Source organism: Electrophorus electricus, chromosome 10, assembly GCF_013358815.1.
Source record: "Electrophorus electricus isolate fEleEle1 chromosome 10, fEleEle1.pri, whole genome shotgun sequence".
Lineage (NCBI taxonomy): Eukaryota > Metazoa > Chordata > Actinopteri > Gymnotiformes > Gymnotidae > Electrophorus > Electrophorus electricus.
Genome location: NC_049544.1, coordinates 20,902,659 through 20,974,376, shown reverse-complemented (window position 1 = coordinate 20,974,376; position 71,718 = coordinate 20,902,659). Strand labels below are relative to the sequence as shown.

The window sequence follows — 71,718 nt, the reverse complement described above, 5'->3', positions numbered from 1 at the left end:
GCATATCAAAACAGTCAACCTTTCTATGTAAAGGCTTCAACAGAGCATGGTGCTCTGCTGACTTGGTGTTATCTGAGCTGTTTTTACCCCTGCTACCTCTTATATGACATGGGCTGAATGAGTGTGTGTGTGTGCATGTTTATGCACATGTTTCAAAGACTTTTAATGTGACTGGATGGTTTCAGTGTTCTGTGTGCAAGCTTGCATACATTGTGTTTCCTCTTGCAAATGATTACTTGACTGATCCATTCTCACTCGGTTGCGTGTCAGACATTCTTGCTTTGCTTCTCTCAGACCTGTTGGTGCTACTCCAAAGGGGTCCAGGTGACCGTTTGATCTTGCGCTGTCCGGCACGCTCACCGGATAGGGTTGGGGGCGGGAAGACGGACCTCAAAACCCCCTTTTGCCCTGTTCACTTGGATTCATCCCTTGTCAGATCTGTGGCTATAGGTATGCTTGTAGTTATTCCTACAGCTGTGAATAGCCAGGGTATAAGATTGGTCTGTAATAACTGTCATTTTATTTAAAAAATTAAGAGGCCAGCTAGAAATTGTTCTAACTTAGAATTTCTGCTCTTCTCTCAGAGAGACAGATATACGAGCTGGTGGCTGGGACTTCCTCTGAGAAAGACGTAAGTTCGTTTTTTTCTCTGACTCACCATCTTGTCATGAAGGTCAACCAGTCAGCACTGTTGTGTCTGTATGATGACATTTATGGTGTCAAGTGATTTATGGTTTAAATGACTAACCAGGCACCCAAAAGTATAGAAATCAAGCCTAAAATGAAGTAGATGATTTGTATGAATGAATAACCACGTGGAAAGAGTCTCCCCCAAAATAAGCTCAGTCACATGGCGGAGCAAGTATTGCTTTGAATACTATGCCCATATGTTCAGATGATTTTTAACGCTGTTGGAGAAATTGGGACCTGATTGCTTTAGCGATGTTTCCACAGATGGAAGGACCTGTTGGCCTCTGGAGGCGTTGAAGCCACCAAACAAGGATCACCAGCTCCATAAGAACTCAGGATTTGTAAAGTATTCTAATGCTGTTGCAACGCTGCTCAGTGAAGACAGAATATCGAAGATGCACTTGCAGTGATTGGACTCCTGATATCTTCTCTAGGTCTGCTGGTCTGACCTATAGAGGTTGTGAGGCAAGGTGAGGAATAACAGCCTTTAATTGCTCAGTGTAACTAAGTATTTTTAGACTTTAAAGTGCATGTTTAAGGAAGAGAGAAATTGGATGTAGTGTATATAAAAAAAAAATTGTTGACTTTTTTTCCTTTCTGTCTCAATTATTCAACTTTCTGCCTCTGTGCATGTGTTCAGAGCTTTCTTTAATTCAGCTGAAGTTATTTTAATACAGGTTTCCCTGTCTTTTCTTATTGTTGTTCTACCACACACACACACACACACATACACACACTCACACATTTGTATGGACGTTTCTGACATGATGTAATTTTACCACACACTTACTCCCTATCCATATATTGGCCTTTGACACACACACTGGCACGTGAATACACACACACACACACACACACACACACACACCCATTACCTGTTTTCTGTTTCTGATAACATGATTGATTGCAGGTGACAGTCTTCTGAGTCAAAAGATGGGATCAATATCCCGAAAAACTCCAGACACAATTAAGCTTGCCCAGCAGAGGTTTGGTCTTTTGAGGGAGAAATGAGTGACTTCAGTGGCCATAAGCAAAATGATGCTTCCATAAACTCTCCAAACACGCATGGAAACATACCATGTGAGCCAGTACTCTATTAATCTTCAATTCTGAATCTGTGAAGAGTCTTGTTGAATGGGCATGTCACTGATGTGACTGTGGAGCTTGAAGTGGGAGAGGACTGCGCTCTGCTTCTGAGTGGCCTTTTCGCTCAGAGCGCTCTGAAGTTCTGGTGGACATCCTCACAGTGCGTGATCTCACATGTTCTCTTATTTCTTCAGCCATTTTTCCATGGACTTGGGTATGTTAGGCCTTTTTTTTTTTTTTGGCAGGTTTATTGTGAGATGTATTATAACGAATCCATAGTATAGCCTTTCATGCACATTCTCAAGGCATAAAAAATCATGAGCTAGCGCATGATATAAAATGTGGATGGAATCTTTCGATCAGTGGCGGGGCTGATGAAAAAGCTGCATCAGTTTAGGGTAAAGTGGATGTATTACACACACGCTCTCACACACACTATCATTGCAGCTAGCTAGCACTTTCATATGTTATTTTTTGAAAGAACGACTTTGTGCACTTGTGAGACCCTGATGAACTTCTTGTTTTTGTTTTCACAGAAGATTGCAGGAAACCACTGTAGATGGCTCAAGATGGTGAGAAAATGACCTGTCGGTCCGGATTTAGGTGGCACCATCCCTGGAATTTCCTCTGTTATCAGGACACCATCTGTGTATCTTTGGTCGGGTGATGGTGAGTGGGTCAAAGAAGCAATATGTAAATACTGAGGCTAAACCTGTTCAATGCTTTACCACAGTTCAGTTTGATTGTACCAAACAAAAAGACCCAGTCTGGATGAGTGTGAGTCTGGAGTCACTGGGATGATTTGGGATTGAGTTTAGATGGAACACAAAGTGAAAATTGCCAAACTGAAAATTGACCTTCAAACCGGTAGCAATTCCTAATTTTAACTTTATTCAAATAAATAAATACATAAATTCTTAATGTTTTTGGAGTTGATGTACTTATGTGTACTACCCCTACAGCACTTCCTGTGGCGGTTGTGTGATCATCATAACATTCTAGCTGCCTCTCTCTTTCCAACCTGTTTAAGTAACAAAGGAGGGGCAGTAGAAGCAGCTCAGCGTGAGATCCGTTCTACAGGATTCTGACTTATTACACGAGACATGGTAAAGGGTTTTACTTACACGTTTAAAACATGAACATTCGCACTAAGGGAGCAGCATTCTTAACATTTCATACATCCTGTGTAGCTCCTTCCTAGAATCCCAGCGTGCCTTTCTCCAGCCGAGAAGTGAGACAGGACAGGTGGACCTTGAGCAAATGCACTGCAAAGAAACGACAAGAAAACTGCAGACATGAGACTGAAAGATTAAAAGTTTCAAAGGGAGGATAAGTTAGAATTAAAAGCATTCAAATGAAAGTTCTGATATGTGAGGATCTTTTTTTTTTATAATAAAGTGAGGTGACAGTTTAAGTGAAGATGGAAATGTAACTAAAATAAGACTGAAAAGGGTTGGCTGAGGAAATTAATCTCTCTGTTATTGAAGAGTCTGGCAAGTGTGAGTCCTTCATAGTGGCATCGTTAAAGCAAAACAAGCAGAGGAGAGTCATATTCCAGTCATAATTTATATTTTGCGTGACTAAACTGTGGTCAAAATAAAATACAACTTTGTTTTCAAATGAATAATCCCAGGGTGTTTTACTGAAATCTGTAGGGAGTTAAGGAAATAAAACATGATCGTTTCTGGTTCCTTTTCTTGTTCCGTCTTAGCTAACACTTTACCAGAGAGGGAGCCCAAAAGGAACATAATCCAAACATAAAGCAAAAACTTTGTGAAGGTTTAAAAAAATCAAAACAAAGAATCCCACTTACTTCCACTTTCATCAGGTCTATAATATATTATAAATGTTGTTTCTTATGCCATGAGATCCTTGTTCCCATTTCCTACTCTCTTCGGTTCCTCGAGTCCTTGCCATTTCCTTCACTCTCGGATAGTTCAGATACCGGAGGTGGATGCCGAGTCCATGTTAAGGCATTCTCCTCTGAAATGATAAAACATAGATAACTCTTCTCCACTAGCTCGGAATTCTCTCTTTCTCCTTCCTGCATTTCATTCTCAAGCTTATCAAACTCTTTTTCTTATGGGTCTCTTGCTCAAATTTCTCCTTCAGAGGTTCCCAAGTCTTCTTGACCTTCCTTGATTTTGCCTTATAAAGTTTTCCCTGTTTAGCATGGTCAGTGAGGTCACAGCCTCCAGTGCACACTGTACATTTCCCCTCCTCCATGACGCCACACCATTTAAGGTTTCTGACTCACCAGCATCCTGGGTAATGACAGTTCTCCTTACACACGCTGCAGCACATGGCCTCGTTGTACGGGAACGTTCTCTTTATAGAGCTCATCAACCTCATATTCAAAGTTTATCTTGTCCTCTTGATCTTGTGTTCCTCCAAAGCTGCTCTGGTCTGTTTAATCCCATTTCTTCTAAGCTCCATCATTGTGATTAGATCCTTTAACCTGGTGATGCAAGCTGTCAGTTGTTTGCATTTTTTCAGGAAAATTTCAGTCATCTTTAAGCTCATGGTTTTACTCATTCAGAAAAGCAAAGAAGGCATTCATGCTTGAAATGAGCAGATCCCGTACATCTTTATATTCTTTAAATCTTTTTTCATTGTCCTCTTCATATTTCTCATTACAGGATTCACAGTGAGAGTTGTCAGATAAAACACACAGGCTCTTCCTTCTCAGTCTTAGCATATCTCACTTTGGACTCCATGATTGCGTTAATGGAATTTATAGGCTTGTTGCAGGCATGGGTGATGAGTAAGATATGTTCCTCTCCACGTCCTTACCAAACACGGCATCAAAAACATACCGCTGTCTGTGAGTCAACTGGTGCTTGATGGAACCACCAGACACACTGCATCAATGTCCTGAACTCCAGATGTACATAGCTCCTGTAAAGCTTCAGCTATTCTGAAATCATTGTCAATGCTTTCTCTGTTTCCATATCCAGGAGTATCAATGATAGTGAGAGAGAATATGGACTCTGATCAATGAACACATCATACACAGTGATTGCATTTGTCTGAGATTTGGTTTGGTTTCCTTTTGTCTATATGATCTCACACCAAATTCTGTCACTACATTGGACATTCAGCATGTGCTTGACAATGGCATTGATGAGGGTGGACTTCCCTGCTCCTGTTTCTTCAACCAGTAATATGGTTTTATGAGGTTTGCTTGGGTCTTGCTGTCCAAATGTCTCTCTTCTCAGTTTTTCACCAATTAAATTCCTGGTATTTAGGATGTATCTTGTGATGGGTCCTTTTATGGATTCTTTTGTAATTCCTTGTAGTTGTTTTACCAGTGAAGTCTCTTCATGCCTACATAAAAATCATACATGCAAGTAAAATTAATTCATGTGAATTACTGAACATGCTGTTTTTCTTGCTAAGGTAATCATTATCTTTACTTGCTGCCTGTGATTTTTGATAAACAATTACAAAGGTTTTATCTTTGGAACAATTAAAATAAAATATCCTGCCATTGTTATTTAGTCATGGGCGTTTGCAGTCAGTTTCATTTAAATCCAAATTCAATAGAGCGCACCAAGTGAGTGGATATCAAGAAAAAAAGAAACACTTCAAAGGCTGAATAATGGATAACTTGGACTTGCCGGTTTTGGGCCAGCTCCACCCTGAACATTAAGGTCTAAGCACTTATACAATTCTATAGATGATTCTTTAGACTCTACAGACAGTTCTGGGGCTCTGAGTAGTGAGCTGCAAAATTTTAGTGTTTTCATTACTGCACTTGAACTTGTCAACTGATTACAGCCCTGTGTGCTTTGAGATGTCTTCAATTATTACTGAAATAGATTTTGCCTTCAAGAAGGCAACCTTACTGAATTATTTCAATGTTTGCAATTATTTGTTTTATTTTTTAATTTTAAAAAAGGGTAAGAACTGTGGTGTGGATAGTTGGACTAGTTCATGTAGTCTTACCCTGGAGAGCAAAGTTGACAGTATTCCTTGACTTGCCATGTTGTTTCTAAAGTCTAGGTTAACAAGCTAATTATGTTTGTTAGTTATTACCAAGATGCACAATAAAAAGAGACATGTTTTGCTGGCTAGCAGTGTGAAACTTTCATTATTGTCAGACTCAAATAATACAAATCACATATCAACAGAAAGAAATAACTAGCTAATAAATCTTTGGCATCTTGTGTAACATTAAAGTTAGATGGCAGTCAGCTAATATACAGTACCAGATAAGCCAAATACTGGGTGAATTGTTTTGTACAGCTGTTATAACTTTATTTATACATGACAGATATCTTGAAAGCCTGCTAGCTATGGCAAATTAACCAGTCATGCATATCCTATTATTTTTCCAATGTATAAAACAAGAAATTGTCATTTCTTTAAAAACTGTCCTTTAGTTTATATTGATCTGTAGATATTTTCATCCATTGTTCACACTCACACATGATGGATAATAAACACATTTGTGATTCAGCTAATATTAACCAACATGAAGTGATGGGCATGAAGAGGAAGAGCAGACAGTAGTTTTAGTGCTGAACTGTGTCTAATGTAAAGTACTGGGTCACTAAGGAGTGTTTATGATCATCAGGAACTGCCATGCAGGCATGTGGGGTAATTTACATAATTAACTATACATAGATTCCTAAACAGATATAATGCAAAAGTATGAAGGTCTAGTTTCATAAATTAAATTGCAAATCAGGTTCTGTGACAGTGCATTGTTTTAACTGAATTGCAAGTAGTGAACCTATTTTTATGGTAGCAATCTCAGCCTTGGAGTCATCACGTTTTAAGAAAGTAATGACCTTACCCCTGGAGGGACTGTGTGTCGGCCATGACGGCTGTCTTTACGGTTAGATGAAGCACCTCAGGTCAGGCACTGCCGTCACTATAGTAAATCCAATGAGGAGAAGGCATATTAAAATCTGAGGGAATGTGGAATCCAAGCAGAACATAAAAACACAAATGACACCTCAGTTGTTTTTTTTTTCTCGGCTCTGTTTTGATTTAGATCTGTCAAACAGCCACACATTGTTTTTACGACTTGCATGCAAAAGCGCACGTCTCAGTAGCTACATTATAATAAATAAATATAAAACAGTTCAAATAAAAAATAAATCCACATGCAACACCTACCCTCAGATTTAACTTTATTTTTAAACCTATCTCTCCACAGTGAGAACCAACAGACAACTGGGTCAAGACACTTACTACCTTTTATGTAGCGCCAACACACTTAGATGGGAAAAAACATTTAGAGAAAGTCTTGAATTTCTGTGGTTTTGAAGGTGCAGAAAGACTAACATCCTGAATCACATTTATCTCTTTCACTGAGCTGAGTATTTTAAAATGTTAGAACCAGTGAAATAAATCCTCACTATCACTTTACAAGACTTGATTATTAATAATGGGGAAGTTTAAATATGCAACTGTTCATCCAAAATCTTTCCAAACGTAACATTTAAAAAATACACTGACTTATTAATATAGGCTACAATACATATTCTTGATTACTATATATTTCTATCTGCTCATTAGTTTGGCTGTAGGGACTTACTGCTGTATACGTGTCTATGTGCCCCTTCTACTGATATTTTGAAAGGTTCCGTAATGTATTAGTTTATTAACAAAATGACATGAAATCGGATAAATTAAATATATGATGTTCACTATGTAGCTGGACTATCCCAGCCTAGACCTTCTCAGCATGACGAAGGGACTACGGCATTATTAGAAAAACATCACTGTCTGTATATGTGCTACCTTTGAGGGCTAACTCCAACAAGTGAGAGACACATTTACATTGGGCAGGTGCCCTTGTCAAGTGCTTCATATCAGAGACATTCTATATGATGAGACCGGCCACTAGCTAAAAACTGAATGGGAAAGCTTGAATCTCAACATGGCGACTGTATCCCAGCAGGTCCCACCTTCTGTAAAAAGAACCAATTGCCTTGTCAGTAAAGGCGCAACTGTGAAAGAGCTAGCTATGCATATCGTATTCTGATGTTCGGTCTCATCAAATCTTTGTCTCTTGTGGCAAAGATATGTACATGTGTATAAGCTGGAATAGTCTGAAAAACCTTTTTGTGATGTATTTGAAACAATATTTCAGCTACCAGTTTCACGGTCTCTCCCTATTCAGAGATACAAGAGGCTGGTTTTGAAACAAATGCTCAGAGACATGTTCAAGATGGCCACCGAGTTAACAGATTTTCCTATAAGGACTTTGTTTATAGTCTCTATTGAATACATATTCTCATGTGGCAATAGATAAGGCAGTGTTAAGAATATTAACAGACATTGTGACACACCTAATTGAAAAGCCCTTTTAAAGGTTACCCTTCAAGGAAAATCTCACTATAATTCACAGAGATCGGCCAACACCATCTATAAATCTTAGCCAGAACAGAGTTATGACCTATCAGAACAATGCCTTTCTATGGACTAATCTGCAGTATACACACTATTGTATTGCCTATAGAAATTCAGTATGGAGTGGGGTTAGGTCTGTTAATTTATTATAATGTATTGCAGATTGGGTCCTAATAGCTACATCACCATAATGAATTAGAAATATGGGGATCTCATTTTATAAGCTCTGTGTGCAATGAGGTTACGTGATGATGCATTTTGTTGAATCAATTGCGAGTGATAGTATCTTTTTTAGGGACAATTAAATAATGGGTTCCGGGAAGCCATTACAAATGCACTGATAGAAGGTTTATGTAAAAAAAAAAAGAAAAAAAAAAAAAAAAAAATATATATATATATATATATATATATATATATATATATATATATATATATATATATATATATATATATATATATAGTCCAGTCATATGAGTCACATAAATATTGCAGGCAGCACACTGTTGATGCCTAATTGCACAGCCTTCTGAATCTGACCTAAATCAGAGCTAGAAGCATTTGATCATGCTCCAAAGTATAGAAATGTCCTAAGATGTCTTTCTTGCTTCCACTTAAAACATTAGTAAACATTGTATGATCAAGTAAAAAGATATTCTTTATATGTACTACTTTGTACATGACCTATTTATACTTACACTTTGCTTGGATTCTGCATATCCTCAGACTCTTTTGTGAGATTTTAACATCTTCTTACCTTTAGATCTGCTGTAGTAACAGCCGTGCATGAAGTGCACTATTCACCTGTAAACACAGCTTTCATGACATGCAGATGTTTGGCCCTCCAGAGTCAGGGTCAAGGTCATTAGTGTTGACCCAGTGCAATACAGGTGTACTAGGGTACTACTAGGGCCTTAACATCCTGAATAATCTCATTTGCTGAGCTCCTTTTCTAAACCTGTGCAAAGGTGCCACATGGCCTCTGTTCTCACATGTTCACAGGTTGCGGTAATTGATAACAATTGATAATTAAGTTTCGTAGTTTGTCTTCTATCCATTCATATCTCAGAGCTCATTTTTTGATTCTCATCTTAGATTTTAACTCTGGTTAACACCACCAGAAATAGGCCCTGTCCAAATAAATTGTCAATGATGGAAAGTTATATAGGGCTAAATGAGTAAACTTTCAATAATGAATCCTGCCAGAATTGCAGACAGCAGTGTTGTGTAGATCTACACTGACCCAACTGCTGTGCGTACCGGAGACAGCAGTGTTGTGTAGATCTACACTGACCTGACTGCTCTCTGTACTCCTACAGATCACATGCAGTTTGTCCAACCTGTTAAACTCTGCTTTGTGCAGTCATATCTCTAAAAAGCATTACATGGAAATATGAAGTGTCATATTGCAGTCACAATACACTCCAATCTGTGGCTGAAAACTGGCATTGAATTAGTTAATTACTTCCAGGTTAAAGGAACTGTTTTTTCGATGCACTTAAAGCATTCTGTGGGTGTACGTATCTATATAATTATAAAAAAGGATTGTTTGCACATTGTTGCTTTTATTCTGGAGCATTTGCAAACTTTTAGAAGAGGAACAAAACATACTTCATGGCTTCTATCAAGTCCCAGTTCCACTTATGTACATTTTAACATCAAAATTAAAACATATTGAAAACTTACTTTTAAAGACAAATACTTTACAGGAACCCACAGCACAAGATCACATTCATGGTCATTTAAAAAAGGGGCACACATTAAAAACAAAGATGTACTTGGCATTCAGCAAAAATATTTGTATACATATGAAAAAATATTTAAAAAAACCCTGAAATTCACATTTTAACTTTTTTTAAACTAGAGCAGGTAGAGCTAACACTAACACTACCTACACTACTAAGGTTATGAGCATTTGAGAGTGCTGGATAAGACTATCTGCCAAATGTTGAGAATGTCTTCAAATTTTCAACTGTCCATCTGGCAACAGCTCTGTCAGAGCTAAAAACTGCTCCATTCTGCTTCTACGGAAACATCTTTTAGGACTTTTTTGACATTTGCCGATGTGAAACTAATGTCTCTCGAGGGGCGTTTGGTTAACAAGCTCACCAAGCTTGTGGGAGCCTACGGTCTTAGTTCCAGCACCAATCTAACTGACACCTAACTGAGATGTTCTTCAGTGGTGTCTGCAGTGCATTTCTTCCAAAAAGAGCAGCATCTCTGTTTGGGGGCACCTGGGAAGTCCAGTCCACTTCTGCATGCAGTTGTTGTATTTGGCATCCAGTTTGGTTACTGTTGCTATTATTTCGCACAACTTCAGGGCCACATCACACATTGATACAGCGTGAATTTGTAGAAGCAGACCTTATATTTTTTCTGGAAGGCAGCTCCTTTCAGTTGATCTTTGTATGTGTTATACACATACTAATGTCATTAATGTATTACCTATTAGTTATGCCTGCTCTATAGTTATGCATAATAGGCTATCATTTATGTCACGGTCAGTTGTAAGTTGCTGACACCACTATGTACCCTGTGTAAACCTTTACTGAAATTAGTCTTTAATGAATGACCTGGTTTTGAACAAAGGTCAGGTGTTAGCCAGATGCTTTTAGTATACATTTATTCTGTAAATAGAGATAATGACAAATCTTATTAATTCACCATAAACTGATATATAAGGATTTATATATCAATACACAAAATATCTATTCATGAACAATGTCCCTAGATGCATAGTACAACTGTCTGTCTCCTGCAGTGTTTAAGCACTATTCTTCAGTTGTTCAAGTTTGGGTACTCTTTCAGGTCTTTCTGTTTTCTTCACTTTTTCAATCAGGAAGTCCAGATGCTGAAGAGTAGACGCAGAGTCAGTTTTTAAGGCAATCTCCTCTAGAATGACAACACACTCAACATTCATCCACCAGCCTGGTTTTATTGTTTTCTTTTACTTTTATTTCATTCTCAAGTATGATGATCAACTTCTCTTCTTCAGCGTATTGCTTCTCATATTTGTTTTTCAGATATTCAAAAGACCTCTTGACCTTCCTGGTCTTTATCTCATAGATTTTTCCCTTTTTAGCATGGTCAGTGTGGTCACACCGTCTAGTGCACACTGTACATTTTCCCTCGTTCATGACGCCGCACCATTTAAGGTTTCTGACCCACCAGCATCCTGGGTAATGACAGTTCTCCTCGCACACGCTGCAGCAAGTCGCCTCTTTACTCATGTGCCACCGCCCAGAGTTTATAGGGACTTTTATTTTGTAGGGCTCATCAACTTCACATTCACAGTCACATATCCATAACTTTTTTTTTTTCTGTTTCTGCAGCAGAGCTGCTTTGGTTTGTTCAAGTTCCTTTGTTTTGAGCTCCAGAAGTATGATTTGAGCTTTTAAGTTGCATAAGGACGCCAGCAGTTGGATGCGGTTTTTCAGCACACTTAGCCATCCGTAAGCTCACAGAAATGCTGTCATTCAGAAACGTGAAGAAGTTCAATATACTTGTGTTGAGCAGATCCAGTGCTACTCTGTAATGTGATATTTGTTCTGTTTCCTCCTCCTGATTTTTTTTTTTCATTGAAGGTTTCACAGTGAGAGTTGTCAAATGTGAAGTACACAGGCTCTCCCTTATGTGTCTTAGCACAACTGACTTTGGACTGCTTGATGGCCCTAATCACACTTTTAGGCCTTTTTGGTGAATGCGTGATCAGCAGAACAATGTTTCACTTCAAATCCTTACCAAACAATGAGAGAACTGCATCAAAAATATGCAGCTGTCTGTCTAAGTCGAGTGGTGCGTGATGATAATACAAGGTACACAGCATCAATTTCTTCAACGTGTTTTCATCTAAATAATTCATGTAAAGTTTTATTTGTATTTAAATCACCCTCAGGACCTTTTGTGCTTCCGTATCCAGGAGTGTCAAAGACAGTGAGAGAGAACGGACTCTGATCAGCAAACACATCGCACACAGTGACTGCATTTGTCTGAGATTCGGCTTGGTTTTCTTTTGTCTCTGTGATCTCACACCACATTCTGTTAATACACTGCACACCCAGCATGTAGTCGACCATGGCATTGATGAGAGTGGACTTCCCTGATCCTATTTCTCCAACCATTAAAATCGTTTTACTAGGTTTGCTAGCGTCTTTTTTTCCACGTCTCTCTGCTCAGACTTTCTGCATTGATCGGAGCCACCATACTTAGAAAACACCTTGTGATTGGTCCTTTTATTGCTCTACTGTTCCTTGTAATTTCATATAGTTGCATTCCTATTGAGCTGTATAAAGCTTCATGTCTGAAAAAAAAAAAAAGAAATTTGTATATACATTTAAATTATAACACATTTTTGTTATGGTTAGAGTCTATGGCCCTTGTTAATTAAAGTTTAGTCTGATTGTGAACCAGGTATAGAGCCTACAAACATAGGGTCAGACTCACTTTAGATCAAATATCATATACATGTAAGCATAATATTGCAACAACCTGCAAAATCATCATTATCAACACTGTAAGAAGTAAGCTACTAGTAATTGAGTTTGAACAGTGTCAGTTTACTTGTAATTGTCTGGCAAATGTGAACCACAAATTTAGAATCTAATTTGCAGTTACATGAAAACAATCAGTGCCCATCATAATTAGCTTTTAAATACACCTTTACAATCATGAGCCATCCAACATACAGCCTTTTGTACCTTAGAGTCAAACACTTGAAACCAGACATACTCCTTCCACTCTTTTAGTTCAATTATATATTTTAATGAGTATAAGTGTTAAAACAGATGTAGAAAAAACTAAGAACTATATAATCAGAATGAACAAGTTAAAAAAGAATGACCAGTAGGTCTCAAATGTTTTGAAACCTCAAAACATTTTTGACACAACTGCTTCAAATGTTTTGTTTCATTTCCCTCTCCATTACTAGCCAAAACACATAGCGTTCAAAAAGAGTTTACAGCCGTCATTTTAAACGTGTCTCGACTGACTGATCAAATTTCTCACATAATTACCACTTTTAGAAAGATACTGAGGACCACTCTTCTGCTGTATGTTTTCAGACAGAAATGTCCAGTGAATCCTTGATCATGTTCCAGTAGAAGCTGTGAAAGATTAGATGCCTTGTGACTTTGCACATTTCCTAAAAAGCTTTAGTCTGTTGGGTTGTTCTACAACCTTGGTTTTGCAAATTAAGTTCATACATTTCTGTTTTCAGACAGAAACTCTGAACAAGTTTAGTCATTTCACCTCCCAAGCACCAGCTTGCCTCCAAGGAAAGCAACCCTATAAAACCTACCTTGTCAGACATTGTCATTCGCTTTGTGAAACTGAGTCCCTGCACAAGGATCAGCAAAGGCCAACAAAGACCAACAAAGTAAGAACTTGTATTTAATTTCACTTCAAGCTTGACTTGTACTATGCCTCAATGATTACAAGGACCTCACACAGCCTTTCTGACCAACCATTCAAAGACATCTCTATGCTATACTCTACACATGTCTACTCTATATAAAACATTATCTACAAAAACAATTCTCTATGCTACATTCCACAAATACTTCTATATGATATATTCTACAAAATGCTTCTCTACACTATGCTATACTCCACAAAACACTTCTCTATTCTATACTCTACAAAATGCTTCCCTATGCTATACAATTAATGATAATTTAAATAAATAAAGTCACATGCAAGGGTCAGAGACAGGGCAAGTCAAAAATGCCAAAGCAACAGAGCTTGAATGAATGACTGACTGGCCACTGAGCACAGTGTGTGAAAAAGAAGACCATCTTTTTATTGCATTCTGATCAACACTGATGATCACACACATTCAGTCTCACAAAGTTCAATGGACACATAACCAACTTCAAGAAATGTCACTGACATAAGTCCACAAGGGGCCCTGAAGTTTCCATAATTTGTCTGTTTGGTGATATAGATCGTAAGTCAGCTTTTCCAGAGTAGGAAGAGCTCCAGACCAAGAATTTGAATGCACTTTTTGGCCAAAAAAGATAAATCTTTAATTTTTATACTATAAAAATTAAACTATAAAAATACTATAATTTTTATATTATCCAAACAAAGATTTGTTCTGTCTCCACACAGGACAAGAAATTTTAAAATTGCAACAACAGTAAAAAATATTTTAATTGTACCTGAAATGTGTCTTTAAACATAGAAACTTTTTTTTAAATCCCAGAAAGCTCTAATACACTGTCTAAAAACATGAATATATGTCCCTTTTATGTTCCGTTAAGGCAAAATTTTTCCTATTTCGGAAAGTGTTCCAGCAGCCTCCACACTGTGTACTTTCTCAACATTGCTGGCTGTGCCTGAACTGCAGATCCTCAGCATTAGCAGGGACTCAACCTGCGAGTATTACATGGCAGACAGCCATGGGTCACAGGACAGAGAAGAGCATCAGGGCACTATGATACTAGTCCTCATCTGCCTCCTAAACAGACCTATGACCATGACTGGCATATTCAGGAGGTTCTTATTGTGACAGACTACAACTGCAGCTACTACTTTACGTGTGGGGACAGTTTCCGCGGCCGTTTAGCGTATAAAGCTCAGTTTCACGTAGTCCTCAGGATAGGAGGAGAGAAAAGCACTACTGTATTACTGGCTTTGCTGCTTCTGGTATTGTAACGCTTTCGCTGTCTGTTTCCTTAGCTGGACAAAGTAAGCACAGTGTATGCTTGCTGTATGGGGTTGTGTGTGTGTGTGTGTGTGTGTGTGTGTGTGTGTGTGTGTGTTAGGTGACAAGTGAGTAGAGGGAGTAGTATAGTAATATAGTAGAGGGGATAGTAATGTAATAGAGAAGGGAGTATAGTAATATAGTAGAGTAGGTAGTATAGTAATATAGTAGGAGTAGTATAGTAATATAGTAGAGGAAGTAGTATAGTAATAGAGAAGGGAGTATAGTAATATAGTAGAGGGGATAGTAATGTAATAGAGAAGGGAGTATAGTAATATAGTACAGTAGGTAGTATAGTAATATAGTAGGAGTAGTATAGTAATATAGTAGAGGAAGTAGTATAGTAATAGAGAAGGGAGTATAGTAATATAGTAGAGGGGATAGTAATGTAATAGAGAAGGGAGTATAGTAATATAGTAGAGTAGGTAGTATAGTAATATAGTAGGAGTAGTATAGTAATATAGTAGAGGAAGTAGTATAGTAATAGAGAAGGGAGTATAGTAATATAGTAGAGGGGATAGTAATGTAATAGAGAAGGGAGTATAGTAATATAGTAGAGGGAGTAGTATAGTAATAGAGAAGGTAGTATAGTAATATAGTAGAGAAGGTAGTATAGTAATATAGCAGAGGAGATAATATAGTAATATAGTACGGGGGTAGTATAGTAACATAATAGAGAAGGGAATACAGTAATATAGTAGAGAAGGTAGTATAGTAATAGAGAAGGTAGTAAAGTAATAGAGAAGGTAGTATAGTGATATAGAGGGGGTAGTATAAAGCATAAAGTGTGTAGAGTAGGTAGTATAGTAATATTGTGGTAAGCACTAGATTAAGCTTAATAAAATGTCTGGAATGCAGCACTACGGCTGAATGAACAAGATCAATATCAGGAACTTGTAATACAGGGCTTGTATTTAGGGTCTCCTGTGTCACAAACTGTGGACCAGATGTTACTTAGATAATGGAAAGCCAATTTTAATCCATGGGTCTGTCAGAAGACAGCCTGCTAGCAGAGGAAGAACTTGAATTTGATGTAAAACCAATTAATATCACTGCTTACAGCAGTGAATTTAAATGTGTTTAGATTGTACTTTTGTTAGGTAATTCACACAATCCTGAACAAATCTTTCTTTTGATCAAACCAATACTTTGCTTGGAAAAATTCTTTGTATGTTATTGAAATTTGTATGTTATTCCTGGGGTTCAAATCTTATCTCTAATACCGTTTACATTTAGCCATTAAGTATCATGATTATATCTGAATAGGGAAAATCCGCAAAAACGCACTCAAGATGCATTTAAATCCAATTGCACATTCCACTTCAGGAGTTGATATGAGAGGCGTTTAAGCCAGAAGTAATAAGTGTAAACACCTCCATCTCGCCTAGCCTTATTTAGCCAGACCCACCACGCCTCACACAATACAACCATACAGAACCAACCTCAAAGCGGAAATGCCAAAGCTGGAGCACCACAGGAGGTTGTCAAGTGGTATAAGCAAATTTGCATATTTTGTGTTCTATAGCGTTATCATTATTTATTTATTTATTTTTGCACTATAGAGAATTTCAGTCTGGCTAATGAGACACATTAGACTACATAATGTATATGCGTGTGGTCCAGACGCAAGTCACATGAAATTATATGAAATAAGTGTAACTTATTAAATAAGAGTAAACAGGATACAGGGTATAATGCATCTCAGATCACCTGAAGTGGTTTGAGTGATCATTTTGTTTTAAATACCCAAGTGTAAACAGAGGAGGGTGTTTGAATAAGGATCAATGTTTTCATCTTGATCATCATGAGATGATGTTATACATTTTTTGTGTAAAAGCAAAACAATTGCTAATATTTGTTTTGTTGCTTTTTATATTTTCAATTTTATCAAGTTGTTTAAAATAATGCTTCTGTGCTTACCCAAATTCTTCATAGGTTCATTCAAGAGTGGCTCAGCGTGTACTCAGAATCTTAACCTTTAAGCTCTTACACACCTATTATATTTTAAATTATTTAATCAATTAAATTTACTGAGGTTTTACCAAGACCACCATACCAAGCACATATTTTCGCTGTAACTGTTTGCATGGTCGGCACCAAAGGTGCGTCAGTGATTCTACAGGGCAAGCTGAAAGCCCCGTTTTAGTAAAGAATTAACATTTGTTGACTACTAATACCAGCTGGCAACAGATAAGATGGTTGGTCCCTCAATTTCCAAACAATGTCAGAGCTCATTTTTTTGGTTCAGATCTTCTATTTTGGAGACACTAATGCTATGCAGATCTACATTTTATCCCATTTGTCCTGCCTCTGTCCAGTAGACCTGATAGCAGTGTGATATAGACCTACACCTGCTTCTGTCTAGCAGTGGATGGTTTCTTCCTCAGTTTCCAAACAATATTTCATAGCTTTTTAAATATTGTTTAACCTGCAGGATCAGAAGAAACTGGCAGTCTCTCTCAACACTCCTATAGGGCACATTAACCAACCCTGCCAGTATTGAAGACAGCTGGTATATAGCTTATTGCACTAGATCTAGACACCTTCAACAGATAAAGGACCATAGGCTTTCAAATAACCAGTCCAGTGTGTATTAGAAACTGCATTTGTGATTAATGGTTCTATTCTTTATTAGATCTTTAGGTTTGACCAGAAGCAATAGGACCTCCACACTCTCCAGTTTCTGACAGAGCATAGGCCATGTACTGGAGAGAGCAGTGTCGCGTAGCTCTACACTGATCCTACTGCCGTGTTTACTGGATACAGCAGTGTTATGTAGCTCTACACTGATCCTACTGCCGTGTTTACTGGATACAGCAGTGTTATGTAGCTCTACACTGAGCCTACTGCCGTGTTTACTGGATACAGCAGTGTTATGTAGCTCTACACTGAGCCTACTGCCGTGTTTACTGGATACAGCAGTGTTATGTAGCTCTACTGATCCTACTGCCGTGTGTACTGGATACAGCAGTGTTATGTAGCTCTACACTGAGCCTACTGCCGTGTTTACTGGATACAGCAGTGTTATGTAGCTCTACACTGAGCCTACTGCCGTGTTTACTGGATACAGCAGTGTTATGTAGCTCTACACTGATCCTACTGCCGTGTTTACTGGATACAGCAGTGTTATGTAGCTCTACACTGATCCTACTGCCGTGTGTACTGGATACAGCAGTGTTATGTAGCTCTACACTGATCCTACTGCCGTGTTTACTGGATACAGCAGTGTTATGTAGCTCTACACTGATCCTACAGCCGTGTTTACTGGATACAGCAGTGTTATGTAGCTCTACACTGAGCCTACTGCCGTGTTTACTGGATACAGCAGTGTTATGTAGCTCTACACTGAGCCTACTGCCGTGTGTACTGGATACAGCAGTGTTATGTAGCTCTACACTGAGCCTACTGCCGTGTTTACTGGATACAGCAGTGTTATGTAGCTCTACACTGAGCCTACTGCCGTGTTTACTGGATACAGCAGTGTTATGTAGCTCTACACTGAGCCTACTGCCGTGTTTACTGGATACAGCAGTGTCGCGTAGCTCTACACTGATCCTACTGCCGTGCTTACTGGATACAGCAGTGTTATGTAGCTCTACACTGAGCCTACTGCCGTGTTTACTGGATACAGCAGTGTTATGTAGCTCTACACTGAGCCTACTGCCGTGTTTACTGGATACAGCAGTGTTATGTAGCTCTACACTGAGCCTACTGCCGTGTTTACTGGATACAGCAGTGTCGCGTAGCTCTACACTGATCCTACTGCCGTGCTTACTGGATACAGCAGTGTTATGTAGCTCTACACTGAGCCTACTGCCGTGTTTACTGGATACAGCAGTGTTATGTAGCTCTACACTGAGCCTACTGCCGTGTTTACTGGATACAGCAGTGTTATGTAGCTCTACACTGAGCCTACTGCCGTGTTTACTGGATACAGCAGTGTTATGTAGCTCTACACTGAGCCTACTGCCGTGTGTACATTGTAGTAATCCAGGTCTCCTCCGAGCCTCTCAGGAACTGAGGAAGACTCACTCTTCCCAACAGTCTGTCTAATCTGCTAACCTCAGCCAAACAAGCAGGATTACACAGGAACAAAGTGTCATATGTTGAATCACACTGGCATTTATTGCTAGTAAAATACTTTGTACCAGCTCTAGTTTCTATTCTGAGGTGTGGTGACAATCAACCCATCCTTTTGTGCATTATTGCTTTTATTCCACTGGATCATTTTCAAACTTTTAGAAGACTCCATAGCTTCTACAGCATCCCAGTTAAGACATTTACATACTTTTTTTTTTTTTATATCAAAGCTGTCAAATCACATACTGAAAACTAATTCATGAGAAGACAAATTTAAAGCCTAATATTTTACAGGAACCCACAGCACACAGTCACTTTCATGCTCATGTATAAAATGGAGAGCACATTAAGAACAGCAAGCTGTACTTAGCATTTAACAAACATCTACTGTTTTGCATTCCTACTGGGGGATTTTGTTTAAACATTAATTGTGCGATCAAAAAACAAAACACTAGACAAATGGAGGAGGGAACAGTAAAAAAAAATAAATCTGAAACTGAAATTCAAAGTTAGTACATTAAATAGTTATATTAGGTTATTTACGTTAAATAAATACAAAAGAAAATTCTCCATCAGTTCTGGTAGATCCACTTTTTCTCAAGTTTTCAAAGCTGAACATTTAAGATATTGAAAATTGTTTTTGAAAGTCTAAAGGAGTAAGAACTAAATCTGAACGGTTCCTCCACATAGGACCTGCAGGGGACTGTGGAACTTTGGTATTATGTAGTTCCACCACAATTCCTTCATGATGCTGTCGTTTTCACAATGTCACTCAACATTTTTGAATTGCAGAATTCCAATAAAAGATACACACCTTAATTTACTACACTGATGGAAAAAATAACATACAAAAAAAAGGACAATGAAAACTCAGTTACAAAGAACTTCAAAGCCCAATCTAAATGAATTATTTGAACACAAGCTGCACGTTCAGTGAGCCCCACTGCAAACCGTGTATTAGGAGCCACACACAGGGAACACACACAGCCCTGAATGAGGCAAGAAGCAGGTGAGAGTCCTTTATGGTTGGATTAATAGATTAACAAGCAGTGGAGCCTCAAATTCCAGTCACATTGATAGTGTATGACTAATTAATGGACATCCACAGAAGACCAACATGTAGAGACACCATGAACTCTAACCATTATGGGGAGAATAAAATTGATGTCCAAAATACTTTAGTCTCCTGTACCATCCTGCTGTGCTCGAGTTGCCCTTTTTAAACAACTCATGGAAATGAACCATTTCATCTCTCAAGCAAACAATGAAAATGGGATATAACCGAGCACACCCTAAAAGCTTTGCTTTACATACATAAGGCAAGGAAGCTGGTATCCACGCAGAGCAGGAGGAGCCAGTACTTCCGCATTTCAGAACCCTCGCATGGCAAGTGGCAAGCCAGACTGCACAAGCAGCTGGCATCAACGCTCAGGTACCCAAACTCTTTTAATCAAATAGGCAAATTACATTTTGAAAGACTAATATTGCGTGTCTAGGTTTTTGTTCATGGTCATTGTCTAAAATGTTAACACTTGCATTCTCCTCCAAATGCATAACCGGTGAAGGTACAGGAAAGGACGGCAGTCTTCAGCATCAAGCACTGAACCACTGCCACCATGTGGCGGAAAAGAGTATTACACGATGGGGGGGGGGGGGGTTACTAAACTTTTTTTCAACAAATTTAACATTTAACTTTTAAAGATTAAAACCTCAAACGAAACATTTTGCCCCAAATGCCTCTGCAGTTAAAATGCTTAAACACCACCGTCATTCCGGAAGCAGCAAGAAATCATGTGACTTTGGCTGGTTTGACATACTGGGACTTACTTTCAATTTGGCCACATAAGCAGACAACTGACGTGACAATGATCAAGGGGGTCTGAATTTAAGGACACAGGATCTGAAAATACATATTCAACATTATAAAATAAACACCTAGGTTAGGAGGTAGGTAGTCTCTAGTACCTAGTGCCAGGGGTGAACCAATCAGAAGTTTGTTTGTTTGTCCTAATACCAGTAATGAAAGCTGATTATTATATTATATATATATCAAGATTATTATTATTTATTTATTTTTATTTTTTATTTTTTTTAACAGATATTAGAAATAAAACTGATACAATTCAAAGTGATTTAAATCCTCAAAAAACCTACATGTCAGACCAGGGGCTCTGCCTGATTGGATGTCAGACATTTGCTCTGAACCTTTGATGCAAACAATTTTGCCGCATTTAAATACAATCAGCCTACCGTCTCTCACGCACACACACACACACAAACACACACGCGCGCACGCTCTTTGGCCGTGGCGTGAAGAGGGGTTTAAGGGCACAATCAGCAACGGAACGGCCAGGCAACTGCTTACACCGGGTCGGAGTACCACGCCCGTTACACTGGGGGCTTCTTCCCCAGGACCACGAGGCGACGATCACACATTTTGAGAGCACACAATCTGCACTTGTGTGCCTTGTCACGGTGAAGCTGCAAACAGACAAGCTGACTGGAGAAGAGGAGGGCGGAAGCGTGCGTTTTGAGCTGCTGGGGTAGAGAGCGTCATCGCAGGTCATCCTATCCTTCCAACATGCCAGCTCTGATGAAGGCTAAGGGATCACAGTTAATTCCATAAAAACAACCGCGCCCAAAAACGGCTCTGTCCGACAGGATGGCGGCTTTAACCATACGTCCAGGACGGGAGATGTAAAGTGCTAGGTGAAACAAACCCCACAACTGGTCCAGGCCCTGTTTCTAGTCTCATCAGCTAGAGAGCCCGATGTAGGTGCACGTCCGGACTCCAGGAAAACAAACGTGGTGGTTTTGCGCCTTGATCCATCCTTTAGACTAAAGGACTAAAGTGGAGATTCCACTTCACGTCGTCACACGAATCCATCCCAGAGTGTTTAACCATCAGCGAATACTGAAGATAGTAAGGCAGCAGACTGTGGGTCAAAGAGAGCATATAAACCTGCAGCATGTGCAGACTACTGAGGACTAGTGTGAATCTCGAGTAGGTCTCAATAACATCGAGATAAATGAAACAAACAGCAGCATGAGCTGTGGCACCGCTGCACAATTCCACGTGGGAACTCCCCACCATTTTCTGGGGCTATCGCCATGGAGATCATGTCCATGGTCAGGTATTCCGCAACGCGGAATCAACTCTAACTTCCAGGTCTCCCCGAGGTTGCAAGAAGACAAGGAAACGTGGGAGTTAAGGACTAGAGGGAGAGGGGCAAAATTTTAAAAAAAAATTCCCAGTGTTCCCATGGAAACCGCTCCGAGATGCCACCAAAAAGGGTGCAATTGGGGGAGGGAAAAAAAAAAAGAAAAAAAAAAAAAAAAAGGGGGGGGGGGGGGGTGAAAAACCCTGCACAATACCGACTCCTAACCCACCAGTTATTTCAGGAAGATCACGAACCGTCCCTGGATTGGTTACTTCCACAAGTCAAGGTCTGAAACGCGGTCAGTTGCACAGGAGGTCGTCCAGATTGGGCAGCCTGTCGAGGTCATCAAAGAGGTCGCTGATGCCCTCACCCTCGGCGAGGCTCATGAGGTAGTCCTCGCCGAGGGGGAGAGGCGGGGAGCCCAGGCCGCTGAGCGGCGCCTCGCCGTAGGCGATCTGATCCTCCGTCTGCTGCAGGAGGCTGGTGAAGGGAGACGTGATGGGAGACAGGCTGGTGACCGTCACCGCAGGGCCAGATCCACGGTCTGGGGGGGAGGAATAGTCAGAGTGAAACTCAGTGTGGCAGCTTTTTCGGCAAATCTAGGCCGTTGCACACAACACCAGAACAGTACCACTGGAACTACAATTATCACGCTATGAATTAATGAGGTTAATTAAAATCAAGATGACAGTTTTAGGTTTTGTTGTGAAAAATCTGCTATAAGATTTAAGTAGGAGGGTAGATGTTTGGTTGCTGAACTTTCAGACCACTTCCAACACCACTACAAAAGGCTGCAACAACCACCACAATTTTCCAACAAATTCTACAATTCATTATGTTGAGCCTTCTTGAAATAAACACCATTCCATAGAAGTGGTGAAATACAACATGATCCAAATAAATAAATAGTTCTGCTCACAATCCAGACATGTTCCCTTGATGGCTCGGGGCAAAAGAAAGACTTCAAGATGATTTTAATATAGTGCAAGGCACATTAAAAAGCACAATATGTGGTATTTTGTACACATGGTGAAAGCCTTCGTACCTTTTCACAAACATACCACTCATTAAAAAATTCCTTAACACACAGGAGAGAGAGAGAACATCATTTAAATGGAATTCAATTGGGCCTACAATGGCCCATCACTGTAAACCCACCTTCCAAAACCTTCACAAAAGGCGAGGAGTTTCCATTCAAGCCCGGCTCCTCCGTTTTCACCGGACTGTCGGGCGTGTTCTCGTCAGGACAGAGGAAGACGTCGATAGGCCCCTTCGTACTGGTGAGGTGGACCTGTAACCCCTGTAAAGGAACAAAACATTTTTGAAGATTAGATAAGTTGAAGAAAAAAAAAAAAAAAGAAAGAAAAAACCAGTTCAACATCTCTTGCCTGTCAGACAACCACTGATGTTTCATTCCTGGTTTGCTTAGCAATCACAACATGTTTGGAACTGAACCAAAAGATAAAAACTAAAAGTCATACAGACACTCACATTCCGATTGGAGAGTTTTAATGTCTACTTTGCCGTAATAACAACAAAACCACCAACCGAACTTTCAAAACAATGCTCTGTGCTGGGCACATCGTGTTTCTGGGGTTTAGATATACAGTACTGTGCAAGTCATAAGCCACCATTAAGCAATGGTATAATGACCATATATGAATTATTCCTGTCTATTAGAAGACAACCAGAAAACAAGACATTTGTATGCAGTATTAAAAAGTCATGCGACTTCCCCTTATACTTGACCAATAGCAGGAACCTGGCACTCCCAAACCTGAATGGAACCAGAAGATGACCAGAAAACTTCAGGAAAGTCTCCCCAGAAGAGTTTAAGATCTGCTTAGTGCCATGGGAGGTCACACTAAACACTGACTTTTGCCCATAGAAGCCATTTTGTTTTTTTTGTTTTTTTTAGATTTTGTGTACATATTTCTTGAAGTTCTGTTTGTATCTTAAAGAGAATGAAAATCATATATGGTCATTATACCATCGCCAACACAAATCTAATGGCAGCTTATGACTTTTGCACAGTACTGCATTTGGTTGCATTTTACCAGCTGAAAACCCAAGATTCCGGTAAAATGCACAAGTGTGTCAAAACAAAGCCAGGACATCCCAGCATCCTCTGTGTGTTGCATTCAAAGCACAGCCATGCTGGTGCAGGGGGCAGCTAACCTCCTGAGGGTCTGGCACCTCCAGTTTGGTCTCAGAGGGCGCTCGGACCACGATGACCGTCTGATCCCGCAGGCTACGGTCCCGTCGCAGGTCTTGATAGGTCACATACGCAAACGTGAGGGAGGTTAAGGATCAAGCCAAAAATAGCGTGGGTACACCAACGCAGAAGGTTCACCCCACAAAGGGCAACAGCAACAGAACAGTCAGAGTAGCTGCAGGTAAAAACGTGATTGCGTGAAACGTGAACCTGATTGCTCATTTCTGCAAAGAATTAGGTCATATGCTTCAATCAAGGGACAAACGGCTCGTCTCAACACATCTGCATGATTAAATCGTTTTTTAAATCCAAAAACTAAAACAAACCAGGATTAGAGTCCATTGTTCAAAGAAATGCCTTTGACCTGGCATGAAAGGATATTTCTGACCACTCGATGACTCGGTCATCAGCTTGACATCCTGGGTACAGCTCTGGATCAATTCGTCGAGCCTGCGCTCCTCCTGGACCAACCGGGCAACTTCGCTGCTCAGAGACTGCTTTTGGGTCAAGGCTCCTCCCACCTCCGCCAAGTTACACCCCCTGGAGCCCAGACCACACAGACAGTCAGCATGCGCATGAAAAAGCAGAAATGCTGATGACAAGTTTAACATTATCCCTACATACAGCTTGAGGAAGTAGACAGTAGACAGTCTGCCAAGATCCAAGATTTAAATATTGTCCTGCATGTCAGAAACTATGAAGGCAAAATTCCTTAACAGCTGTATTTTTGCGCCAGAGAGCATGTAGACCATTTATATTGGTTTTTGGCTGCTATGGTGATAGAATTCCCTGCAAACCCCCCCCCTGCTCCATTTCCATAAATGGTGCTCTTTTTTTTTTTGGTAAGCCTGGTACAGATTACCATCAGAAAATGAGTGCTATCTGCAGGCCACGTGCTCACGCGGTCAGGCACGATCGACACGTAGCAACGCAGCTTCACGCTTGCACACTCATCACATGGCTTGGCACCCTTACAGCGAACAGGAAGAAAAAGGGGGAAATTTTTATTTTTTAAAAAAAACTTGCAGAAAATGCAAGCAGAGGGACTTCCTGTGTGCACAGGTGCAGAGCAGCATCGGATGGTTCCTCGACACAGCTATGCCGCACATGATATAACTGAGGGCACTGTGCACGCACGTCGCAAGTCAATGTGAGAAACGGCCGATAAGCTACGCACTCCCGTCCTAAAAATAAACAGACCAACCAACCAACACCCACACAGCCGCTCACTGGTGCCCTAAGCTTAGGCGCTCTTAATATTACAGCTCTGGTACATGTGCAGTTCACCTCTACTTCCAGTTAAGGGTCAAGCCATATCAAAAGGCTGCATTTACTGTACATTCAGCGCAGGCACTACCCACCAACCTCTGGGTTACAGGCCTAGCATACCTCCCTGAGGCCCCTTTGCCTGTATTTACCCCCTTATCTTAGGGACACCGGCAATCCCGCCCTTTACAAAAACCCTCGCCTGCTCCCCTGATCTGGTGCAGCGGTACGTACATCCACTGGATGTTGTTCTTCGACTTCTTCTTGATGAGATGCACGCCCTCCAGCACGTTGGTGATGTCATAGAGCCTCCTCTTCTGAACCTTGAGGACGTCGGCCGCCTGGTTGAGGTCCACCACCCCGTCGGCTGACTGGCCCAGCAGCTGCACGAACTTCTTGGTGAGGAGGCCCAGAGACGTGTCATAGCGCGTCTTCTCCGGCGGGGACTTCGGAGCTGCGTAGAGAGACAGCGTGATGACAAAGCTGACAACGTGCTCAGCGACTATGCCCACAAGCACACGGCTTTTACAACACACTAAAGCGGCTGATGCTGCATCAAACTAGAGAAAAAGTAGTTTTGCTGTGGAAGAAATGTATGCATCTAGTCAGCCCACAGTCTCAGTTCAGTGTCCAGCATTCTCGGGAGCTCGGTTGGTTCATCCTTACTCTTGTTGCTTTTCAGCACAGCCAGCGGGGCTCCGTTCTGGGTCTTGGGCGCTTTGGCTGCCTCCGTGGTGTACAAGTGGTCAACATCATCCAGTGCCAAGCGTCTCTTTGCCTGCGAACGATCAAGGCGATGATCAGACCACAGCCAAAACAGGCTGACGGAGGGCAGCCGATTTCACCAAGGGCAGTCGGCGTAGGGAAAAGCCCCCCGCCCGACGCAGATCTGATGTCAATACCTCCATCCCTCCCCTTTGTTTTGGATCAGGGGTTTGCTAACATTGCCAACCTGCAGTTTGGTTCCAGATGTGGCGCACCCAAGCCCGCTGTATTCCTAAACATTTGAGCCAGATGAAACAGATCAGCTAAGTGAAGCTAAATGAAACAGATGTGTGGGTGGCCATCTAGCAGCAGTGCTTGAGAGCTCACTGGCCAACATTAAGTCCCCCCCACACACACACACTTTTTCCTATTCAGTGACGGAACACAAACTAGAAAAAGAACCAACTGAATCTAAGTGACTAAATAAGTCACAAGCCACATCCAACTGAAATCCGACCACTGGATAATCAGCCCAATGAATCATGGTTTTATGTCAGTGTCAAAAAGAATTGTTGAATTAATGAATGTATTGATATCAAGGCTTATGGCAGTAACTCCAAGTGCTGGCACAAGAAACTAAAGGCACAGATCATTCCCGCTTTCCCAGCTAACAAACTCTATTCAGCCAATCATGTCATGATCAGAGGTGGGTGTGCGCATACAGGCTGACGCATTAAAAGGGTACTGTTTCTTTATTCCAGGCCTGGGCCCAGTTCATGGGGGCTGCTCGTGCTGCCTGTAGCCACAGGACTGGATTTGAACATCTGCCGGAACTGAACCGAAATCTACATTTCAATTCCACCCAGATTTCTAAAAAAAAATATCATTTAAAAAAAATTGAATTCAGATAGACTAGGGGCCTGCAATGACTGAATCCTCCACCATCTAGGAGACCATGTGCATTCTGGGATCATGAAATGCACTACAGTACAACGCACACAGTGGCTGCGTGGTGACCCATTTCGGGTGGAAGAACTCCCCTGCCGAATAGCCTGATGTCCAAACCTACCACGCCTGCCTGTACTATTCAGACATCTCAAAGCCAGACGAACACAATCAAGGGTGTTGATAATACAACACGAAACACTGCAGTACAGGAGAATATGAGCAGCAAAGCCAGGCCTCTAGTCCTACAAATGAAACGAGAGGTATATCGGGATTCCCTTTGTGAAAATGTAAACAGTACAATGAAGTTTAAATCCCTGGTCTTGGAGACTAATACCTATATATGAATTAGTCTCTTTCTTGCAAGTTCAGCACCGTAGTCAACAAAGAGGTTTAAAGGAAGATTAAGCCATCACAGATGCACATATTAAAACATCTTAAATAGTTAGCTAATAAATGTTTGCCAAGAGCCACAGTTTACGTTACTGCACAAGACATTTCACATTTCAAAAGATTACACAAGTCAACAAATGGGAACGAGCACAGCCCCATTGTAAAGGACGCGTGCAAAGATCACTTTTATTAGAAACACGTTAGCAGACGTTACAAGGAAACGACGATCGCCAATTTTCCCCCGCTGAGCATGCGAGCAAAACACCCAGATGGTGTAACTGGTTTGAAGTGACATCGGTTTTTGTCCCGCCCTAAACAGACCTGACGAGTAACCCTCCGACAACGCCTCAGCTATCTTACCAAGACGTGACTTTTTTGCCGGTAACCATGCACGGAATGAGATTACACGTTGACCGGCTTCATTTCAGTTAGTGCCACTATGCTGTTTACAATGAAATTGAAAGTGCACAGTGGAGTGGCAATGCAAAGCAACGCAAACCGATGCACAAGAGGATGAGGGAAATTAGATGATTTATCGTCACTGGCAACCTCAGGAAAGCAAAGCTATGGCCCCAACTCATCGCGAGCCCCCCCCAACCAACCAACCAACCAACCAAACAAAAAAAAAAAAAACAAGAACGGGGCCTCGCGCTGCTGCACGCGCGACGGATTCGCAGCAGCCCAAAGGGTCGGTCTCAGAGTCGGTCCGAACGCCTATGCGAGCCGAGATCAACGAAAAACAAAAAGCACAAAAATCCACTAGACGTACCGACCGACCTTTTTTTCGTCAGGCTGCGAGCCCCCCGATGAATAACGGGCCGTAATTACGACCGCTATCACACCAAGTTGGTCGTCACTTGCAAACTTTTGTTGGGGGAAATGGAGGTCAAAACGCCTCTCCGTGCCGAACGTGGGGCACCACCGTCGTAGGCTAGCTAGCATGTAGGGCATGTCCAAACTTGAGCTCACCATTTGGCTGCGCTGTTTTATTAGCAAGCTACTTGGCTAGCTTTAGCATGGCATTTCAGAAATGACAGTTCGAACAATCACAAAATTGTGAATTTTACCGGCGGGCGTCCTAATGCAGGTCGTTGTCCGGTTCCGTTTGCTCCGTGCGGAGGTGTGTATAAATTGCCAGCTGCAGGGTCGGACAGACAGACATTGGAAGTCTGTGTAATGCACGGCGGTGGGGTTATTATTTGTATGTATGTTGCAGTAGGGAGATTAGACGTTAGGCGATCAGACAGCGCCGTTAAAACTGCGTTTTTGTCCAGCGAAGACCCACCAAGCCCTGCAATTATTACTTTCTCCGGGGCTGATGAGATCCCTCTTCTCATCGTTGTGGACTTGAGTGTCCTTTGTCCCTCCTCAGTTTAAACCCTTTTTTCTGCTAATTCGCCGCACTTGTTTTATAAATATGGATCTCGAGCAGCAGATAAGATTCTTAACTATCGATATAGTTACGTTTGATCTTATATTAATTCCATAAATACGCAGATGCTTTGGATTTAAAACTACGCCGAAGCGCTGTGCGACTAGCTGAAAAATGGCTCCAGGAAGCTGACAATGAATGAGGGGATACAGTTTACCCGCGAAAGGCCCTCCCGCGAAACTCATAATTCCCGGGAAAAATTTAAACTAAATTTGCATACTGTAAACGATTGGTCATTTATGTAGTAAGACACGCCCGCGCTGCCTGGCGCTTCGTGACATTTGCACCAATCAGGGATTTGACAGATAGGTGCAAGCCTCCAATTGGTGGATCGTAGCACGTGTACGTGTACGTCATGTGGACGTAGAACTCGTCTGGAGGCAGCACATGTACGCGCCTGTAGCTGTGGAACAGGGTATAGATAAATGAACTGGGCTTTCTTACACATTCACAGCTCCGTTTTAACGAGTGAACCTTCCCCCCAAAAAAGCGAAAAAAATAAGCTTGAAACAGTTGCTTAAAGACAAACATACTCTGCCAGCATACCAAATAAATGTTAGAAATGCTTACAGCTTTGCTAGTTAAATGTTAATGATGTTGACCAAATTGGCGTACTCGAGACTTGTGTAGGATGTATTTTTGAACATGCTACGGATGGACTAAAGCGAAGCCGTTTGTCCTCGCAGGCAATCGCGTACAAAGGCCCTGCTTTAATGAAAGGTAATAAATAATGGTGTTCCCCGTGTAGTCCAGAAGACTGGGGATAATAAAGACTCAAGATGTAGTGCACAGCACGTTTCCTAGAGATCAGAACAGGGGATAAAAGCCGAACTCAGAACCAATGGATTCAGTTGTTCTCGAGGCAACACGTTTAATCGTATGCCTTCCGTGGTGTTCAGTAAAGACCTTTTTTTCTGTTTCCCCACCACTCCACTCTGGGTGTTGCTCACCGACTTTAAGCGTCAGTCATCCGTCAGTTGTTGATATGTTTTAGAAGTTTTGAAACGACATATGCACATATCATCGTGTTTGTGTTATTCCTGACCGGAGAACGGGTCGATTTAAATGTCAGCAAATCGTTGGGACGTCGTTCTCCACTTCACCGCATGTCCCAGAACTTACCGAAGTAACGAACCACTACCCGATATGGCCTGTTCGGCACGGTTGGGAAGCACTGTGGTACTTTTATTAAGAGTACTTGGATGTACATTTTTTAAAACTCTGACCATTTCTCAAAGTACCTTCTCTACCACTCGATGATTACTAGGCTACCCAAAATCTTTTTCTTTTTTCTCTAACCGAGGCAGTGGTACACTGCAACATCCATCGCGGATGTGCAGCACTCGCTTTCATGATTTTTTTATATAAGCAACGCTCATACATTAAATAACACTTGTCAGCAGAGTAATCGATTCTTCATTAATATTGGTCCTATAACGTGAGCAACCAAATTTGGCTAATTTACTGTTATATTCATAATTTACATGATGTTCATCTGTACTTTATTTCTAACTCTTTACGGGTGTATTCTACTGATTTTAAAAGGTAAGTTAATGCCAGGCACAAAATAGGCTTTTAGTACAGTCATGTGCGGTAGATCATAATTTGAAATTGAACATCTGTACTTATTTTAATTGCATATAATACTCGATTTCCATAGCTAACTGACGTCTTGTGTACTCAGCTACTAGTCTATTCTCGAGCTTCATGTTATTGTCACAAGGTGGTCGATAGATGGCGCTCTGTGCACGTCTAAATGAGCGCACAGTTGGCCCGAGTACGGAAAAATGGACGACGTTGTCGTAGCACAGTGAGTTACCTTTATGAATTTTTATAACATGCACAGAGCACTAAATGACTTCTGATTGGAATCGTAATAAACGTACATCCTTGAGCACCAGGCAAAAATATTTACATCTAGGTGTCTGATCAGTGAGGCGGCGTAATAGTCACCACACAATCCTAAACATGATAAATGTGATATTTAGGCGCAGAACTATGTAGGTTCAACTTGGCAAACTTCATTAGTATAAGTATATTCCTAAGTAGTTTACATATGATTAGCAACAAAATTAACTTTGCAGTCAACCAACAGCCTATAACCATTGCAAGAAGCGTCCTGTTAAGTTTGGAAACCTTGCGCACTACACTAAACGTTTTACTCTATATTACTTTTTTTAATTTATCGGATTTGACATCTAATCACGTCGAGGTGGCTGTGGTCCGGGTTTGTGGTTAGTGACAAATCAGGGGATTAGCAGTGTAGTGGGGGCGGGTGGAAGCACGGAGACTCGCCAGTGCGCCAAGTTTGGTGACACTTGTGCGCCCCGCCTGTTGGAACCTGATTCAATTTAGTCCAAGTCTTTGGCTGCGTGGAGTTGTGAGTATCTGAGGAGTCAATGATCCCCGAGGGACTACGCGATGTAAAGGATGACATGAGTTTACGCTGAGATTTGGGATTTGTTAGAACAAGGCACCTTAAGTCGTTGGAGAGGACTTTTTTTTTTTTTATAAGAGGAAACGCGTGTCGTATGACATAGAAATAGTCACAACGAAGCGATCTAGGATGCGGAATGGGAGAACAATCCGATATGTCGTTTAAAACTACGGGCTCCACATGGCTGAGTCCTCTAAGCGATTTGGTTGGAATTCCTTTGGATCAGGTAGGACGAATGAGTAATGAACGCAAGAAAAAAAAGCAAATAGTTTCATTTTTGAGCAACGGAGTTGAGTAATCTCGCAGTGCAGTTGAGGCATCTCGCAGCGCAGTTGAGGCATCTGCACTTCCACACCGAGTGTGCTTAGCGGAATCTGAGTGTCCAAATCAGTGAAAAACATCGCGGCTCCTCAATGTTTTGGCCAAAGTTTCATCATAAACTTACGTTCATTGTTCTGCGCCTCAGTTTCAATGCTCATAGCATAGATTTGTCCATGTGAGAAGCGAACACGATTTGTTCCTTAAATCCACAACCCTGATTTTCCGCCGTAGGTGAATTTCATCATCTGCCAGGTGTTTGGCCTCGTCATTGCCTTTTGGTTTCGGCTGTGCCTCCACCCTCAGCGTGCGGGTCCGGCGCTGCGCCATGCTGTGGCCACCCTGCTGGGAGCATCGCTCGTCATATTCTGCTTTGGATGGTAGGATGGCGTGTCCGTTATAACGCCTTGCGTCTCACCTCTTATCACACGGTGCCCTGTTTAAGGACCTTTCTTCAGTTTGCATATCTCGCGTTGGTTTATGATATAAATGGGCTTTTTAGTGTTGCCTCGAGTAACACTGTGCATAGTTGACTTAGTGTTTAAACTTTGGATCCGTGTAGTTCTCCAGGCATTCAAGTGCCACCGAGGCTGTTCTGAATAAACTCAGCATGGAGTGCCATTAGGGTGTGACATGGAAAATCACAGCGGGCAAACGCGCTCCGCAGTTATGGTTCCTGGCAGGCTGCGCTCACGGTTTACCCAGCGCAAGAAAGCAACCCGCCGCACCTGTCTGCCGTCCCGCCTGCTTCACCTGCCCACGTGTCTTACCCGGGCGCAACCTGAAACCCGCCAGCTCGGCCTCAGCACACCACTGACGCGCTCCCTCTCCCGCAGGTATGCGTTTCACATCTTCATCCTGACACTGGCCTGCTACGTCATCCTGTGCCAAGTCAGCGCGTGCACCGTTCACTGGTAAGAGCTGGAGCCCAGGACGCCGTCATCTGGAAACGTCTGCAGACGAGCACCTTCGCATGCTATAGATAATGGTGTGGTTGCATCACCTGCTGTGGTTACGGGGGTGGGGGGGTTTACAAACCGTTGCCAAGGTCAGGAACTTGCTCGGGCAAGAAATAGGAAGGCGTGCCTGACAGACCTGTTCCGCAATGTGGGCCCAATTTTTCTTTTTGTTTTCTTCTTTTTTGGGGATTTTACGCAAGTCTAGTGGGTGTTTCCTGAAACCCCAGCATTCTTGGAATGAAAAAAATTGATCAGAGGCAGCTCATTACTGGAGTGTGGAGTTGGCCGAGTTCTCCTTTTAATTCTGAGAGACTTTTAGGCTTTAGACATCAGGAAAAAAAAGAATACTGGTCTGAACAAGTTCTTGGGTGATTATGATCACATAAACAAATATCAGTTACTCTACGAATAAACACTACATCATTTTCATTCAGTGACCAGTCATACATAGTTTAAGTGGCAATTTGAAGGGATTGTTTATTATAGTAAATAACTGAGGCCAGCACTGAATGTGAACTAATTTGGTCAGTTCGTTCATGCAGCGTCCACTGTTACATGTATTACATTTATTTGGCTGCTCTCTATGGATTATGGATTTTCAGATTATGGATTTTAATCCTGGGAGTGAAAAATGTTAATGTGTTCTACAACCCTTTGGTCTAGGTACTCCCTGATTGTGGCCCTGGGCTACCTCACGGCATGTCAGGTTAGCAGGGTGTTCATCTTCAACTACGGCATCCTGTCCACCGACTTCTCCGGGTGGGTGCCTCCGTCTCCCTGTGTGTAACCCGGCGGGGCCGGGTGTAGCCAGCCCGACCGCTTCTGCCATGCTCAGCCAGATGAAACGGCATGAACAGAAGGTGTGACTCGGTCCGCCACAGACAACCGATATAGGTGCTGTATCGCAGCAGTGATCCCGGGAGGGGGCATTCAAACATGTCCAGACCGTACGCTTTACAGATGCACGATAAAATGGCGAACGCTACTTCCGCCATATAAGAAACATGCGTTTCAGCTTTATTTTTTTTTTTTATGGTGGCATGTGATCCGATGGAACTTAAACCAATGCCTGACACACACTCTAGGTTTTTTGACCCCTGTCTTCATCTACCTGCACACACACCCTGAAACTGACATATTTACATCGCCGTTAAACTGGCCACTCCCTTTGGCCCAATCTCATCACTTATCTACTGGTCCTGTTGGTACTCCTCCACTGAAAGTTTGCAACACGCCCGAGAGCAAACAAAGGTTGAGATAATGTGGAGCTGGGCGGCTCAGGTGGCTGCTTTGCTGCCTTTGCCTTTCGGGGAAGGCCGTATCAGATCATCAGCCTTGTTGCTGCAAGAGAAGCGCCCTTTCCATACGCTCCAGCGTTCCGTTCATGAATCTGTTCCTTCTCTAGAGAGAACACGCCCTCCATCTCACACCTTCTTTATTTCTTTGCAGGGAGAGTCTGTTGTTGGCCTGTGCATAACCCATAATGAGTCAGCCCATTGTATTGAAGAACTTCTGTTGAAGAACTTCACAGAAAAGCCTGTGTTTATGAAAACCTATGGAAATCTAGGGTTGCTCTGACATGGCTAACTGCATAGCTCGATGCAGACACTGGCTTACTGCAGGCTAACTGCGGTATGGAGATGCTGTCAGCCTGCATGTGCTAGCAGTGTCTAACTGCAGTGTGCATGCATGCATACACTGGCTAACTCCAGTGCGTGCATGCATGCATACACTGGCTAACTCCAGTGCGTGCATGCATGCATACACTGGCTAACTCCAGTGTTGGCGTGATGCACGCTCTCTCCATGCCAGCCTTCGTGCCCTGGCAGTGCAATTCTGTGCCCGATAACGGCTCTCGTTATGTGAGAGACACAGAGCAGAGCCAGAACAAAGTCAGCAGTATGTCAGCAAAACAGAGGGTTTTCTATCTCCTGGACAAACACTGGAGCCAGTAATGTAGCCACACCCATCTGAGTCAGTCTAGGAATGAGGCCGCTGTAGGAGAAGTGTCGGGTGTACGCCCGCTGTCTGCCCAGCCACGCTCTCAGAAAAGTGGCTTCTTTTAATCAAAATGCTACAACGCTGACCATGGCCATACTTTTAAAAGCTCTTTGCTCATACCAATCGAAACCATAATATACAGCATTCTGATTAGAAAACCAGGGTTGTGGTTGTGAAACATGTCAGCAAATGGCTCGTCATGTAATTAATTTCTCATCCTATTGAACTCGGCTGATTAAAGCATGACCAAGCAGGAGTGCTTATTTAAATATATTTCATTTTTTTTAATAAATGAGATTTAATTTTTTAACACCCCTCCCCCAGTAGTTAGACACTGAATGCCACATTCTGAAGAGTAGGACTGGTTAATCTAGCTTCACTCGGAGAAGAGTTCACTGATTGGACAGTATTTCAGCCTTGTTTCTCTGGTCAAGGCAGGAAGTACCAAGCCCATGTGCTTGCACAACCACTAAAGTACACAATCACTGACGCTCACATTTAAGACACTTGATGTAATACCCGGTCTGATTCACAACCAGAAGTAGTATCCTGAATCCACGTCCAGTTGGTGAAGCAGGATTTGTTAATCCAGCTGTGTGTCTTCTTGTTCCCAGGCCACTGATGATGATAACACAGAAAATCACAACTGTAGCCTTTCAGGTTCACGATGGTAAGAAGTAATGACTGCATATAAGAATGGCACAGCTGCATGAAATGCATATTACAATTTTGACATTCCTTATTTGAAATATTTGGGTATCTTCATTACATCATCAGCTGTAATCATCAAAACATCACCAGAACGCTCAATTGCAATGACTTGACATTAGTCACAACCCAGTGGATGAAAACTGAGGTTTCCAAGCAGGCTGTGATCCAGCTGAAAAGCTCTGGGTTCATGGTTAGTTGGTATAATTGATTTCTGTGTACGTTCTCAGGTATGGGCCGGAAGCAAGATGACCTGACCCCAGAGCAGAGACGACTGGCTGTAACGTATGTGCACTACACTCTGTTTCACTTCTATATGGAAACAGCTGTTGTACGTTATGTAAATACCTGGAAACGGTCAGTAGTATACTGGTTTCAGGGCAAATCCCGCACTCCAGGCTTTTAACTTTATAGCAAATATAACACCTGCCTCTGGTTTTACAGTAATGTGAATACAGCAGAGTGCGAAAAAGTACAGATGTAATGGGGCCAAACCAGTTTGTCAGTATAGTATATTCATAGCTCGAGACACATTCCTGCTTGTGGGAGTACTTGATTTAGTATTCAGATTATGTTTAGGGTCATGCACCAGAGCAGTTTATATGGATTACCCACCACTACAGAGCAAATCTAGATATCAAAGAGAGTGTAGAGGAGCAATGTGTCCTGTGTGGATGGTGTCCTATGTGTGCTGTGTGTCCTGGGTGGATGGTGTACGTATGTGTTGATAACGTACTATGTGTCCAGGGTAGTCTTGCGCAAAGTCCACAATGTGGTGATGCCAACAATGTACAGACATGTGGTGCCCAAGTCCTCAGGAGCACTCAGTTTTTAATGCTTGTGGTACAGACTCGAATATCTCGATGATGCTGCCTGTTGTGTTTCACTCTAGTGTTTGCACTACTTGACAACTATTAATCCTTAATTCTGGGTAACAGGCTGCTTCTGAGTGGGCTTCGTTACAGGCCTCCCTGAAGGCTACGGTATGGGTGGATAGAGGGCACTTGTGAGCACTGGGGACACGCTACGTCCTCGCGTACTGGTGTGCACACTTATCTATGGACTGCAGGTTCACTAGTGCCCCATTTGGGACTGGGCTTGGTCTATTCCTGTTCTCAGTTTTTATAGAACCATTAGCTGCCACCATTCACCAAAATACAGATATCAAAGGTATTCAGACACACAAATCCTAGAACACAAAATCTACATGCAGATGATATTTTGCTCTTTCTTCAAAACCCAATCTTCAATTCACGAAACAGCTGAGTAATACTCAGGAATATCCAACTACTCAATTGGGCCAAATCAACCATCCTACCACTCAGTATGAAGATAACAAACACAGCAGACCACAACATATTTGGGTGTTAAAAGTTTCTACCCAGCTGTCAGAGCGGCATAAATGTCATTTTAAGCCAGTATTCCATATTATAGCTGACGACCTTCAACAATGGATGAACCTTCCGTTATCCCTTATTGGCAGAATCTCCACTATCAAAATGACAATATTACAACAGTAAGATTAACAAAGGAAAACAACACTTTTCCATTGTTTTTTCTCCATATGTCTGCCCACTTATTGAAGACCTCATAATACATATTTCATAAATATATGAATCTATTACTAACAAAAGTACTACAGGTCCTTCAGAGAAGGTGGGGTTGATGGTGGTCAAAAGAAAATGTCCTGGTGGAGTGCTCAGTCATCACATGGCTTGGTCATGTGATCACTCATACCTTCACATGTTTAGGGAATGGCATCGGGAATGGTGGCTGGGTGAAAAGGCATGTTTACATACAAGCATATTAGGCTGAGAAGGGGAACTTCCGAAGTACATTTACACCGCTTGTCCTGTAATTCACTAAACGAGAGAGAGAGAGAGAGAGAGAAGCTGCAGATTTCCTTCCCATACGAAAGAATTCCATGAAGTGAGGAAAATTGAAGTAAATTAGTTACATTGCAGCGCATGCTTTACATGCATGGGAATCTTCCACAGAGTAGGAGAAAGCTCCACTCAGCTCGTACACACCCCACTCTGTTACACTGGTCTGCTCCTCCACCTCGGCAGGAATCGTCCCACATATTTAATCTTTTATTTGCTACATGAACTCACACAAAGGAGCTACTTAGGTGCTGTATGATCGTACTCGTGAACCGGAGTAATTTCATTCCACTTTAGTTTCACAGCCAAGGGCAAGTTAGCCTGTCGGTCTTTAAGCGATTCGCTTGATTGAGCTAAAGTGTCGCGTTTCCGTCGGACAGCGCCAGGCCTTCCCTGCTGGAGTACCTCAGCTACAACCTGAACTTCCTGAGCATCCTCGTGGGGCCGTGCAGTAACTACCACGACTATATCGACTTCATAGAGGGCCGACACGTGTGGCGGAAGCTGGAGAGGCTGCGGCAGGGCAGCGATCTGGAGCACGATGGCTACGTTTCACTTCCGGAACCTTCACCCGTGGTGAGGCAATGACAAAAGTCATCCCCCACACATATGGAAAATACAGTCAAATAAGCACAACCTGTTGGAACATGAAATTGAAAAAAAATATTAGTATTGGGACGAGTTAGCACTATGCAAAAGGATGCAAGCTAGCTAATTAGTTTAATTAGCCGTAAGCCTATTTGCATTTAAAGTAATCCATACATTCTCTTGTTTATATGCAGTTGTATGCAGTTTTGCACAGCAATATGTGCTATTTTGCAAGACAGTCGAAATCAAGCTTCTTCTTTTTTTTTGGTAACATGGGTATGGTTTGACTGATGTAGTCCCATCGAGTCACTCCAGTTACAATGAGCGCTCAGTGAAGCAGAGCAACAGGCCCTGTGGGCAGCCCTAATCCTGATGCCTTCTCTTGTGCCTCTTCAGCGGGCTGTGTGTCAAAAGCTGCTGGTGTGTGTTGGCTGTGTCGTCTGGTTCTTCGTCGTCACCCGGTCCTTCCCCATCGTGCACAACGTGGACCCCCAGTTTGTGAGCCAGACACCGTTCCTGAGCAGACTGGCCTACGCCTTCGTGTCCATCCAGGCCGCGCGGCCCAAGTTCTACTTCGCGTGGACCCTGGGTGAGCGCAGAAACCTACGGCATGCTGTAGATGGAAACCCGTCCAGCGGCGAATAACGCTAACGTTATTAATAAAGAAGTGGCGTGATGTAGTGTGAGGCTTGGCCATTTACTAGAAGACAATGCACTTGCTTGTAGTTGTTAAGTAGTTGCACGATGTAGTCGCTTGTTTGCTCTAAAAAGGTTAAGAATACTTGACGAGGAACATGAAGTGAACTGTTGTTTGGAGGTTTACTGTCGTGTTAGTTGACCTGAGTGTGTGGGATGTCCCGGATTTCAGCTGATGCCATCCACAACGCGGCCGGCTACGGGATCAGTGGGATGGACGATAAGGGCAGGGTGTCTTGGGACCTCGTCTCCAACATCCATATTTGGGAGATAGAGGCAAGTCCACCCAGTGTCGGAATCTCTGAAAATTCCTCATACCGTGTCCCAGCATCACTCGGCATTTCCCTTTGTCTATTAGCCAATCGGCGTGAGCGTGTGCTCTTCGTTGGCGATGTTACACGTAACTACACATGTTACACGTAACTACACATGTTCGCACACCCTCCTTTGCTCACCATGATTTCTGATGACAGAAGTTCAGCCAGGCATGATCATCATCTCCAGACTTGTAATCAGATCTCCGTTTCTTCTTTGATTCTATAACTAGACCGCAACCAGCTTTAAAAGTTTTGTCGACAACTGGAATATTCAGACTGGGGCGTGGCTAAAGAGGTATGCATATCACATTTTTGATCAATTAAAGGATCCTTATGACACGTACACAGTGACCTAATAGGACACAGGGTTTTTTGTGGATGAAACTGTAGTATACCAACCTGCCATTTTAGCTGGTAGGACAATAACAGAATGTTTTACTTTTACAATGATACAGTTGTACTACCAGTAAAGTAAAAGCGATCCAATTGTATGAAGCTGATGATTTAAAAAAAATATTTGGATGCAGGTTTTGCTGTCTTAGTGTATGCTTTTTTTTTTTTTTTGTAGAATAATATTTGATATTCAATAAGGTTTGATGGCCTCGATGGTCGATCAGTGATGGCTCTCTGTGTCCTGGTGCAGTGTGTGTTATGACCGTGCTCCACATTACCGGACGCCGCTCACCTTTGTGCTGTCAGCACTGTGGCATGGAGTTTATCCAGGATACTACTTCACCTTCCTCACTGGCATTCCCATCACCCTCGCTGCTCGTGCTGTACGTCCATATATACACACACACACACACACACACACACACACTTCGGACCACCGTGCTGTGCTGTCTTTCCCTGTCTGCTTCTGTATGAGCTCGTCAGTGTCTCGTGTGTACCTCCAGGTACGTAGGAACTTGCGTCCATACTTCCTGGGCTCGCGCAGCGTGAAGCTGGCCTATGATGTGGTGACCTGGACAGCCACACAGTTCACTGTCTGCTACGCTGTCATGCCGTTCCTGCTTCTGGCTGTGGAGCCTACACTGACCTACTACAGGCAAGCGCCCTCCTCGCCCCGCCCTCCCCTGCGGTGGCCCCGCCCTCCCCTGCGGTGGCCCCGCCCTCCCCTGCGGTGGCCCCGCCCTCCTCTGCTTCTGTTTCCGTTCATTTAAATGTTGCTGCTAGGCTGAATGCCCTCTCTCTCTCTCTCTCAGGTCCATGTATTTCCATGTGCACGTCATCAGCATTCTGGCTGTGATTCTCCTACCCAGCCGACCCAGAATCGTCAAGCCTGGAAACCATGTTCTCCTCTCCAATAATAATGTGAAAGCAGAATGAACCCTGGAGTGTGTGTGTGCGTGTGTGTGCGTGTGTGTGCGTGTGTGTGCGTGTGCGTGTGCGTGTGTGTGTGTGTGAGAGAGAGAAGCAGAGGGATAGGCTGGACAAAGACTGCTCTGTGTGAACGAAACAAAGAGACCACGGCAGGGCCTTGACCAGCTGGGCTGGTTGGACATCTTTTGCCCTCCCAGACAGGACGCTTGCCAAGGACACACTCCGTTCTCTCTCTCTCTCACTCACACACACACACACACACACACACACACACACACACACTCTCTCTCAACCCTCCGCAATCCTATGGTAGCTCGGTGCATGAACACGCACCCAGAAGGCCGGTGCTACAGGTTTCTGTATTGGATTGTACAGGCATCGTTGAATTCACGGCGTCAAGCTGAACCACGGCCACCTGCATAAGGAGCCCGCTGTATGGAACGACTGAATGAAGGCGCCGCACCTTTACTAAGTAAATTAATTCTGCCCTTGTTAAGGGTTTTTAAAACTTTAAACATGTTGTACTAGACAGTTTGGAGAGAAGAGCCTAATTGTACAATAATGTCTAATGTCTATTTATTGTCTACATAGCATTCTAGTTACTGGATTTGGTTTTGCAAGGAGCAGGAACACTGATTTGTGGTACCTTTTTACATTGTTTTGAATAAAGAATAAAGCTGTTTCAAATAATAGTGACTGTGTAATTGATGGAAATTCAGATGACCAATCAGTTTGACCCTTGACTTACTGCAGACTCCTGCTGAATCATGCGTCCAAGTTTTAAAAAGTGTTTGAGTGTAGAAATTATGTAGATAAGATTTCTAAATAGTCAGCAGGTGTAAATAAAAGTAGGTTAGATGTAAAGTATCAGGAAAAGTTGGATTAAGATCTAGCATGTAAACTTGTGCCTGGAAATGCTACCACCAAACGCTGAGGTCAGCAAGTTAGGCATGCGAAATGAGCTGTGAATGTTTGCAGCAGGGACACTAGGTAGCCTTTCATTAGAGATGAAGCGGTCAGGAAGCATAGCTTGTCTGTAGATGTGCTCATTAGTGTGGTAAATGTATGGCAAATGTGAAAGTCTTATTCGTTTAACAGAAGGGTGAAAGGGAAAAACTAGAAAACTGAGCTCCAACTCAAGCTTCTCTGGGTGACTATGACCACCATATTGGGACTGGAAGTAAATTGTGCTGAACCTCTCAGACGAGGAATTCATGTTCGTCAACTTCTTTTTATGATGCAGACAAATGTCTAGGAATAACTCGTTAGACTCACCAAATGTTCAAACGGCAGGGGGCGCACTTAACCCAACCGACAAGTCTGGCCCGGGGCAGGGGAGGTTGCATCTAAAATACCGCACGAACAGAGAAGGGTTCATGCTGCGTTTGAAGACAGCGAGGTGGACGGATGTTCCTCCATCTAGGAGCCTGGACATGGGGTCAAATACGCACACATATCTCCAGTCACACCAGTGAGCGCATCTGTGGCCAAGCTTCGTTGAACATACACTCCAAGGGATCTCCTATTTTGGCGAGGGATAAAGAGTAAGCATAAAATATTTTAGAAGAAAGCGAATAAAAACCTGTCATCCCCGATGACAGTGACTGATCAGATGTTCTCCTAAGTATTGCTTTGCAATAAACACATTTTATTGCACAACGGCGCGCGGACGTCGAATGAGGTCCAGTGCCTAGGAGCTTAATCGCGTCACGTGGTCCGTCACGGCGTTTGAAGTGATCTCCTCGTAATTTAATCCATGCAATGGCCACGATTTACCGTCAGTGACACTTCATAGAACAGGACGTTAAGGCCTGCAGGATATTAACCTTTGCATGGCGTTAGTACTACGATGAGACTGGAAACCTTTTTCAGACTCCTTTTCCCTCGGGAGTCACGTCATGGTAGAGTCGTTCTTTCCCATTAATCCTGAGAGAAATCTCTGGCAACCAGACCTCTGGCACTGGTTCAGAGGAAGAAAATACTACAGGTGAGAAAAATGTTCTGTATTTAATGAAAAACAGAGGACCAAAACATGTTTTAGCACACGTGGTTTAAAAAAAAAAAAGGACAGCATGCCTTTTCTCCTGACAAGAACCTGGCAGCAATGTGTTTTCTAGCACAGTTGAGTAGCCCTGCTATTGTCCCAGAGGGGCAGCTAGGCTGAGTAGGCAACTACTCAGCCCTTCTTCAGATTTACTTTGATTATAAACCTATTTTTTTTACATGGAATAATTCCAAACATTTTTTTTTCTACAGTTCAAACGCAGCAGAACACATTTAAACGGCAAAAACCCAAAGGGAAATGGGAATTAAAAAGCTGCACATTTGGTCACCTGAAATGTGTAATCTGTGTTTAAAAAATCTAAATATACACCCTGAAGTACGTTATGAGGATAGGCAACTCGGGAACACCGTACAGACTAAAACCTGGATTTATAAAACCACAGAGTCGTACGCCAGTGAAGTGTACACATTTTAATTTTACAGGGATGAAACTGTTGTAAAAAATATCCAAAATACATTACTCAAGCACTCTAGAGCAAATACAAACAGAGCAAAAAACAAAATCAGTGGATGAAACTCTTCCATGTTTAAATCCTTAACAAGGTTCACCTCAGTTGTGTAGCTACCCTACATCTTACAGATCCCGTGAAACTGGGCAACAAACTACATTTTTGTTTTAGGATCTTATAGTACTTACGCTGAATTCTAATGTGGCCTTAGAATTTTTATATCACATACTATTATTAAGAGAGGACAAAAGGTTTTTTGTTTGTTTTTTTACAAACTTCTAAAATTTACAGTGTATGTTTTTTTTTTGGCATGTGTTTGGCCTCAGGCACATCCCTCTTCATTGTCCAGCAGCAGTCTGCCAACAGGGTCGCACACTAGGCTACAATGACATGCAAGTACACTGGGGAAAAAATTTAAAAACCTGAAAATATACTTGAATTCAGCATCCAAAAGATACATTATAAACTGTTTTTTGTTTATGAAGCAAAATTATTGTTGACCGGTGTAACTGATCTATCATTGTGTCCTTGCGTTTACATAGTGCTTACGATAAGGGCTTTCAGAGCCAGACATTTGAGAGGTATGTATCTCATAGCTACTTGGTGTCTTCTTTAGAGTCAACACCTGGAATGTGGAGACCATTCATTTGCTTTAGTGTAATCATCTCGAGTCAGTAAATCGCCTGAAACATCCACAATTTAATTCGGAAAAGCAATAACCAGGAAAAACACTAATGAGCTTTAAAATCACATTCTGCCATCTACAAGACCCACTAAGCTAATCACAGGAACGAAATAACAGGATAAACAATTCCTTATCTGTGATAATTACACCGAACACATAAGAAAACCTAGTGCTGAAACATGCTAAACTAGTGCTGAAACATGCTAAACTAGTGCTGAAACATGCTAAACTAGGTTTTCCCATTCTGCTTCACTAGCAGCATTTAACTGTGTGAAGTAAAAAATGTATGAATGTTATGCAGTTAGCAAAATGCAATCACACGACAGCGACTTGCTCATTATATAGAAAGCTTTAACATATTAGTTTGCACGTTTGCTGCCAGTGACGAGCAGAGCACCGAACCAGTACACCGTGGTTAAAATTAGCCATCCAGGAAATTACAATTATAACAACTGATTCTGTGTTTCATGTTACTGGTCATCTGAGTGGCTGTAGTGTGATAGCTGTGTGTCCAGCACACACTGTAGCTGATGGGCTACGGTTGTGCAGTGATAGCTCTGTGGTCAGCACACACTAGCTGAGTGGCTGTAGTGTGATAGCTGTGTGTCCAGCACACACCGTATCTGATGGGCTACGGTTGTGCAGTGATAGCTCTGTGGTCAGCACACACTAGCTGAGTGGCTGTAGTGTGATAGCTGTGTGTCCAGCACACACTGCAGCTGATGGGCTACGGTTGTGCAGTGATAGCTCTGTGGTCAGCACACACTAGCTGAGTGGCTGTAGTGTGATAGCTGTGTGTCCAGCACACACCGTATCTGATGGGCTACGGTTGTGCAGTGATAGCTCTGTGGTCAGCACACACTAGCTGAGTGGCTGTAGTGTGATAGCTGTGTGTCCAGCACACAATGCAGCTGATGGGCTACGGTTGTGCAGTGATAGCTCTGTGGTCAGCACACACTAGCTGAGTGGCTGTAGTGTGATAGCTGTGTGTCCAGCACACACTGCAGCTGATGGGCTACGGTTGTGCAGTGATAGCTCTGTGGTCAGCACACACTAGCTGAGTGGCTGTAGTGTTAAAACTCTGTGAGCAGCACACACTGTACCTGAGTGGCAATGCTGCAGCAGTCATAGTTCTGTGGCCAGCACATTGTGGAAGTTTTGTAGTCCTAACTGCGGCAAGGCTGCACTATAATGAAGTGAAAAACAGAAAGTGATTATTTCTATTTTAAACTTTAAAATGTGGTTAAACATGGTCATTTAAAAATAGTCCAGGGGTGAAAAACAAACAAAGCCCCCAGACAACAAAATCCAGTAATTAACAACTTTACAGTAACTCTTCCCACAACCACCATTTGATTATATATTGTTGCTATTACTGTGTGCAGAGTAAAACACACTGATCATGCCCACAGTAGAATTGGGAATGCACTTGAAATGTGTGCACACAATCATGCCAAACATCCAATACACAGAAGGAGAGGGAGAGTGCGATTGGTGTACTAAACTTTCTTGGCTACTGCATCCTCCTGGCACAAGTTAAATTGGGAGTTATATGAGATGCAAGGCAAAAGGTCACTGCAACGTATTGCAGTGAGAAAAAAAGTGTCCCAGCCACAACAGTTCACCAATGGGAGAGAGATGATGTTGAATAATTCATGAGCGTTCCACAGCAGGAAGGGCAAGCTATCACCTGGCTTGAGACTGAACACAGGCTGACACCAGTGGAAACGTGAAGCAGCAAGGATGAGGAGAAGGAGGAGCCTTCAGGGTCAGGCTTTCCCCAGTGAACTGGCAGCCACCCTTCTGGGGTTGCCCTGGACTAGAAGCTCAGTCACCTTTACAGTCAGGCAATATACACAGCCAGCCCCCCTCATACACGCCACCTTTACAATCAGAAAATTTACACAACGTTGCCCCCTTTCACACCCCTTTTAGTCAGAATACGTACACAGCCGTTCTCCCTTACATACTCCACTTTGCATTCAGACAAAGCACACATCTGTGTTTATTTACTCCACTTTTACATTCAGACGGTGCACACAACTGTCCCCCTTTACACACCCCACCTTTACAGCCGGTTTGGTCTGTCCCAGACAGGGGTTGTGTAGTCCCATCACGGTCTGAGTCCAGCCCCCGGTATGGTGGCTCTTTGCCCGTGAGCCACACAAACACCAGCTTGACATGTGAACAGCAACCACATGCAGCCGTCGATGGACTGAGGGCGACATCCACAGCCTTGAAAGTGGAGTCACGGGTCTTTAAATCGAACTCAGACTGGTTTGTTTAATATCAGTAATATCAGCCTGACAGCAGCCTAATCTGGAAGCATGATGGCTGGTGTACCAATGATGGGAACCATTTTCAACCATTAAACCCCCCCCCCCCCCCCCAAAAAAAAAAACCCCAAAACAAAACAGTCACATGTTCATTTATAACAAAAAACTATAACCAAGGATTGTTAGAGAACTGTGTCATACTACATCACCAGTGAAGAGAAAGAACCATTTTAGATTTTAACACCCCAGCATCAGTTCAAATAGAAGAGATTAACCATCAAGTTAGATACAAAACTCAATTCTTTAGAGTAAATTTTTTCTAGTCTTTAATACTTAACAATAAGCTCAGTGATCACAGCTACAGATCTCAAAGCTAGTTAGTTCAACAAAAAGGAAGAGGCCGTCATAACTTAATTAGATCTTTGATGAAGTCCCCAGGGCTCTGTCTGCTGATTGGTTAAGTTCAAGACGATAAACTTTCTCATTACCATATGCAAATCAGAAGCTGAATTCTGTGAACAAGGAACAAAACTGGAGAAAATAACAGGCTCAGTACAAAACAGAACATTAAAGGCAGTGTTTTATCCCATTCAGAAACTTTAATAAATAATTTAACATGCATGCAGGTATATAAAAAAATGTTTCCTTATAGTGGTGTGTGCATGTTTATAGAATGCATGGTGACAAGCCAGATAAGTCTCAAATGACATCTGTGCACTGCAGTTACATAGAACACGTGTTTCCTTCATACTCTGTGGAATCCGCCAATATATTCTGTATAAACACATCTGTGATATGGAAACATTTTTTTTTTTATATTACTTCATTCAGCCTTACCTATACTGGATTCTACAACGAGGAAATCACGCACGCACGCACGCACACAGTCAGGCCAGCATTCGCTGCTCTTTGTCAATGAATGATTGTGCTTCTTCCTTCTTTTTCTGGCAAAGACAACAAGCGAGTGAGGTCAGCGAGATCTCGTTGCCGTGGCTGCAGTCTGGCTGTCAGACTCAGCAGGAAGCCCCTACTGAAAGAACGCTGCGTTCCCATGGTTACGGCACCCTAGATTCCAACATCGGGAGCCTGGAGCCGTCGGCAGAACTGCGGAGCCTGCTGCCTTGGTACTCTTATGTTCAAAACTTTAAATAACGGAAAACACTTTATGATTGACACAAAAGGAAATAAACAATAAATAAATAAAGAGAATAGCATGTTTGATGAAAACAAATAAACAACCAGTAAACAAAAGCAAATCAAACAAGTGTGCAAAGCTCCAGTTCTGGAAATAAGGACACGGTTATGTAATAGCTTTCCCCTTTGTTTTGATGGCGTTAGCAGGATGCGGGCTTGCGGTGCGAGTTAAACCAGGGTTGGCCTAGCGGCTCAACACACGTCTGCAAGACTCCTCCTCCATGCCGCAGAAACTGGCCAACCCTGCATTAAGGCACATAACACTGAAGCATGGCTGAGGTACGTGTGTGAGTGTGTGTGTGTGTGTGTGTGTGTGTGTGTGTGTGTGTGCGTGCGCGCGCGTGTGTGCGTGTGTGGGAGTGTGTGTGTGTGTGTGTTTATGGGTGTTTGTATGCTTTCGCCTGGAAGGAGGGATGTTCTGAGATCCCCTGAATTCTGAATTCTCAGATCCCCCCACCCCCCACCCCTATTTTCTTTCTGTTTCAAGCCTGCCTCTTTACTGCCCACTGGTGGTGGGGTGAAGAAATCATTTCACTTGCACTACTAAATTGGGTTACATTGGATTTTTGGGCAAAAAGAAACACACCCTTGGGCTTCTGCCAAGTCCTGCTTTCTGCAAAGTCACTATGAGACAGTTGCTGATGTGTGTAACGTAAGGATACAATCAGAGACCGTGGCTACATGCCAGTCCAGCGTAGCTGCAGACCCAGGGACGTAAGAGGCCACCACTGTACATGGCCTGATCTCGGGGGTGTGGTGGGTCTCTGGCTATAGCATCTGCGTGTTTACATTGATTATGTGATTCTGAATTTTCCTGAAGATTCAGTTCCTCTCTCATACTATCAAAACCAGGAAATGAGCAGAAATTCCACTTACAAAGTTAAGTTGACCTATGCAGTATACTGTGAATATAAATTAGGCAGTTATCCTATTAGCTAAATTTGCCAGGTTGAACTACAACTAGGCCTACTCTCACAAACAACTCAAAGACCTCCAACTCAAATCAAAGCCACCTCTACACTCTTTAAAGGAATAAGCCACCCAACAGTAAAATAAACTCTGGACATCATGCAAATGAGCTCATGCTAATTATTTCCCATTAGCCTCCATTCACAGTCAGCCTCATTAGCATTTTGGTAAGCCTCATTAGCATTGTGGCCTGAAGCATTCTTTTACTGATGCAAACGGAGTGGAAATGGACTGACCCCACCTCCATGGTTGCCACAGAGTTGTCAGGGTGGACTCCGCCCACTATTAATCAAACTGACGACCGAGATCATGATTCCAAAGCCAAACCCTCCCCCACAACTACAGCTGTTTAGTGTGGAAATCACAGATGCAGGAGGTCTGTCCTTCCACGAACGGTTGCCCATGCATGTGGCGTTGGTGCAGGAGGCCTTGGGTGTCTGTCGTGACGGAGGGGGGAAACATGGATGCAATCAGCCGCTCGAGGAGAAAGTCCGACCGGAAGGATGTCCTTTGTGTGTGCGGGGGCGGGGCTTGAGGCAGTCCCTCCCCCACGATGCACCTCCCCTCTCTCCTCACGCGTTCTTGGGGGCGGCGGCGGGCGGCGGAGGAGGCTGTGCCGGCTGCTGCTCGCCCCCCTCCGCGTTCTTGTCCTCGTCGTCTTTGCAGAAGAGGAGGGGGAACATGCCCAAGATGCAGCCGATGCCCACCCCGATGGCCTTGCCCTGCAGGGGGTAACACCATAGGCAGTCACAGGCCGGCTTTTCCCCCACGGTCCTACAGAGCTCAGCCGGCGTGCACCTGGCCCTTACATGTGTCTGCGGGACAGCGACATGTGCCACAACATAAACTTCAGTCATGCTTAGACCACGCTTAAAAAAGAAGTCACTGGAGGAGCTATAAACATGCGTAAAGGGAGAACAATGAGTTCAGAACACTTTCAAACTGTATGTGCTTGGCAGAACATTCTGCCTTGAACATGAGTGTGCATAACTCAAGAGTGAGCATATCTCTGGAGTGTGCGTAACTCAAGAGTGAGCATATCTCTGGAGTGTGCGTAACTCAGGAGTGAGCATATCTCTGGAGTGTGTGTAACTCAAGAGTGAGCATATCTGGAGTGTGCGTAACTCAAGAGTGAGCATATCTGGAGTGTGCGTAACTCAAGAGTGAGCATATCTCTGGAGTGTGCGTAACTCAGGAGTGAGCATATCTCTGGAGTGTGCGTAACTCAGGAGTGAGCATATCTCTGGAGTGTGCGTAACTCAGGAGTGAGCATATCTCTGGAGTGTGCGTAACTCAAGAGTGAGCATATCTCTGGAGTGTGCGTAACTCGAGTGAGCATATCTCTGGAGTGTGCGTAACTCAAGAGTGAGCATATCTCTGGAGTGTGCGTAACTCAAGAGTGAGCAAAGTAAAGTAATTAGTGGAGCTCCTCATTGTTCACAGGGTTCAGTGATAAAGCACTTTTTATGATAAATATTGTCTGAAAGCAGGTTTACGGGCACCAGGTATGCACCCCTAGAGCAAACTAGAGATAAGAGAGACAGGAACAAACTCCCTTGGTTGCAGGAAGAACCTTTGGGAGGACCATAGTCGAAGGCAACCCATCCTGCACTGGGCAACCTTAGACTGTACTGCACATAAAAAAGAACACTAATGAATGGAAACTATAGCAACTGCAAATGAATATGTTCTACAACAGTAATTAAGTGACAATATTGTGTATAACATAGTTCTTGGGGCTTCGATCTGCTGTTACCCATCATGGAGCACACTCTCGAGGGAACAGGAGCTTGTCAAGTTCTTACATGGTGAAAAATGGGTCCTGTTATTAACAGCACTCATCTTCATCAAGTCTGTGGCGTTTTGACGACCGTAACTACTCATCTTCATCAAGCCTGCAGTGTTTTGACGAGGGGAAACAAAATGGGGAAAAATGGATCTGAGCTGTCGGAGGGAATTTTGGTCGTAGCAGAGCAGTGACCTTTTCAACACCAAAACAGAGCTGTCTGGAGGCATTCTGACAGCCTCAGTTACTTTCCCGCCCTGGTGAGCCTCTCGCAGTGAACCTGAGTGAGTTTCTGGCTAATAAATGTCAGGAGACAGGGCCTCGCCGTTCTTTACACAGGCAGACTCAGACGCCGTCTTAACGAGGCCTCTGCCCGGGAGCTCCCCATTCTCAGCGCAGGGACAAACAGCGGCTAACGTGACACCAGCACGTGAGGATGGTGAGGAACAGCGGCTAACGCGACACCAGCACGTGAGGATGGCGAGGAACGGCGGCTAACGCGACACCAGCACGTGAGGATGGCGAGGAACGGCGGCTAACGCGACACCAGCACGTGAGGATGGCGAGGAACGGCGGCTAACGCGACACCAGCACGTGAGGATGGCGAGGAACGGCGGCTAACGCGACACCAGCACGTGAGGATGGCGAGGAACAGCGGCTAACGCGACACCAGCACGTGAGGATGGCGAGGAACGGCGGCTAACGCGACACCAGCACGTGAGGATGGCGAGGAACGGCGGCTAACGCGACACCAGCACGTGAGGATGGCGAGGAACGGCGGCTAACGCGACACCAGCACGTGAGGATGGCGAGGAACAGCGGCTAACGCGACACCAGCACGTGAGGATGGCGAGGAACAGCGGCTAACGCGACACCAGCACGTGAGGATGGGGAGGAAAAATGCGTGTGAAGCTGGCCACCAGGAGTGCGAGGGGGTAAAGTCCTCTGGTAAAGCCAGGGAGTGGAGGGGCAGAGGAGAGTCGACGGGGACAGATGGAGCCCGTCTGGCCAGTCCGAGTCTCAGACAGAGGGGCGAGAGCTAGCGCCTGAATGCAGGGAAAGGACGCGCTGGCGGAGATGAAGAACGAAGGCAAGCACGTGCACGAGAGAGAGAACGCGGGATGACGAAGGACAGGTGGAGGGAGAGAAAGGCAGAGCGTGAAGGAGATTCGAAGAGGCGGCAGAACCACTCACGGTGTGAGAGCTGACTCTGGTCTGCCACATGTCGGCCTGTTTAGGGCTCAGGTCTGGGATCTGCATACCCAGCCTACACGCCAGAGCTTCCACGTAGCCTGCAAGTCTACACACACGCGCACACACACACACACACACACCCATAAACAACCACACACAGTGTCCATCAGAGATTAACACAGAGTGGAGAGCCAAAAACAGAAACACCAATCAATTTTGTACCCCCCCCCCCCCCCCAAAAAAAAAATTTAAATAAAAATCTTATAAAATCCAAAAAGGCTTCTGGGAAAGAACATCTTTCATCACTGCATGTAATTTTCAAGCTGTCCCCAACCCAGGGACTTTGGGTATGGAGGGAGTAGACCACTAATGTTTGCTTCATGGTCCTCCCATACACCCGCCTGTTAGGACGAACAGACTTAATTTTGGTCATGAGGACCGCCGGAAAGTTCCGACGAGGAGGATGGCGAACGTCTTTCTGCTTAGTGAACGTGCTGAGCTCACAGCTGGCTTGGCGGCACCTTGTGCGACGAAGAGTGTGTCACTGCCTCAGTCAGTCTGGCCACGAGAGCGACAGAGGAAGAGGAGAGAGGGAGGTGCGAGAAGGAGAGCGAATGTGCGAGAGTAAAAGAGATGTAGAGTGAGCGATAGGGGGGTGGGAACCTTTGATGCCAGACGCCACGGTGGATGGCTCAAACGGAAATGACTGTGACAGAGGTACTCGGCTAATTAATAAAAATGACACAAGGCTAATGAGAAAACCTCTGACCCCCATCCTGCTACAATAAAATCACCATCCACTGCAACGCTGCTGCATTCATTCGTTCATGAATGCAGCCAGCGAGATCATACTGGCCTAGACTGCCGCAACAGTAGGGCTGCTAGCCCATTTGGCTACAAGCAGGCTCCCCCCAGACAAGCTGTAGCCCATCAGCGAGAGAGATGCCGCTGCTATGGGCCGGACGCTGGCTGTTCACGCTGCTGTAGGCAGCGTCGTGCAGACTTAAAGGAGATGAACAGCAGGGTGATTTTACAGCGTAATGAAACTACAGCTATGAAGTCCTACTGCATCCATGGTGTGAGATGTGAGGCTCTCTACATTTCTGTTTGCATACGTTTTGCCCAGTTCACAGACACTATAAAGCATACTGTTCTGCATATATATATATATATATATATATATATATATATATATATATATATATATATATATATATATATATATATATATATATATAGTTGTTTGCTTGTTTGTTTTCATTTTTTTGGAAGTCCAAGCCAAATTTCATACAATAACGTATGAAAAAAAACAGAATTTTGATAACAACTGGCCAGCGGTAAGCACAGGAATAAGGAGGAGTGAATGGGGCAGATCCGTAATAAGGCTACAGAACGATCCAGCCAGCATGCTGAGCCTGGAATCGCGCGACATGATTTCGGCGACGAGGTGGCATGTGGGAACTCGATGCGGTGTCTGATGGAGGACACGCCACCTTTGACCTGTGTGGTTACACACCTCAGATTGTGGGTAATACTGCCTGCCCTTGCACCTGACCAATCAAGGAGGGTCACTTGAGCGCAGAGGCAGGTCACCGCAGAGACGCCTCGCCGTGGCGCCGAACAATCTCCTCTGTAATACACATCATTAACTACTAACAGGCTGTCGGTTTCTAGCAGCAGGTGATGGAACTGCCTTAGCAAGGGGAGAAAACGTGTGTACCATCATTAAAACATGTTCGTGAAATCCACTTGCACTGGGTTTCACAGGGTCTGTGATGCTAAAGAACCAATATCTGTGAAGTATGCCCAATAATGTAATTTACTTGCAAGGAAAATTGTTATAAGTAAGGCTACTTTGTTCTCCCAGTGGTACTCAAACTGTACTTAAACCATGTTTCTTCGCTCCGAGTTAACAGAGACTTGTCTTTAAAGTCTTTTCAAGTCCTCTATAAATTCAAGTTCGCTTTCAAATTCATTCATCATTTATCTTTTAATGATGAGTGTCTAAGAGCTAAATGTGAATGTTCAAATCCGCTTGCAATTTCCTGATCAGAGATGAGAGGTGTAACACCGTAGGCAGGCGAATTACACAGGAGGCCTGCAGGAGACGCTCTCTCCTCAACTGGGTGGGCACGCGTGAGTACGTGACGTCCCGAGGGAATGGGTGAACGAGACTAGGAGGGAGAGAGAGTGTGAAAGGCAGAGAAAGAAGGAAAGTGGTTGTGAAAGGGAAAGAGAGAGAGTGCAAGCACGAACAGACGAGAAAGGTCACTTAGGGTAACGTACTGGTCTATCGGGGACTTTCTGTCCATTACGGATAATCCCCCACCATAACAAAGCCTGCAGTCTGCAAAAGCACTCAGCCAGAACACCAGTCTGCTGAGGGATGATGGGTGTGACGAGATATGAGGCGGTGAGATGGGGTGTGATGGGGTGAGACTCGGTGTGATGGGGTGAAACTCGGTGTGATGTGGTGAAACTCGGTGTGATGTGGTGAGACTCGGTGTGATGGGGTGAGACTGGGTGTGATGGGGTGAGACTGGGTGTGATGGGGTGAGACTCGGTGTGATGGGGTGTGAGGAATGGTGATGGGTGTGAAGGGGTGAGAGGGTGTAATGTGGTGAGAGCAAGCAGCCTGGTGTTTGATGTCCATCTGGATAGTGAGTAAGAGGCGGAGCACAAGAACTAGCAAATTCTGGTCAGAACCACATGCAGACACACACACACACACACACACACACACACACACACAAATACACTCAGACACATACACATTTTATCCACACATTTCCATTTTTTTGCTCTCTTTCTCTCTCTCTCTCGTCCACTTTCCCTCGAACCCGAGCACAACCCTGAAGCACTTAGCAGAGCTCCAGAGCTGAGCACCTCCCCTGGCAATACACCACCACGTCTGACTCCCCGGGCCGTGAGCCTGTGCGCGGGCCTCCTCCGGAACGCCAGAGTTGGCTTCCTCGTCACAAGGGCCACGGTACCGCGGAGCCGGCTTTCTGGGGCATCAGTCAGCCACCGCTGCCTCCACTGTGCTCTGAAGTCTGTCAAATAACTGTCCTGTGTATGCTGTGTCGACCTTCACTGGGACATTCCTGAAACAGGTCACTGGAAATATGACTCAGCCGTGCGGAGGACAAGACAAGTTGTCGTTTCTGTTAGCGACTGAACATCTGAATGCAGAGACTTGACTGAAAAAAGGAGTGGGATCCTGGAGGTAGTGATGTGATCTCGTTACAGAGTGTTATAAAGAGCCTGGGTGGACCACCTGACCTGCCAGGGGGGCTTATCTGGACGTCCAGCTAAACTGGGCAGGGAGGTAGGGGAGGAGCTTTTAGTTGTAGGAAAACTCGTACTTACCCGAGTCCTGCCAAGTCTGATACCAGGTTACCCAGAGCAGCAGCTGCAGAGAAAACAAGAGCATATAAAAGAGAGTGAGAGAGAGCGAGAGAGAGAAGAAAAGAAAAAGTGGAATTAATGACAACCACATCACACAGAAGGGTCGAATGCGCTGACAAAACTTAACAGGTAACTAGCACGACACATTTATAGTGAACCACTGGACAGATGTGTATTGTCACTGCAAAAAAAAAAAAAAAGTGCACCACAACCTCCCAAGATTCCATTGGGCATGTGTCTTCATTAGAGCCTAGGCCTGGCTTTGGATGTCCTCTACTCAGCATGGCAGAGTGAATGATAGCCTCAGCACAGGGAATTCTGGGACTGCAGACAGGCTCAGCCAATCAATCCGCAGCGATTGATCCAGAGCATCATGGTAACGTCGAATCTCGGGTGTAAAATGTGTAGCGGTGACCGTGAATAACAGAAGAGATCAGCTGAAAGCAAGAAGACCCACTGGCTCCTTGGACAGCACTGATGGATGATTCCTCTGGTCAATAGCTGCCGCATTTCCACCAAAATTAGATTAACAGCAGGACTGTCCTCCTCATACAATTTGGTGACTGTTATCAGGTTAGAGGTCATCTGGATGAGTCTGTGTACTGTGGGTATGTGGGCTTTTATGTACCATCTCATATGATGACGAGATGCATCGTATCTGCAATTTACCGGGCCTACATTCTGGTTTCTGCCAGTTACAGATTTTGATCGAATCACAATCAGTCAGATTCTAGTCAAGAAGAATAGTGTGCAGTGGTGGCTGGTCATGGTTCACTATAATGTTAGAGTTTGCACAAATGTGATGGACTCGGCCATATTTTCAGATAGGAAAAACGAATGAAGTGTGAAGAGTGTTGGAAATGGAAATGGAGAGAACAAGAGAGAGAGAAGAACGTCAGAAACCCAAATCCGCTAGTTTGACGCACCCCACAGCTTCCAATGAGGAGGAAAAATGGATGTTCATGAACTCAGAAAGGGTGGGGAAGAACAGTGTGCTCTCACTTAAGCATGATTTAAGAAATATCACCCAAAGGCTAAAGACTAATAATTCAGCACACACACACACACACACACACACACACACACACACACACAGAAGGGATGTTTTGGACAGAGGTCCTTCAACAGCTGTGTAGGCAAAGTGCTTCTGAAGTTACAGGTGGATCTTTATATTCAGAAAGGTAGAGGTTTAAATCATAACACTCATTCCATGGAGTTCTAAAGTCCCAAGAGTGAACATTAGTCGTTTTTCTTTCATTCAAAGTTCAAAAGGCTTTATTGTCATTTCGGCTATATGCAAGTACTCAGCAAAACGTAACATTGTTTCTCCAGGGCCATGGTGCAACACAGAACAAGTGCAACAGACAACACACTACACGAGTGCAATAATACCATACAATAAATACAAGACGTTGCTGCAATACCAACAATGGGCAATGCAAACAAGCCTTCTTTTGGTTTCTCCAGTGTAAAGATGATTACATCTCTTGCAGGTAATACAACTCTCACAGTTATTCGTTATTTCAGTGTCTGTGTTGATACATTTGTATGCAGCACATCCAGGGCCGCTCCAACGACCTTGATGTGGTAGCCTGCAACCCCTCCAACTCATTTATCTCACTCTTGACGGGCATGGCTTTGATGTTTTTGTCTCGTCTTTAGGAGATCAGTGGAGGATGCGGTCTCTGTATTATCCTGGAGGATTCTGGAGTGTTGAAGTATAATATTAACCACTGTTCTATTGGTTGGATGATAAGTGAGCACCAAAGTAATTCCTGTTGTCTTAGTTGTCAAACAGTAGATTGTTTATAGGTCATCAGCTAGGACTTCCTTACGAAACACAGAGTTTTGAAGATATTCCTGCATTTCCATGCTTTTCTGCTGTTCTCACTGCAAATGCGTTTACGTCCAAGTAGCTGTGAATACGGGATGGGGTTTATGCAGGCCTTGGGATGAACTGTACTGTAAGAATGACAATAAAGAGAATCCATAGGTTTATAATAGATGGTGGTATTTAAACCAGAATGTACAGGTTTCACTGAAACATCTAAAAAGGTTACCCTCATGCCAGGATGTGCTGCATTCCAGAGCTGGGAGGAACTTGGAGCTCTTCAAATGTGCAGGCAGCTGTACCAGGAATGTCATCAATGTATCTCAGAAATACGAAGGGTACAGGCAGCATATTCTTCCTGCAAAGAGCTTCGCATGGGCACCCATACTAATGTATATTTGTAGGTATTTTTAATGTTCCTGGAATTGTGAGATTGATGTCATCATTCCTGGGATCTGTTGGATCCAATCCTCTACCAAAACAGCTCCGGTGATCTCCAGTGCCGACACACATTTGTGTAGTGCCACACATGCACGCAAGACTCTTATGGTGTGTTCTTCGAGTCGGCCTCCACAGGAGGGCCGTGTTGTTAGCCAATGCCAAAGCTAAATACCAGCATGAAAAATGGAAGCTGCCACCATTAGTAACACAACTGCCGGTGCAATAAGAGAGGAAAGCAGAACTCTTCTTAAAAATCTGTTTTCTTGGAGGCTTCACTACCAATTATAATGTGACGTCCTGAGATGGGTCACATCTGAGGTCCTCCGAAACAGATGCACACATTTTTTGTTTGCTCATCATTAGATATGGACACACATACACACAAACTCACAACCCCCGACAAACTCACACATGCATTAATCCACCCACACACCTACAACAAACCCCCCCCCACTAGACACACACACACACACGCACCAATCTACACATGCACAAACCCACACACATGCACGCTTAAACTCACACACAAACTCGAACTCACAACCCCCCCACGTAAACTCACACATGCATTAATCTGCCCACACACTCAACACCCCCCCCCCCACACACACACACAGGGCAGGCTTTATCTCAGTGTGCTCTCTGTTCTCTGGTCTGCCGCAGTTCGGCCATCCCGCTGCGAATCAACCATCTTTGCGCAGATCAGGCATCCCCAGCGCTGGACTGAGACCTTGGCCTCCAATGCTCACAAACCAATAGGAGGCGCAGGATTCTAAACTCCTGCGTTTGGTCCTGAGCAACCCATCGTGGTATCACTGTGTTTACCTCCATGATCCAAGCTGAAGCAACAAAACATTTCAGAATAGCGTCACGAACCACATCGTCCTCGTTTATTACCCGTTGTCTAAGCTTGCGACTGTCCCCAAGGGCCGCACAGCGGCTGGGCCGCCTGTTGGTGCAGAGGTCCCCGTGGAGGGCCACATTTTTGGCTTTTCGGCTCTCGGATATGAACCATGGATGCTATGGGATTTGGAGGATCTGAAACACCTCTTGGTCTTTCCGGGGCTACCGTTCAAGGTCCGTAGGCACGATCAACGCGGCCATCGTCGGCGCTGGTCCCCCTCTGCAAATCGCCTGTGCGTGTCTGCGTGTTACGACGATAGCAGCCGCCCTGGTCTGTTGTTTATTAACCCGGCGGTTACTGGTCCTAATTGATCGTATATGCGCAGGGCGTCATTTCGTTCTAATAATGAATTGTGCAGAAGATACTTCGGTGCCTACTGTCTCACAGATGCATGCGATCCCACGTGTCTACTGCACACCTCAGATGTTCGCGGTACCCAACGCATGTAGTGTCAATGCAACATTACACAGAAACATATTCACGGTGGGCAGGAATAGAACCATGCGGTAAATGTGATTGGTGCACCGATTACCACAGCAGCATCCTGGTGGGTGTGGAGCTTTATAACTGTTTATTCATTCAGTGAATGTGTAACGCCTCGTCCAGTTAAATGTCGAGGTCCCTGTTCTTCCCTTCCCCAGTCCATGTATGTTGAAGTGGGCCATCTGCTTAGAGAGCTGGCCGGTCTTCTTCAAGACTGCTATGCGTGCGTGCGCGTGTGTTGGAAGTCCAATATTGCATGACAGCACTGTATGTATAGCTTGATTTAAAAAATGTGATGGGCACATTGGGCTTGCAATCCATTAGGCAGGGCAAAATTGGAACAATCCACTGACATGGCAGAGCACACCAGACTGAAAATGGGATGAGACAGTGCGTGTGTGTGTGTCTCTATGCATTTGAGTGTTTATTTGGAACGGTTCCTCACAGCTAGAAGGCAGAACCTCATGGGCGGCTGAAGTGACTGGCAGTACAGAGATCCCAGAATGTCTCCCTAATCCATTGCTGGGAAACTGCTGGAGAGGAAAAATCAATAAAACCATAGCTGCCTGGGCATGTGATGGGAATATCCACCCTACCACATTTTTTACCAGTGAAAAAATGTTTTTTCACCAGTGAAAAAATGTTTTTTCTTTTGTCGGTCATATGCTGGTGGTTCAGTCATGCACAGACAGAAAATGTTACAGGTGTGATCCACTTCGCATTAGGAGACTGGCAGGCACTACCGGACATCTTTACTCTCTCTCGTCCTTTCATTCTCTCTCTCTCTCTTGTCCTTTCATTCTCTCTCTTTTTCATTCTCTCTCTCCTTCATTCTCTCTCGTTCTTTCATTCTCTCTCATTCATTTTCTCTCTCTCTCACATTCTTTCATTCTCTCGTTCTTTCATTTTCTTTCTCATTCTTTCATTCTCTCATTCTCTCGTTCTTTCATTCTCTCATTTTCATTCTCTCTCGTCCTTTCATTCTCTCTCTCGTCCTTTCATTCTCTTTGTTTCATTCTCTCTCTCTCTCGCTCACATTCTTTCATTCTCTCTCTCGTTCTTTCATTCTCTCATTTTCTCTCTCGTCCTTTCATTCTCTTTCTTTCTTTCATTCTCTCTCGCTCACATTCTTTCATTCTCTCTCGTTCTTTCATTCTCTCATTCATTCTCTCTCTTTCTCTCTCTCTCGTTCTTTCATTTTCTTTCTCTCTCTCTCCCTCTCATTCTTTCATTTTCTCTTTCTCTCTCTCATTCTTTCATTTTCTCTCATTCATTCTCTCTCTCTCTCTCATTCTTTCATTCTCTCATTCATTCTCTCTGTCTCTCTCTCTCTCTCATTCTCTCATTTTCTCTCCCCCCCCCAGCATTCCTACACCACAGCACAAGAAACAACAGGCCTCCTGTGGGCGGGAACAGTACCTGCCATGGTGGAGATTCCCAGGATCACGCCTATGGAGAGCTCGATCTGTGTGCCCTGCAAACAACAAAGACATCTGGGATCAACTCCCACACGGAAGCACGTTTAACAACATCTGTGGGAAGTTTTATTTTTACAGTGGTCTGGTATACATTTTTGGATCCAAATTAATGCATTAGTAGTCAATTGCATGAGAGGGTCGTAGTTACACAGATCAGATGAGCATAGTCATACAGCAGTTCCTGGTTTGTTTAAATCGGCAGTGATGCTTTACAGATGGAATATTGTTGAGGCGGCCGAGGGTGCAGCCCTTCAGGCTGAGCAGGTTGTGTGTGAGAGCAGGGAGTGTGTGAGGTCTGGGAAGACAAGAGCTAGCACGCTCACACAGAGGATGGCTAACAGCACCATTAGGCTCACTTAAAGAGGCTCTAGTGCACAGCAAGAGGCCTGGTGTTTTCCAGCCTGTGGAGAGCTTGTTAGGGAAGACGCTGCCCTCAGATCAGGTCTGCTCGAGCAGATATTTGGGTTACATCACTAAACAAGCAGCCCACAGCTGCTATTAGGTCACACGCACACGCAAACAGATAGGGAGAGAGAGAGAGACACACACACACACACACACACACACACACACACACACACACACACACACACACACACACACACACACACACACACACACACACACACACAAAAATAAGTCACTTTTTCCACTTTCATACACAAAAGGTACTTACCGCAACAATCATAATCGCATTGTCAAGGAACCCAAAGCCGACGAAGGGAATGGCATTGTGGAGCAGCACTGGAACAGGCAAGCACAGCAGCTACAGTTGACAGCATGGAAGCAAAAACTTCTAACAACAGTGTCACCTGACAACTGGCCCTGAGTCTCTGGAGGCAGAAGACAACAAACTAAACGAAAACACACTAATGCTTGAGACAAACAAACAAAAATGGGTAGAAGGACACCAGTTATACTCTGCTGCTCACAAATGGAAGGAGTGTTTACGGATAAACAAAAGGTGCTGAATTAGCCGTCGGTCTCGGAGCTGCCTGGAGCGGCGTGCTTGTGTAGGCAGGAACACGGATACGGGTCGGAGTCGGACGGGGCTGTGGGCAGAGTTGCCCGTTTAAGCGGTCGCATCCGCCCATCCCCCTACACGTCCAAATCTCACTCCGCCAGCCCTTTGATCACAACTCAAAACGCACTCGAATTCCACTCGCATGCTAAATGAGAACATTTTCTCGAGAGCGCCTGAAAACAACATGCCATTCAGCAAGCAAATGCATTTTCAGAACAGCACATGATATTAGTAACATTAAAAATGGCTGCTTTCTTGATATCTCGACTTGGGGGGCGGGGGGGGGGGGGGCGCACACGTATGTACATACCATATCTCAGCTGTGCTGCAGTTGGAGGAGCCATTACCAGTTGCTCTGTAGGACACACAGAGAGAGAGAGAGAGAGAGAGAGAGACACTCGTATCATCACCGAGACATAAATAAGAACCAAGGCCAAGGAGTCCTTGGTGGGAAGGAGCAGGAGCATAACAACAGGAGATGGATCTGAGGGCTCCAATGTCAAATCAGACACATTAGAAACAAACACGCAGGCTTACCATAACCTCAGCTAAACAGGTACAACTACAGCTAACACTCAGTTTCACTGATAAATGTTCCTTATAAGTAAACTATCTGCTCCACTACAGCTACTGAGTGGGTCGGCCAGGGTTCCTTTCAGTGGACAGCCTGCTCACTGTTAAAAGTGCTGCAATCTACAAAAATAAATAGATGAAAGAGCAACTCTAGTAAGGACAGAAAACTCAACTGCTGGGTTATAAGAAAAGCAAACGAATAAAGTTGCATGATGCACTGCAGGGAACGTGGACAGGGCAGAGAGTTCCAAGATGTGAAGATGTGTGTGTGTGTGTGTGTGTGTTGCCGCATACTCCACGCACTACAGAAGAATTTCAGGAAAAAAACGTAAGCGTGGGCTTCATCATATCTAAGTCTGTCCCCGTGGGTACAGATGAGATCTTGGTATAGGTGCTAATTCAATATTCGAATGGTATAGGTGTTTAGCATTATCTTCCCTTTTATCACTGGACATCTGTGTGAAATGATGAGAAACGGAGCTTGATGTTGATATCTTGCTTACTTTAGGAACAGGTTTTGAGTTACTTTACACGGCACTAAATAATACACTTTACAGGCCTAACAGAACAGAAACACTGGCGGTATGGCTCTGTGGCGAAAGCTACGCGATGCGAAGAGATCACTGCGCTGCACAAGACGGAACGAGGCCGTTCGCGCGAGGATGGACACGGGAGCGGCGTCTGGATGCAGCCGCGCGGGCTCGGCAAACTCCCCGCACTGAGCGCGCACCGAATGAAGCGGCGCGTGGCCGCCCGCTCCGACAACGCTATTGATCACCGTCGCATCAAACCGATGGCTTGCCCCACGATTATAGATAGCGTTTATTCTGTAGTTGCTGACCATCCATCATTAAAACCGGCTTCGACTGCACACAGCCCCATTGGATCAACATCTGTTGATCTAGCAGTCTTGTGCTAGGCCCGTTTCCATATAAATGTCTCATGCTGGATGTTTAACACATGCCAACTTCAGAGCCATTTAAACATCTTTTGCTGTGTAAAAATAAATAAGTAAATAAAAATAAAAATATTTTGACAGAAGCTGCTACTTTTACAAGGCGTATCAATTGCTTAGCACGGAAGGCACGGAGCCATCATGCAGCTAAGGATACCAAAAACAGCCTTCGCGACTCCCACAACCGTTTTAGCTTCCAGCGAAGCCAAAATGCAAACGCTTTTTTTTTTCTTGTGAAAAGAAATCCATAGGGCTCTAGCCAGTCTGTGCCAACAGCAGCCATTAGAGAAGGAGCCAGAATCTCCCAGGGTCCGAGACCTCGGAATAACGGAGCTGCTCCTCGGATGAACAGAATCCTCTGCTTTCTGCATGATCACTTGGTGATCACCAAAAGAGCATCTGCATGAGCTCTCCAAGCCTGCAATGCTCAGCCCATCTAAGTGCGTGTGAGCTCCTGTGATCTGACTTGTTTAGGCCTGTTATGTCAAGTTGTTAAACAAACAGCTGAGTTACAAGTTTTCCTGTGACAAGCTGCAGTGTCACCATGTGTCTCGTGCTCCTCGTCTCCTTGTGCTTGGCCCAGTTTAGAGCTCCAGTGCTCCAGGCTCAAAGTAAAAGGGCGGAGGTGTCTGCTGCCATGTCAGTTTCACACTCCCACTTTCACACTCCAGCACGTCTGTCTCCGCAAGAGCCCGGGCCGTTCGGACTCCCCTGCCAGGCCCAGTCTGTCATGTGACGGGTCATATAACATTTGGTGTTGCTGCCTGAAAAAGTCTGCTGGAACCAATACAGCTGTAAACATTGTTCCAGACCCACGTAGGTAAAGTCTCTATCCTTGGAGAAAGCGGTCAGTACAAAAATCGATGGGGGGGGGGTAAACTAATGCATGCAGAGAATAATGTTGGGCGGAGATGCACTGCAATGTGTGGGAAGAGAAAGGAACCTGTGAGGGCAAAGGAACTCTGCCAGCATTTAATCACGCCAGAACCCAACAACCAACAACCAGAACGCCCACAGAATTGCTGACGAGTCCTTAAAACCACAGACAGGATAAGGCAGGAGGGTGACGCACTGATCTTCGTCGTCTTCTTCTTTCTGTTGGTGGCACGGAGTGGAACAGATGTTTTATTATAGGCAAGAAGGGTTGGAGCCCACCGTCTCGGTCGCAGAAGAGAAGCGTGGTATGGCGGGGGGTGTCGGAGACACTGCGAGGTTAAGCTTAGAAAAGCAAGGTGAAGAGCGAAATAAGAACATGCACTTGTGCAGATCGCTAAGGCGAAGAGCAGATTAAAAGCGTGCATTTGTACGGTAAGGCCAAAGGGCAGAATAAGAGCGCGCACCTGTACAGAAAGGACAGGCGGTGAAGATGGTGCCGGAATACGATTTGCAGGGACAAACAACGACCGAGGCCGCGTCAGACTCCTGAGGTCGAGTACGGTTTCTTTCTCCACGAGTGTCAATCTGGAAAATAGGGCCAGGAAGTATTTGTGGCGGCAATGAGTTCTTGTCGTAATTATGTCGCTGAACAGCTGCTGAATAAAAGATGAACAAATTTGGAGCCATTTTTAGCGTTTCTTTTTAACGTGTGCAAAGCACAAGAGGACAGAGTCGTGCTGAGTCGTGGTTGTATGGACATGCGGTTGGTTAATGTCCATATTCATAACCAGTCAGCCCTACAGTGAAAAAGAGGCCCACGATGCCCGTGTGTTCGGAGCACTGGTGAGTGTTAAAAAACCATAAGAGAAAATGGGAAGATTACAGTTGGCCCAAAATTCTGTCTAGGGAAAAAAAAAAGATAAGCAATTATCTCGCTCGGGGACGCTCGGGGAAGAAAGCATGGCTACCGTAGAAGATTCTGTGCCTTAGCTGGATCTCAACGTCGAGCCTCATGTCCAAGGACAACGACCAGGTCTTCCAGTGAAACGTTCGCCCTTCCAAAGGTGCTCTTGTGTGTACCTTCCATACAGTGAGCAACTTACCAGTCACTGTCTCAGATCTGAGAACACAACATGCACTCCCAGAATTCGTCTAAACAGCTGCATTTTGAACTCACCGTCCTGTACGATACCTAGACCCTTTTTTTAAAGACCTTATTCTTTATTCAATTACATAATTCATGTCTTGCTAAAATGTGTAAATCTGATCAGTGGTTGTGGGTCTCAGCAGTGCACTACAGCAGTAATCTCTAACCACTGTAATAAATCATTTAAACCTTTGTATCAGGCTGCCTGCGAGGACCGCTTCTCACTGATGTGGTAAGGCCCGGAGAGACAAAGCAAGAAGAACAAATCGATGAGGCAGCTACTATGGCCCAGTCGGGGCGATGGCCCCCTGCCTCGAGCTCGGACACTCACGGCGGTACGTCTCTCGCCAGGCGCTCAGTGATGAAAACCCCTCGTGCAGGAGAACAGCAGTGGCCCTTAGATATTTGCCAGTGTTCAAATATGAAGCTGGACCATTTCTCGCTCCCTCTCTCCAACTCTCTCTCTCTCTCTAACTTTCTAACTGATAAATCTGTTGTATTATCAGAACTCACTGTTTTAGACCCATGTCACTTTTATATATGTATATTTATTATTTGATGTTTCAGTTTGGTTTTAATTCAGGCGATGTTTCAGTCAGCTAAGCCGCAAAAACCACTTCACAATTACAGACCACAACAAGCAAAAATAAGTTATTTGGAACTTTCAAAAAAGCTAAAACTTGCAGCACATTAGACCAAAATCCATTAGACGCTTTGCGTCCTCGCTGCCAGATGGTATCAATGCAATTTAAAGAAGGTACTTCCACGAAGACCCCAGTTCTCTGAACCATACGAACTCAAAGCAGTGAAGCAGCGCTCCGTTTCTAGACGAGCCATTGTCTTCGTCTCACTTCATGTGTTCTGCCAAACCCAGGCTGCAGCAAAGCCCCTCTGCTCTTTGGCAGGATATGAAGTGAAAAACGATGAAGCATTTTTATCCCACCGTGGTTCAGATTCACTACGCCATCAGGAAACTAGGATGAGGCCCAGGAATTGAAACGCTTCCTATTCTCATGTCACAGCACTCCATCTTTTATTAGATTCCATTTCATAGATGGCACTCAGAGTGTTAAGACGCCCAGTCTGGCGCTGACCAGACCCTGGCGAAGGGGGATTGGATTACCAGGAAAAGGTTTTCCGTATCCCGAGCTGAGGCAGTCAAGCGCTCTCCCGGCCTGATGATGTGACGATGGACTCCAGACTAACCAGTTCCTTCATCACAAACACCATCTCACACCTGGTCGGTTCCTTCATCACAAACACCATCTCACACCTGGTCGGTTCCTTCATCACAAACACCATCTCACACCTGGTCGGTTCCTTCATCACAAACACCATCTCACACCTGGTCGGTTCCTTCATCACGATCCCGTCTCACGGTCCGGTTCGTGTGAAGGATTCTGCAGCTCCACCCACTTCTGCCCTGCCAGCACAGCGCAGAGGGAGAAAATGTAAAATGTTGACCGGCCGTCGAAAACAAACGATGGATGAAATCGCACGCAGCACCGGGGACAGCGCGTGGCCGCAGCGCGGCGCGCACAGGCGTCGACGTCATCCTTGAATTCCCTAAAACTATTCACCAAATATGGCAAATGGCAGCTGAGAGACAGGGACGAAGGCTGTGCTACCATCAGCGCACTGAGGCGGAGGGCGATTTTGGCAAAAGGGCAAATTCCTCTCCACACCCCCATGCTCGTACCCCTCGGCCCCCGTGAACGCCTGAGCCACAGTTCCCTCAGCTAATCCCACCCTCTCAGTGAGCACGCTACACCTCTCCGCCACTCATGCAAACTCGTCTATGCACGGAAGCAGCTCGATAATCCTTTTAAAACAATTTACCTTTCATTTCCTTTCGGACTAATGGAGCAGGTTAAGACGGAGCCATCTTCCCGCCCCCATCAAGCGCTGGCTAAACAGGAGGAGATGGTGGATGGATCGTCTGTCCCCAGCCCTGACGCTGCTTCTGCCATTGCTTGCCCCATCCACCTACTCTGCGATTCACCAACGCACCTTCCACCGGTACCGTTTCGCCACACCAATGGTGACTAAATCATGGGAAATTACTGCGGAGAGGCACCGTGGACGCTGTCCTGCGGACAGGGGCAGTGCTGAACTGGGACTACTTTTCCTACCTGAGCAAAGCACAATCGTGACTCTACTGAGGTCATCTAACCTGTGGAGTAATTCCATTTAGGGGCATTTGGACTCATATTTTTATACACACACTCACACACACAGAGTTTTAGAAAATGAGGTCTTAATATGGAAATCATAAAACTAGGGCAACTCTAGTACCGCTTCGTTTTGTTAAAAGATTAGTTCAGACAAAATCAGATAGATGCCATTTTCCTACATCAAGTGCAGCCCAGACACATTTGGTTCATACAGCAAGCAACTGGGCAGTACAAGTGGAGGACTTCACTCAGAATTACCCAGTTACCCTCCTGCTTAGGAAGGCTTGGTGCTCACCCTGCCCCAATATTTGCTCACACTGCAAGTTTCTCCTAAATTGGCAAAAACCTGACCTACAACATATGATCTAATCCTGGCCACTGCATGCTGTAAACCAGGTAATCAAATCATCTAGGGCACCACATATGATCTTCCTGCTGGATTTTGTCCAATATGATTACCCAGGCTGCGCGGGGAATGATTCACTATCATGACAGAGTATCACGACAGTTCCGGGTACAGTTGGATACACACTCGTACTGGATGTATACATCACGCTCAGCTGAGGTCAAGGAGCCAGTAAACCTTGCCTCATCCTGTCAATATACTGAACAAGAAATGACACCCAATATAACAGATTCTACACCTAGAGCTGATATTAACAAAATTCAACAGCATTCAGGATAATTGTTGTCTGCACAGCTTCAAGTAATTGGAACAGTCACAATTTCATGGATTCACCACAGGGGTACAGGAGAAACACTTTAGTCACAGCTTCAGTGGAAGTGGGGAACTCCGTAGACTGGTGTCCCAGTCCTGTGAGCCTGGTTTGAAAAGGACAAGCCAGAACAAAACGGCGTTTTAATAAGACTTCCAGCGCAAACCTTGCTAACCAGCGGGAAGAATGAAATCAAATCGGGCAAAATGTGGTTTTATGACGTGAGGGTTCCAGATTACTAGGTCGGAGGAAGTGAGCCCTTATGCAACCGCACTGGCACAAGACATGAAGCTTCGAGTAGAATGATGTGCTGAAAAAAAAAAAGCCTTAATAACGCATCTATAATATTCTATAAATGTGTCCCAGCACGTGGGCGTTTGTCAGTGAGGCGGGCGGAACACGGAACGCCTGTGGCGGCCTGGGTTATGACGGGGACTCCATAAGGTCAAGCTCACCCCTCGCATCTATAATTACCCAGGTCCCCAGGGTCCGTTGTGCGTGATGTAAGCAGAACCGGCGAGTGCGCTTCCCGCCACTGGGGAGGAGCCGGGTCCTTCAGGCGCCTCCGCAGCCACCTTTGGGACGCTTCCCAGGGATCAACAGACACCCGGCTAAAAATCCGGACAGGTGAGACACCGAGCTCGAGGAAACTGCTCTGCCGAGACACAGAGATGTTGCTTTGCGTTTATTGATCTAAGCACGCTCCAGATTCTGCTACCGCTTCCTCATTTTCATCCAAGTAGTGCTCATCTCACCTCGGAATAATGTGAACCACTATACATGTGGCATTTATTTCACGCTTTGAAATCATCTTCAAAATCCTGCTTCATTTTGCTTTATGACACTCTGGAACAAGCACAGATTGGGATGGTTTAGTTCTGTTGCCTTCACTTTGCAGTTCAAACCCAGGCAGGGAAACATTTTAATCCAAAGCAACCGGATGGAACAGGTGCCCTAAAATGATATTCAGTTCATCTCAGCCATCCGTGCATCCATGAGCACACAGCAACGGGTTGCTAAGCGCTGCCCGAGCGACGGAGGATGCTTTGGGGTGTCGTCACAAGCACTCGTCCGGGGTCATGCCCCCAAGAGAAATCGGATCCAGACAATGGAACCACTTATTTAAAGGCTCATGTCTAATTGCCATGGTAACGAGCTCATTATGCTGGCCAGAGGCGCAAGAGACGAGCCTTACATGCAGTGTGCGTCCCCCCTCCCCTCTCTCTCCTGTGCTTGCATCTACTCTCTCATTCTCTCTCTCCTTTTCTTGCTCTCCCTCCCTCACGTTCTGGCAGAGTTGAGAGACGCAGGGTCTGGGTCTTCAGCAGAAAGGCAACTAGTTCTTAGTGCAACTTCTCCCTGGTTTCCTGTCAACAGCAGCTGGAGTACCTGTAACGCAGGTCAGTGACGAGCACGTTGCCGTAAGTCGCCGGTCTCCCCGCCCCAAAAAATGTGTTGTTTTTTTATTTTAAATCACATGGCAAACGTGAGGACAAAATAAAATCATCCACAACGCGAGAGATAGAGATGAAAGTGGCCGGTACATTCTAGGCTGATTCGGTGGGGAAGATGAGAGATGCACTGAAACTCATATCAGGAAACACCATCTCCGGTAAACACCACAATTCTGCTGGGAGCCATCGGCAGTGCAATACATCAGACGGGTAGATCTGCAGCCTCATGAGTGTTTTTCTTCGAGGAAACATCACTCATGCATACAAGCGCATCATAAAAGACCTGTTTCTCAAAACCTGACAGGTTTTAAAAATCTGTTATTATAATCCATCACTATATTTCATTTACCCTCAATCAATTTTAATATACATATCCGACATGAGTTAAATGTTTGATGGCACTGTGGATTCCAACCATTTCAACATTTACATAATAAATACATCAACAGCCAATCCTGCAAATCTGCTGCAATACCAAGTCTACCTTCTTTCCTGACTCAAGCCTTTATCTGGTTATGGTTTCATTTCTTTCTTCACTGCATCAAAAATTGTGAAAGCTTCTTACCCGGCATACTAGTATTAAATTAGATTTTTCCTCCACTGTGAGTTTCACTGTCAATTTAATTGTCTTTTTAAATTGGGTTTGCCATGCTTTAATAGAATTTTTTAAGGTTGGTCAGGGGTAAAAGCACAAACACACACACACGTTGGCACAAATGTGAAAACGCACACTCACAGAAGCACCAAGAAACGCCTGCGAGATGCATGCAGACACACAACTCCCAAAGCAGCAAATTTCAACATCTGCCTAATTCAGGAGAGCCTGCAGCGCAGACGTACAAATCAAAACGCAGGCAAATCAAACCGTGGCTTTTTAAAAAAATGAAGCATAGACAGGCCTTGTGCCTTTTCCCAAAATGCTCACTTAAATCACCCCACATTGCTGTTTTAGATATAATGGGTGTAAATCCATACTGGTGTTCAAGGCTCATCTTCCATTCTGGCCTGCTGCTAAATCTATACCCCCTGACAAAGCGGATTTTCAAACGCAAGGTGTCCTGGTGGAGGGAGGAAAGTTTGCATGAGGCTCCTCACAGAATAATGGGGGGGGGGGGGGCTTTAAGCTGACATGGAAAGTAAGACGCACGTTACCGTATCATGAGGAGCCCACCGAGAAGATGCTGCCGAGCTGTTGTGTCTTTCCAGCAACACAGAAGTAAGAGTGACTGATTTCTATTGTAAACCTTTTTGTGTGTTGAGCTACCAGGTGAGTGTTGGGATACCCAAACCCATGTCTGACCGGCGCACCTTAAAACACCTGGATTGGGAGTGGGGACCACTTCTTCACACGCAGAATTAAAGTCGATTTTAATATTAATATGACTATTCATATAGATCTATATCCACCTGTGCAAAGTGTAGTGCAGGTATGCGTGTGCAAAGACTTGCACGAGCTATTCCATTTGTGGACTGCATCACTCAGTCTAATAGGTTATGCTACACTGCAACAACATGACATCCTTATTATCATATTATGTATTAAACTGTGACATTTCTAACCTTCATATAACCTTAGACTGTTGTAAACGACAGAATTACATAAACGTCCCTTTCAGCTTCTGCTGATTCTCTCCCCTCCCCTTACCTTGGGCGATCGCTATTGACTCAAATCTGTGGAGTTCTCGCAGCAGGCACGAGCGTTCGGTGGGATGCAGTCTATAAATAAACTCCCTCGCGCCTTGGGGTGAGTTCAAGGGCTCCATCGGCTCCTTGTGGTGATGCGTGCCCATGCTGGAACTGTGGAGCGGCGTTATTGGTAACGGTTTGAGGACGGCGGTCGGGACTCGTCCCAGCGTCGCGGGCGACCTCAGCGCCAGAACCGGCCGCAGAGCGCTTCGCAAACACGGCAACATTTTGCAGATGGGGAAAAAGAATTAGGAGGAGTCGGGGGGAACACTAGGCTATGTCGGGAACCCTGGAGAAGGAAAGATGCACAGGTCAGTCCCCAGACAAAGATAATTACAGTCACACGGAAAAAAAAAACGACTCTGCATTAGCCCGAAAAGTGAAGTTAATGTGCACCCAGCGCGCAGAGGACGCGCAGCGCCTACCTCGAGCACGGCTCTGTCGCCGCGTCCCGCGCTCAGTGCAACATCAGAAGCACCGTGCAATGAACGCGGACACATCCGCAAACGCCGGCCGTGTCAAGAAAGCTGAAAACGGTCATATCTTTTTTTTTTTTTTTTTTAAATCCACGTCCTTCTGCGACCGCTCCTTTGTAGCCTGGGAATGTCGCCTCGGTCTCTACGTGTCTATGACGCCGCCGGACAGAGGTCGGACCTGCACTGGGTCATGCGCAGGCGGCGCGTCCAGGTGCTAGAACGCCGTCCTCGCCGCTGCGTTTAAGCCCGAGCCTTGCCTTTCAAACACGGGAAGCGCATTCCTGATCGCAGGCGTGCAGCTTTCTAAAGGGTGGAGCGTAAGCCTCCGTCGAAACTACATTTCCCACATTTGGGGCGTTACGCGCATTGCGTAACCTGCGCCAACACGTCACGTGTTTCAGGTGTTCTCGAGGCCGGCGCGGTTGTCGAGCACAAACACTGACGCCTTGTGTTAAAGTTACTAGTGGCAAGACCAGCGCATAAACACATTTTACTGTAGGCTAGAAAGGACAGCATAGATTTTTTGGGGGGTATTGTTTTAACTCAAACACTGTTATAAATTAGAGAGTAGAAAATAGCTGAGGAGTAATCTGACAATTAGAACGGAGTCTTAATTGGTTACGTTTCAATTCAAGTGACGTTTGCGAAAATTGGACGAGCATTATTAAGCGCTAAAACAATTTTCGTAAACATCACTAGCGTGGAACCGTGACCTAGTTTTCTGTTGGTTTGTTTTCAAAGTTCAATGAGGAGAGCTCAATACAGCTACCAAACTGAGCTCCATCTGTAATCTTAACACAGCTCTAGAGCCATGAGGTTTATGTGCATCTGTACAGTAAAGCAAACAGTGAATACAGAGTGGGAAGTAAACAGCTGTATGGGGGCTCTTCAGGAGCTGGGTTGCTTCGCCAGTAATCTCCGTGCTCTATAAATCAACTGATAACTTAAAAAGCTGTGTCTTGCTAGGCTTTGACGACAACGAAAGAGCAACATTCGTTATTGATCGCATGGACCTGCGTAACGGGCAGATGTGGCTCTCAGTGGGCCCTGACAGCATTCCGCCTTTACCCTGACCCTGCACGTTCCTGGCCCTAAGGGTGACAGCACGTGACACCTGATGGCTTGGAAGGTGGTCGTGTCGGGCTCTAAATCTAATTCCTATGTATGTGGCTTTTTTCCAAGATGTTTTTGCTCGTCCCCTTTTGA

General features: G+C 44.3%; 3 protein-coding genes and 1 pseudogene across 4 annotated transcripts; 1 reads left to right on the top strand and 3 right to left on the bottom strand.

Moving 5' to 3' along the window:
* Positions 1-13,614, bottom strand: part of LOC113587065 — a 15,447-nt pseudogene extending 1,833 nt beyond the window's left edge.
* Positions 13,615-19,649: 6,035 nt separating this feature from the next.
* On the bottom strand, positions 19,650-29,152 carry LOC113587067 (transcription factor E2F3). The gene is made up of 7 exons (XM_027025569.2): positions 28,675-29,152; positions 26,231-26,342; positions 25,799-26,018; positions 24,680-24,838; positions 24,262-24,376; positions 23,242-23,383; positions 19,650-22,627 (listed from the first exon to the last, which is right to left on the bottom strand). The coding sequence occupies exons 1-7, from the start codon at positions 28,942-28,944 to the stop codon at positions 22,383-22,385; spliced, it is 1,263 nt and encodes a 420-aa protein (XP_026881370.2). The 5' UTR covers positions 28,945-29,152; the 3' UTR covers positions 19,650-22,382.
* A 2,193-nt stretch (positions 29,153-31,345) lies between these two features.
* mboat1 (membrane bound O-acyltransferase domain containing 1) lies at positions 31,346-40,961 on the top strand. The gene is made up of 13 exons (XM_027025568.2): positions 31,346-31,702; positions 32,029-32,174; positions 32,631-32,708; positions 33,417-33,512; positions 35,369-35,424; positions 35,693-35,747; positions 37,726-37,921; positions 38,330-38,522; positions 38,802-38,905; positions 39,177-39,241; positions 39,590-39,722; positions 39,843-39,994; positions 40,152-40,961. Exons 1-13 carry the CDS (start codon positions 31,613-31,615, stop codon positions 40,273-40,275), a joined length of 1,488 nt encoding a protein of 495 aa, XP_026881369.1. The 5' UTR covers positions 31,346-31,612; the 3' UTR covers positions 40,276-40,961.
* Positions 40,962-45,876: 4,915 nt separating this feature from the next.
* LOC113587075 (transmembrane protein 65-like) lies at positions 45,877-70,804 on the bottom strand. 2 transcript variants are annotated; one of them, XR_004776570.1, is made up of 9 exons: positions 70,462-70,804; positions 69,996-70,325; positions 60,766-60,810; positions 60,108-60,175; positions 59,373-59,427; positions 54,256-54,298; positions 50,887-50,992; positions 47,600-48,628; positions 45,877-47,170 (listed from the first exon to the last, which is right to left on the bottom strand). XR_004776570.1 is itself a non-coding variant. In XM_035530715.1 (8 exons), exons 2-8 carry the CDS (start codon positions 70,261-70,263, stop codon positions 48,479-48,481), a joined length of 735 nt encoding a protein of 244 aa, XP_035386608.1. In that variant the 5' UTR covers positions 70,264-70,325; positions 70,462-70,804; the 3' UTR covers positions 45,877-48,478. The 2 variants fall into 2 exon arrangements, 1 of the variants encoding a protein (XP_035386608.1); XM_035530715.1 differs by having other exon boundaries at positions 45,877-48,628.
* Positions 70,805-71,718: the final 914 nt, after the last annotated feature.

Bases quoted from the DNA above. Each gene is read 5' to 3' on its own strand.
- LOC113587067 (XM_027025569.2), bottom strand. From the start codon at position 28,944: ATGAGAAGAGGGATCTCATCAGCCCCGGAGAAAGTAATAATTGCAGGG. The intron at 26,343-28,674 runs GTAAAATTCACA...GATCGTTCGCAG, and splicing joins CTGCATTAGGACGCCCGCCG to GCAAAGAGACGCTTGGCACT. The intron at 26,019-26,230 runs GTAAGGATGAAC...CTCTCTACGCAG, and splicing joins TGTGCTGAAAAGCAACAAGA to CTCCGAAGTCCCCGCCGGAG.
- mboat1 (XM_027025568.2), top strand. From the start codon at position 31,613: ATGGGAGAACAATCCGATATGTCGTTTAAAACTACGGGCTCCACATGG. The intron at 32,709-33,416 runs GTAAGAGCTGGA...CCTTTGGTCTAG, and splicing joins AGCGCGTGCACCGTTCACTG to GTACTCCCTGATTGTGGCCC. The intron at 33,513-35,368 runs GTGGGTGCCTCC...TCTTGTTCCCAG, and splicing joins CTGTCCACCGACTTCTCCGG to GCCACTGATGATGATAACAC.
- LOC113587075 (XM_035530715.1), bottom strand. From the start codon at position 70,263: ATGTTGCCGTGTTTGCGAAGCGCTCTGCGGCCGGTTCTGGCGCTGAGG. The intron at 60,811-69,995 runs GTAAGGGGAGGG...TGTGTCCTACAG, and splicing joins GTCAATAGCGATCGCCCAAG to AGCAACTGGTAATGGCTCCT. The intron at 50,993-54,255 runs GTAAGTACGAGT...GCGTGTGTGTAG, and splicing joins TCAGACTTGGCAGGACTCGG to ACTTGCAGGCTACGTGGAAG.